At 46.8% G+C, this 72089-nt stretch overlaps 1 protein-coding gene across 2 annotated transcripts; it reads right to left on the minus strand.

Annotated features, from left to right (window-relative positions):
• Positions 1-11636: 11636 nt before the first annotated feature.
• On the minus strand, positions 11637-58186 carry MAT2B (methionine adenosyltransferase 2 non-catalytic beta subunit). Of its 2 annotated transcripts, none has more exons than XM_066591129.1 (7): positions 58036-58186; positions 25397-25591; positions 23522-23636; positions 20698-20850; positions 19149-19342; positions 14482-14595; positions 11637-13058 (listed from the first exon to the last, which is right to left on the minus strand). In XM_066591129.1, the coding sequence occupies exons 1-7, from the start codon at positions 58063-58065 to the stop codon at positions 12888-12890; spliced, it is 972 nt and encodes a 323-aa protein (XP_066447226.1). In that variant the 5' UTR covers positions 58066-58186; the 3' UTR covers positions 11637-12887. The 2 variants fall into 2 exon arrangements, with proteins under 2 accessions (XP_066447226.1, XP_066447225.1); XM_066591128.1 differs by lacking the exon at positions 58036-58186 and adding an exon at positions 28881-29115.
• Positions 58187-72089: the final 13903 nt, after the last annotated feature.

Below are 72089 nucleotides of genomic sequence, written 5' to 3' on the forward strand. Positions count from 1 at the left end.
TTGAAGGCTAATTTGGTGTCTGTAATTTTGAGGAGCGGGTGGCGGATGGATAGGGCTTGTAGCTCGCTGACCCGTCTGGCTGAGGAAATGGCCACTAGGAAGATTGTTTTAACTGTGAGCATTTTTATTGGGAGCCCCTCAATTGGTTCGAAGGGTTCCCCTGACATGGCCCGCAAGACTAAATTCAGATTCCAGTCTGTGCATATGTTGGTGGATCTGGGTCGTAGCCTATCTGCCGCAGTCAGGAATCTACTGATCCACCTGTCCCCAGCTAGCTTAGTGTCAAATAGGGCGCTAAGGGCTGCCGTTTGGACCCTTAGGGTGCTTGGGGCGAGGCCCATATCCAGGCCCTCCTGCAGAAAGTCCAGGATCAATGGGATGTCCGCGCCGCTGCTCGAGGAGTCTCTCTCCTGTTTCCAAGAGATAAACCTCTTTCAGATTTTCTGGTATATGTGGTTGGTTGTCTCTTTTCTACTTGCCATTAGCGTCCTGACTACCTTGTCCGAGAATCCCCTGCCCCTCAGTATGGATTCTTCAGTAACCAAGCTGTTAAATGGAATCTGCTTATGTCGGGGTAGTTCAGGGGCCCCTGCGTTAGGAGATTCGCTTGAGCTGGAAGGGTGACTGGCTCCTGGATGCTCAGGTTCCTTAGGAGGCTGAACCAGCTCCTTCTTGGCCAAAAGGGAGCCACCAGGATCAGGGTGCACGCCTGTGACCTGCAGTGCTGCAGCACCCTTGGGATTAATGGAATTGGGGGAAAGGCATACGCCAGTTCTCCTCCCCAGTCCTGGCTCAGGGCGTCCACCGCTGTTGGCCGGTCCTCCCGTCTGAGGGAGAAGAAGTTCTCCACCTTGGCGTTTTGTCTTGACGCGAACAGGTCCAGTTGTGGGAGACCCCATTTGTCCATCACAATCCGGAATGCCTCCTGGGATAGAGACCATTCCCCTGGGTCTAAACGCCATCGGCTGAGAAAGTCTGCCCTCTGATTCAGGGATCCCTTCAAGTGTACTGCCGATAATGAGAGGATGCGGCCCTCCGCCCAGCGAAATATTCTTTGTGCGATGCTCTGTAGAGCTGGCAACCTCGTGCCCCCCTGGTGCCGAATATGGGCCACTGCCGTGGTATTGTCCGATAGCACTCTTATGTGCTGGTTTTTTACAGTGTCCCCCAGGTGCTGCAGGGCCTTCCAGATCGCCTGTAGTTCTCTGTAGTTCGAGGACTGGTGTTTCATCCCCAGTGGCCATGGGCCCTGTAGGAGCTTGTCTCCGACGTGCGCCCCCCACCCCCAGGAGCTTGCGTCTGTCATGACCTGCACCGCCGGGTTCAATATCCAATGGACCCCCCTTCCTAGATTTCCCGGGGACGTCCATCAGCGCAAGGATATTTTCACCAAGTTCTTGATCTGCATTCTCCTTTCTAGTGAGGATTGCCTGCCGTCCCATGCTGAGAGAACTGCTGCTTGCAGAGGTCTGGTATGCGCCTGTGCCCATGCTACCCCCGGGATGCATGACGTTAGACTTCCCAGGAGGGACATAGCCTCCCGGATTGAGCATGACCATCTCCGAATGAAGGATTCCACCATCTGTCGGATTTTCTGCACTTTTGACTCGGGGAGGAAGGAGCACTGAGCTTCTGAGTCGAGTGTTATGCCTAAAAACACCTTCTCCGTGCTGGGGTTTAGGCTGGATTTCTCCCAATTTATTATCCAACCTAGGAACCGTAATAGGTTGAGCACCATTGCCAGGTTTTCTGCTAGGCGTTCCCTGGACTCGGCTATAATTAGGATGTCGTCCAGGTAGGGGACTATCAGAATCGACCTCTGCCTTAGGTAGGCTGCAACCTCCACCATGATTTTCGTGAAGATGCGGGGTGCTGAGAAGATTCCAAAGGGCAGGCATCTGAATTGGAGATGTCTTGTCCTCTTGCCCATCTCTAGCGCGAACCTTAGGTACTTCCTTGAGTCCCTGTGGATTGGTACGTGAAAATAGGCGTTTTTTAGGTCGATCGATGCCATGTAGGCACCCTTGGGGATCAACCTTACTGCTGAAGTGATTGATTCCATCATGAACTTCCGATATTTGACAAAAACGTTCAGGGGTTTTAGATTTATTATCATGCGTGAGCCTCCGCCATGTTTTTTTTATTAGGAAGAGTCTTGAGTAATGCCCCCAGGTCTCCTCTCTCTGTGGCACGAAGGACACTGCTTTTAGACGTTGTAGGTCCTGTACCGCCTGCTGGAGCGGGTGCAGTTGTTGCGCTGGACCTCGGGTGGTAATGTATCTTCTCCTGGGGAGGGATACCAGCTCGATTCAGTATCCCTGCTGCAGGATCTCCGGGATCCACGGGCTCCTGCAAATTGAGGCCCATCGATCCGCGAAGCTCCACAGCCTCACCCCCACTGGGATGGCTTCAGGGCTTCTGCTTGGCTGGATCCCCCTGGTGCGGGTTGAAGAGGAAGTTCCTCCCTCTGCCCCCCTTGGAGTAACTCCTGCGGCCCGTCTTGCCTTTGCCTCTGTACGGTTCCAGCTGTTGTGCTGGGGCCCGGAAGAAGGTCCTCCCTTTACGCTGTTTTTCTTCTGGGAATCCTTTCTTTTTATCTGACGCTTTTTCTAGGATCTTGTCCAGATCCGGACCAAAGGGGAACTGGCCGTGAAAGGGGAGCGAGCATAATTTATTTTTTGATGTCAGGTCACCCGACCAGGACTTCAGCCACAGGACTCTTCTGGCCGAGTTGGTTAGGGCTGTTGTTTTTGCCGAAAGTTTCACCGACTCTGTCGCTGCGTCCGCCAGGAAATTAGTGGCCATTTTTAGCATAGGGAGGGAATCTATAATTTGTTCCCTCTGTGTTTTGTTTGAGATATGCAGCTCCAGTTGCTCTAGCCACACTCCCAGGGTTCTAGCGACACACGTGGCTGCAACCCCTGGTCTGAGCATACTGGCAGCTGCCTCCCAGGATCTTCTTAATAGGCCCTCCGCCTTCCGATCCATTGGGTCTCTAAGCTGTGTGGCATCTTCAGAGGGCAAGGTTGTCCTCTTAGCCACCTTAGCCACTGGGACGTCCACCTTGGGTACTTCCTCCCAATTCGCGCATACCTCCTCCTCAAACGGATAGCGCCTCTTAACCCCCCTAGAGGAGAAGGATCCTGTATCGGGTTTCTTCCAGTCCTTGTGTATTAACTTTGGATATGTTGTTGTGGACCGGGAAGGTATGCTTCCGCCTCTCTCCTAATCCCCCAAAGACCTCGTCCTGCATGGTGCGGGGTTCCCTGGGTTCTTCCATCTTTAGTGTGGCTCTAACGGATTTAATAAGTTCCGTTAGGTCTTCACTATGGAAGAGGTACTTTTTGTATTCCTCTTCCTCTGAGGACTCCTCGAGCACCAGCTCTTCTGGTTCAGATCCCGAACTCTCTTCGGAGTCTGAGTGCTCCTCTGGGCTATACGCCTTCCTTCGGCGTTTTGCCCCTGATGCCCCCTTGGGTGGCGTTTTAGGAGTCGTCAGGGCTGACCTTACTTCCTCTCGGACGAGCTTCCTGACGTCCTCAAGGAATCCCCCCGATTCCTCCTTGACCAGCTTGGCTATGCATGTTTTGCATAATGGCCTCACATGCGAAGCCGGCAGTCTTGAGCCGCATTCTGCGCACTTTTTCGCTTTGGCTCTGGGAGGGGCATCTCTTTTATCCCCCTGGCAGATAAACAAAATTTGCGTGTAAGGATGCAACATTCATTAATAACATACACGAATATGCATGCCTTGTTTTGCCCCACTGGCTAGTTACAGTTGAACATTCCGCGACCTCCGGTGCTGGAGCACTCATTGCTTGTTACTGGTGCTGTAGACACTCTTGGGGCAGTACGCCAATACCCACTGAATAGCTCTTACTCACTCAGCGCCATCTTCTCTCAGGTTCCTTTTAAATTCCTTTCATTTTAAGCCCCGCCCCCTCCGAGCGCTGGCCGCGCTTGCCGCGATGACGTCATCGCGTTAGTTACATTGTGCGGTGCCCCGTCCCCCTCCCTGCTTGTTAAGGGGAGGCAGGAAGCGTCACGCTCGTTCCTAAGCCGGCGCTGAGGAGAGCTGGAGCCCCGCATTGAACCCCCGATGGGCCGCGGGAGGAACCTGGCCCGGGAGCCGCTCTGCAGGAAGGGAGGACAGGCTGGACTACTGCCCTCCGATCCGCTGGTACGTTCTTCTGGCTGGCGTCTCCACCAGCCCCTCTCGGTGATCCTGCCTCCTGGCAGGACAGGAAAACACTGAGGAGGGGAGGACGGGGGTGTGGGGGGGGGGATTTTAACCTCTCGGTGTGTTCCTGTCCTATCAGGAGGAGGCGATCTCAGGTGGTGCTGTCGTGGAGACGTCCTGGGAATAACAGTTTTTATTTCATAATGATTATTTCACTTTCTCAGTATTGGCCTCACAACCCAATTAATGAACTTCCTACATGTCTCCCAACAATGTTTAGAACATGTCACTTCTCAGAACTTGACACAGTTGATTTTTAACCTGCGGCTAAACACATAAACTCAAACTTTCTGAACACTAACTAAGGCTGTGTTCCCATGAGCATGTATCGACCCGCTGTTTTTACGGTCGGCTGATATACGCTGTGATCTGATGCATTGGATTCCAATGCATCAGATCACATGGCCTATATTCCCGCGATGTAAAAGCGCCCAGACGGTCAATATAGCGCCGACTGTTTTAACGTCGGGCCCAAAAGATACACCTGTAACTATCTTTTGGGCCGGAATATATCGGCCGCTGCATGGGCTCCAATGGGAGCCAATGACAGCAGCCGGACAAGGGAGGTGCGAGGGAGTTTAGCAGTGTGATTAAGCTCCCGCCTCTTGTCTGCAGCCAGCAATGGGAGGAGGCGGGACGGTGGTGCTTAGCTCCACACTCATCCCGCTCCCTCCCATTGCAATCAACCAGAGGGGGGGAGAGAGGAGGTGAGCCGGCGAGGGGGAGGGAAGGGGCAACAGCATGGTAGCCTCAGCATATATGCACTGTGATCCATGCCGTCTGAACAGGCGCACACATCTAATGTTTGGTGTTTTTACACCTCACCTCGTAGCGTATATCAGTCGGCCATGAAAACGACAGCCGATATATGCTCATGGGAATAAAGCTAAAGGGAGGTCACCAAACTTCCTAGCCTTATTCCTAAGAGCCTTTCCATTGTCAACTGCGACTAGCATGCACCCATTTAGTTCACCATCTTGCTAACTCAGCTCTTCCTTCCTCTCAGTATGTCTAGCACTACCAATCTCGCCTTCGCTCCCTGTTGGGTTAATGGCTGTCCCCAGGCTGACAATTGTGCACAGCCACACCACATCAGCAACAGGCCACACAGATTTCTGCAAGCTTCCCACTTCAATGGCAATATTATTCCAAGCCCACTACTTGGATGCAGCAATGTTTTCCAAGGTCCTCATATCAGCTCATCATCTGCTTTCTGCGGCTTTCCGATTTAGTGATATCAGGATGGCAACCCTTGCACATTGGTCTCCTAAAAGTGAGGCAGAGCGCTCACTGTGCAGCCTTTTGTAAAGGGATACCCACAAGGGCTTAACACAGCATGTATGATATCACAAGCCCAGAGTCATCCCCTAAGCATAGGGGATAGTGGAAAAGGACCTTTGAGCCTGTCCCCTCCATAGGTTCGAAGTCACTAAGCAGGAAGGGGTGCAAGGCCTAGAGTGTGGTAGCTTGAGAGGTGGCCTGAGAAGAGAAGGCACTACCAGGACTTAAGAACATTGTGTGGATATCCCTAAGTGAGAGGGGAATAGAGCATCTAGAAGGAGGAACTCCCTGAACTCACCAAACAGAGTCATGATCTGCGGAGAGGAGATTAATTGCTGGGGCTGCTCTTACAAAGCCCATGTGCTAAGACTTGTGTAATCAGAAACAAGTTAAGGGAATACAGGAACAGAAACACTTGTACTCTTTAGCGACAAACTGTAAGTGAGATCCTCTCCAACTTAGATCATAAGTATGCTAATACCAACTGCCAAAAGCCCTGTAAAATAGGGAACGCTGCAGTGATTTCTAGTTAAAGAGATGGTGCTCCCTGGTTATACCACCATGCGTCTTGGGAGTACAGCACTATATTTAGTTCTAGAATGTTTATAATAGTGCAGTAACAACCTAGTTCAAAAAAGGACTGTGTCTACGTTCCACTGCTACAGGTCTAAGGTCTCCTGCACACGGACGGAAATTCTGTGGCGGGATTTCCCGCAAAATTTCTGCCTGTGCCCGCTGCCATAGGATTGCATTAGAACACGCAATCCTATGCAAACAGCTGCGATTTGACAGCGTAAAAAAAAACACACGCGGTAAACAAATCGCAGCATGTCGTATTTCTGTGCAAGTCTCACATCTTCACAGCTGCTTCAGCTCCACTACCTAATTCACATCCTAGTTACACTGCTGAGCTCTGCCCCCTCATGATATCATCATATGTCCTAATTCAGTTATCAGTTCAACAACATCCATGTCCTCTGCAGCGCTGTGATGCCCCTCCCCTTCCCTTCCCGCTAGGAGCTGCCACCCGAGGCAGTAGGCTCAATCTGCCTCATGGATGGAATACTGATGAGTAATCAAAAGGAAAAAGGATTGGTGGACAAGAGTCTGATTCTGAAGTTTATGCTTGCCCAGAGCTAGCTATTGAATTATTCTCTTCTTCTCTTCAGGAGTTAAGCACAATAATGTTTGGATTATTGGGCACTTGTTCATTTTCAGAGGAGAGCGGCTGGAGCCAGAACTTGCCTTTGGACCTGTTATTTTATCAGGTTTTTGTTAGGTGTTAGAGGGTTGAGATAGAAGGATATTAACGCTCAATTACAAATATGGCAAAAAAGCCTTCCAGATAAGCAGATAATTATAACTTACTCTGGAAGAAATGACATTAAAGTCAAGACGCTTGATTTAATTAGTGACATCAAGAGAGACGGGGCATTGTTAAAATGCATGTTTTCAGCGGCAGCTGTAATATTTTCTGAGATTGTCCCAAGATTGCTTTGGTTTCAGGAAGAGAAATGTTTTTGGAGAAAAACAAGGCATAGAATTAGGGCCCATTCACATCTCTTGTTAGGACTCCATTAGGGTTTTCTATTTCTGTTTTTCTGTTTTTGGAACACAGAACCAGAATTAAAATGGAAATAAATCTTCTGTATATTTACCCATTGATTTTAGTCGCTTAAAAAAAAAAAAAACGAAAATGTGTCCATTCGCTTAGATTCCGGTTTTTGTCTATAGCCCTAATTTTCTGTCCAAAAGCGCAAGGAAATCTTTCCGTTTGCGTTCTGTTTTTTTGAAAGTCCATTGTCGTCAACGGAGAAAAAAATAAAAACATTCTTTCTGTTTCAAGGCCGGCTTCACATAGGTGTAAACGCACGCATTTGTGTTGCATTTTGGCAATTGAGCATGCGTGTTTCAGTGTGCATTCACACGAACGTATATCGGCTCGGTTTTCACGCCGAGCCGATATACGTTGTCCTCGGGTGCAGGGGGGGAGGATGGAAGAGCCAGGGCCAGGAACTGAGGCTCCCGCCCCCTCTCTGCCTCCTCTCCGCCCCTCTGCACTATTTGCAATGGGGAGAGGTGGGACAGGGGCGGGGCTAATTCCCGGACTTTAGCCCCACCCCCATCCCGCCTCCTCTCATTGCAAATAGTGCAGAGGGGCGGAGAGGAGGCAGAGAGGGGGCGGGAGCCTCAGTTCCTGCTTCTGGCTCTTCCATCCTCCCCCCCTGCACCCGAGGACAACGTATATCGGCTCGGCGTGAAAACCGACCCGATATACGTTCGTGTGAATGCACCCTCCCTGTGTTTTTTGGTGTGCATGTCATGCAAGCATGCTCCAATTGATTTCAATGGGCAATTAAGTTAAATTAGTTTAATATGTGCTATGTTTGTGTGCAATACACACAAAAATAGAGCATGCTGTTATTTTTTTGTGCGAACGCAATGCACACACAAAATACGCTCATATAAACTGTGTATTGTGCATGAGCAATATGCTGCACAAATGCGCTAGTGTGAAGAAGCCCTAATTCTGTTTCTCTGTTCAGAAAACAGAATAGTAACATAGTAAGTTAGGCTGAAAGAAAACAATGTCCATCTAGTTCAACCTGTTTCAACCCCCCCTTGTTGATCCAGCGGAAGGCAAAAAAAAAAAAGCAAATGAACTAGAGGCCAATTAGCCCATTTGGGGGGGGGGGGGGGGGGGGGGAATTCCTCCATAACTGCAGTCAGAATAATTCCTGGATCAACCTTTGATAGTTCCTACCTGAATGTAAGACCCGGGTAAACAACCCGCTGGTCACCTAATGTCTATATCCTGTAATATCATAGCGCTCTAGAAAGACATCTAATCCCCTCTTAAACTCCTCTATGGATTACCACATCCTCAGCGCTCTTTCCCATGAGCGTAGACGCTTTTACATGCGCCCGCCAGCATCGTAAAAAAAACGCATGAATGGGCGCATTTATGTTGAGGCTGCAATGCCATAGATACCGTAGCGCAACAGGCTTATCAACATATCTAGACAGCCGAAGAACCTTAATTTTACTATATTATCCGTATTATTGAATACAAATTAAAAAACTTTTATCCAAATTGTGGTCACGGGGGTATCAAACAAGATGCATGAGTTCGCCTGTTGCTATTTTGAGGGTCTGGTATATCTTTGTACCTCTTCATGTCCAAGAAATTGTGTTGGAAAGACAAACAGAGAATATAGGAGGATTAATAACCACTAGGGTGATATTAGGCATGAGCATGATACAGCTAGTTTTAAACACATATGGGAATGCCGTAATGCTGAGCCGAGGGCACTCATTATTGGAGTTGGGTGCCTGTCCCCAGGGATGAGGGGGTTGATTTTAAAAGATACTCCATGGCGCCGACCGAAGCCTTCTTCTGCCTAGATTAGACGCGCTTGCGCAGTTTGCTTCTTCTGTCCCGCTGAAGCGGCCGCTCCGGCGTGCTCACGCCGCACAGGTCTTCTGCGCATGCGCAGAAGGCCTCTGCAGCGCGAGCACGCCGGAGCGGGACAGAAGAGGGCAGACTGCGCAAGCACGTCTAATCCAGGCAGAAGGCGGCTTTGGTCGGCGCCATGGAGACGGGGACGCCAACACCGGAGGGGGTAAGTGTATAACTTCTCTATGGCCAATATTTAATGCACGATGTATGTTACAAAGTGCATTAATATGGCCATACAGAAGTGTATACCCCACTTGCTGCCGCGGGACAACCCCTTTAATCATTTATTCTTACTATTTGTTTCAGGGAACATCTAAAAGTAAAGGCTTCTTCCTCATTGTTTTGTTTTTTTGCTTTCCTCTGGATTAACATGGAGGAGTGTAGGGTGGGAAATAGGCTGAACTAGATGGACATATGTCTTTTTTAAGCCTTACATATGTTACATATGCCATGGGATTGCTAGAACTGTATGTTAGCAACTTTTGTAGAATTCTGCAATTATCAGACCGGAAGAGGCTGTACTTGTGATCACTTATATGCAACTAATATCTGTGACAACATAGCTTGAAACTGCTAGGTCTCTTTTTAGGTCACATTTTATTTAGTGCTTTGAATACTTCAGTGTCAGGGGGGTTAAATATTGCCTATAATTTTATAAATTCATCAGAAAGGAATATGTCATTTGTGGTGTCTGCGTGCACCTTATTATTTGATCTGCAAATGCATTAAGTTCCATCTGCGCTAAGACTTGAATAATGTTCCTTAGGCTTTATTCCCACGAGCGCATTCGGACGCCGTTTTCACGGCTGGCCAATATACGCTGCTTTGGGAGAGGAAAATCTGGTGAACGGGTGCACAAATCAAACGTTTGTTTGCCCGTTCAGATGGCCTAGTGAGCCTGGCAATTAGCACAGAATGAGCAGCCATGCTGCTAAACTCCCTTCCACCTACGGCCGCTGCTATGGGCTCCCAATAGTTCCAGCGCTATATTGGGCTGGCCGGACGTTTTTACGTCTCAGAAATACGCCCATGTGATCTGATGCATTGGAATCCAGATCACAGCGCATATCGGCTAGCCATGAAAACGAATGGCCGATATGCGCTCGTGGGAAAGAGCCCTTAATGACAGGTGAAGAGGATCAATGCATGAGTGGTACCATGTCTGCTAATGCTCTGTGGAGCTTTTCTCTTACACTGGGGCTGCATACCCACGAACGTATATCGGCTCGGTTTTCATGCTGAGCCGATATACGCCGTCCTCATGTGCAGGGGGGGGGGGGGGGGGGGGGAAATGGAAGAGCCAGGAGCAGAAACTGAGCTCCCGCCCCTTCTCTGCCTCCGCCCCTCTGCACTATTTGCAATGAAAGGAGGCGGGACAGGGGTGGGGCTAAGTTCTGAGAATTAGCCCCACCCCCAGTCCACCTCTCCCCATTGCAAATAGTGCAGAGTGGCGGAGAGGAGGCAGAGAGGGGGCAGGAGCTCAGTTCCTGCTCCTGGCTCTTCCATCCCCCCCCCCCCTGCAGATGAGGACGACGTATATCGGCTCGGCCTGAAAACCGAGCCAATATACGTTCTTGTGAATGCAGCCTTAAGTATAGGCAATTACAAGCCTGCTAGAATTGAGCATGCACTTCAGGCAGTGCGCTTGCATGACTACTTACACTCAACTGGTATCAGGAAATGGAGGGAAAGCTGCTTGTTGATTGCTTGATAGGTGGCTATTGGAATGTGCACTCCAATATGGAACACGTGCCAAGTCTGTTAGTGTTCTATCACTGTGCTGTTTATAAGGACAGAATGGTATGCAGCAGCAGTTCTCCTAAATGAAACACAGATAGAGTAGGGAAATGCATCGGGGCAAGTGGATGGTGATGCATTAGCTGAACATTTAAGGCCTCCCTCACAGATGTTTTTTTACAGCGCTAATAGCAATATAACGCACCCATTGTCTTCAATGGGATCACTCAATTGCAGCGCTTTCCAGCGCTGTGATTTTTTGACCGGTGTCTGTTCTTGCCAGTTTAGCGCACCTCCTCAATGATGAGATATGCTAAACTCTGCTGACAGCTGCAGCCGAAAGAAAAATCGCAGCAAAGCGCCTCAATTTAAATTGCAGCGCTTACCGCAACGCATGTTTGAGGGAGGCCTAGTGAACGGTTGGAGGGTTTAGCCACCAAGAAAGGGAGGTTGTTCTTTGCAGGTCGACTACCCTGCTTGTAGGCAGTCAGTGGTAGCTGAGCTCTAGGGACAGGAATATTATGGTGATCCAATTTTCTGCACATTAGTCTACTTTTCTAATGGGCGATTCTGCGAAATACTGAGTAAAATACACCCATGCCCAGAGGTTGAACGATACCAACTTAGTCCATGTATTCTTGCCCAATATGCCGCTTTAATATTTGGCGATATTGAACAAAAACACACGCAGTTTCTCTTTTTCTATCTAAAAAGCCTTCAGGAGAAAAAAAAAAAAAAAGGAGACTATGGCCCCATTCACATGGCAGTGTCTCGCTTCCCACTTTGAATGGACTTTTTTAATGTAACGAATAGCAAGACTGAGTTTAAACAGAAACAAATGTAAACGGACATCTTTGGTTACGCTGTGGTTGTTCGCAGAAAAATATTTCAGTTCTTTAATAAAAACACGCAGCGACATTTTAGAAATATACAACATTTTAATTTGTACTCAACCTGCAAGTTTAAACATGGCTTCAATAAATCTTAGGAAGAAGAACGTTAGCCTAAACATGAAAAGAACGACAGGACTGCTAATAAGGTCAACAGGCACTGGTCAACATATGTCAGAGATGACACATACAATGTATGCCATCAGAACAGATGCTTGGGGTAAAATGTCTAGAAAGCATTCTTAAATGTGATGTCTTTGGACAATAATGGAAGGGAAAAAAAAAAAAGTGAATAAAGGTAATTTTGACCCATATTGAAAGAATAAAATCTGTCCTGTACAAGTACAGAAATAGGTTTATAAACACTATATTGTGACACTGCAGATTAAACATTTATAGTTTCAGCAAGTATATATCAAAAGTTACACAATTTTCCAATACATCGTAAAAAAAAATATATCTATCAATAAGTTTTTCAAGATTTCTCCCTGGAGTCATTCAAATGGAGTACAAATCTGCTCATGTGATGGACACAAGTGGAGTTGCTGTACGGCTATAGAGCTGTGCATTCACCACATCACACGATCAGGACAGATTTATATCCGCTGGCAGCAAGCGATGAACTATCCATCTGCAAGACCACAAGGGTTGATACAGAAATTATACTGGATATTTGTATAACTTTTCATTATACAAAGAACATCCTTTTTTGCTGAAACCAGAATATCCCTTTAACATACATTCTGGCATAATAGTGACAATGTAGATCTTCTCAAGAACTATTCTGAGGTTTTCTTGTAGCACTCAGGTAGAATTAACGGAGTACAATCATGAATGAGCAGAGCATGGGGCATGACGATATGTTGGGTAACCCTACTCACCAATGGTATAGTGCTTTGGTATTAGCATAGCATCGATTCTGCACTAAACAGACATATTACCCAGAAATACTCATAAGTCACTGACTAAATGATTCTAAGGCTGTATCTGCCATGCAGAGGGCTTGGAGTGTCACACACAGACTTACAGCACGTAGACAGGAGCATCTGGATGAGGCCAAGTACCATAAATCACAGAAACTGATCTAATGAACCGCTGCCCCAATAATCCGTAAGCTGCTATATGAAATAATCAACTTTATGAACCAATAACCTAAAAGGTGGAACTGACAATTGTTTCAATGTATATATACATTAACACCACCAATACAAAACTAACTTTTTTTTCAAGAAAAAGAAAAATAAAGTAGAAATATCAATTTCCCCTACAGCAAAAAGGACTAATGGAAGACTGTTTGTAGCCATTTCTTTTCCACTAAAAATGGCCAAAGGGATTCCCTAATGCCAGCTCTGAAGGGCGTCCGCTGTCCGATGCCAAGTGACTCCAGTTTGGAGCAGTCCAGCTGTGGGTTCCATGGTCGAGGGGTCAGCCCAGCGGGTTCATCTGCGACCTAAACAAATACAAGCATGATATTTCCATTAACACTTCTGGGACCTTCATCATTGAAGAGGCTCATGACATGAGATACATAAAGTACAAGTATGAATAAGCCATGTGAAGAAGTGACAGGCCAGAGAGAATACAGCAATCAAGTAACACAAGGATCCTTTACACAACATATGGGTAATTTGTTATCTTCAACGCCTTTAGATCAAATGGGAGATTGGACAGCAGATCCAGGAAAATATGCCCTATAGAAATATTTTGGCACGTTTCCCTCCCCCCCCCACCCCTTTTCATTAACCAGACCCGCATTCTCTTTTCAATTTAAAGATGTATGCTGTAAAGGGGGGGGGGGGCAGAAAAATAGCAAATTTTCAATTTTAAAAATTTCAGGTGACCCAAAGACTTGTCATGAGGTCTAAATTGATGTAACCCCTTCCCAATACATGAGGTTCATGTATGGCACCAATTACCAGGCAGCTCAGAAGGTGAACCCCCAAGTAAGCTGAGCAGGATTGCTGCTGTAATTTATAGCCTGGCTCTAATCCCAGTGATTCAACCTTTTATACGCCACTGTCAATGCAGACAGCAGCATCTAGAGGGTTTGGAGGGGGCTGCATCTTCAACTCACCTTCTGGAACGAACAAAATGTGGAAAAGGTTTACAAAAAAAATAAATAAATAAATAAAATAATGTTCTCACATGTAAAGCCCTCCCCAAAATTAAAAACAAAAAAATTTCAAGGTGCCATTCAGTTGCCATGGCAGCATCGGGCGTACTGAAGACACCCAGTGCTGGCATGGCCAATTCCCTATCAGGTCATGTTTGTGATGTGGCTTGATAAAAAGGCCCGTCAGATCGTGTTATAATAAATAAAATATTATATATATCATAATTATACACCCCCACTATATTTTAGTTCTCGTAAGGTATCTGAAGGCCATTTAGCGCACTATCAGTGAAGAATAACCACTGCAGCTATATTGAATCAAAATTATTACTTTCCCACTTAGCTTCACAGCATTCAGTCCTGACCTTACTGGCTTCTTTCTAAGGAGTTTAAGTTCTTTTCTTATATATCATCAACAGTTAACCCTCTCCAACAATACATGTGACCCTGCAGGCAGCCCAGGAATCTTGAAATGAATCCATTTATTTTTCTGACACTCAAATGCTACATCAACTCCCTGCAACAAGATATAGAATTCTAATAATTCATGCCATTGTGGGCTCGGCCACAAATCCAAGATCTAGCCCCAAAACTCCATGGTAAATCCTCAGGATAATAAGCATGCTAGAGATTAGGAAGTCGGTCAGGATTTCTCTTCCCTGTTTGTGAACGAGGTTTTGTTCAGTGTGGAAGCTGCCCAAAGATGAACTGAAGATTACTGTGCAGTCATACAGGCATACAACTATCTTACATTACTTACTGGTCTCAAGTGGCTGCAGGGAAGGTTGAAAGCATCGGCCATGGCACAAGCAATTTCATATTTTGTCATCTGTTCATTTCCAGACCAATGAAAAATGCCCTTCAGTGAGGGATCCTGGGAAATCACAAAACGAATGGTTAATCCTGCTTCCAAACTATGGAACAATTATCCCCTTCCATACAGGCGCAGACACCCACAGCTAATTTGTAAGATGCGGTTTCCTTCTTTAGTATCTAATATTTGAGTATTGTGCCCTGTAAAGCTCTAGTGAAGGAGACAATTCACTGATCTGATGTCCTTCAGCCTTGGTGACCAACTCATACAGCTTTATGTATCCGACGCCTTTAGAAAACAATGGCTGGCCCACTGTACAGAACAGGCATTTTTAGATTTTGCGTCAGCCCTACTTTTTTATAGATTACAAGCGGGGCCCTCACCCCTTTGTACATGCACTCTCCCATTTGTATAGTCCTGGGGAATAGGGCAGGTAATCAATATCGGGTTGGTAAGGGTCCCACTGACCAGCTGTTTGAAGAGGCAATGTGATAAATGAACATGAGGACACTGGCCTGAGAAGAGGCCAAGGAGCTCTCTGGAACTCCACAGTCTTTTCAAACAGCTGATTGGTGGGAGATCTGAATGGTGAACAACGACCGATCTGATATTGATGATATGTCTTAAGGATAAGCAACCAATATTGGAGTCCCAGAAAACCCCTTTAAAGGTACATGTCCAGCCAAGTTATCCTAAACTTGTCAAAATTAAGCTCTGCTACATTTGTATGCCAGTATAATATAGAAACACCAATATAAGTAACAATAATCAGATCAGCAACCTTCCTACAGCACAGGTTCAGGAAAACTGACTCTATTCTACCCCATGTGCAGCCAACTACACAGCCCTAGTTCCTACCACAGAGCAACCACCCTGAAAAGGGTGATCCTGTCTAGATCCTGCCTCTCAAATAAAACAAATGCACCGTGTCCTGATGTGTTTGATCCATTCATATTAAAGGACTCATCAGGATACAGGTGTCATATAGTTAAAGTGACCAGCATCGGCTGATGTACTCTCCTCAACACACCTGTAAAATACTCGGCAAAGAGCACAAACTGAAATCAGCCATTTCTGAAATGTCAGTCAGTGGTTTATAGAAGAGAAATCCTGACATACTGGGCAGCACAGCCAGTTCTCAAAGTGCTGGGCGACAAGAGCGGCAGGACGTATGTAACGGCATCATAGGGAATAGTAGGATCTGATGTCAGTAATCCTGAATCTGTGCACGGAGGACAGCTTCTATTGCAGCCTTCAGAAGGTCCCAGGCTGCCATGGCAACCGAATGGCACTGAGTGATCTCATTGCTGGGGGCCTTTTGAGACTCCACAAACTGATCAGGGGATATAAAGGGATTCGGTCATTAAAAAAAAAATACTTACCTATTCCTCCCCTGGCAGTCTTTTTACTGCATCTTTTCCTGGCTTTTCCAGTCTCCCCAGGTCCCCTCATATCCAGCCAGATGGATCCTCTTCTTCCTGTGAAGTTACGCACATTCGTGGCAGTCTCCTTCTGCAGGTCAATGTACGCTATGTCACTACATGCGCACTGTCACCGCGAGTGTTCATATACTATTGTTGCGAGACAGCGAGCATGCACAGTTGTGGCAACAGCCCAGCATAGGATTCGGCATTCCCTTCTAGGCAGTGAACGCTAAGTCACCAGTGACCAGCAGGACGTAGAATGCCGGCAATGTACGCTACATAACAGGAAGAAGAGGATCCGGCCGGCTGGAGGAGCCAGGACAAGATCAGGGTGGAGAAAATGCAGTAAGAAGACTGCCTGTATTAATTTTTTTTTTCTAATGACAGAACCCCTGTAAGTGCTGCTGTCAGAACTGACAGTGTATTTACATAGTTATCAGCCTGATCAGTGTTCACACCGATCGCAGCTGTCAGCTGTGAGAAACAGTCAGTACCGGCATTGTATGAGCGGGATCGGCTCCTGATCCCCTCCATACAAACCTTGAACGCATAGGATGTAACTGTGTCTTGTGTCGTTAAGGTGTTAAAAAAATAATTTAAAAAAATGTATTTAGATATGCATTAACTCATTCCCTTGCTGCTCTTCAGGATCTGTATGACAGTAGTTGAAAATCACAATCCTACACTAGAAGACATTTGCTCAAAATGCAAAGGTTATGATTTGTGTATATAGGATGTGTGTCACAGTATACAGAAGTGTGAGACCCCAGTCACTCCACACTGAGTATCGGGCCATAGAATATGAAGTTGGTAATATAACTGAGAATATGTCGTAACTGTGTTGGCCAATCTGAATATGATGATGGGAAAGAAATTGATTTAAAGCTACAGTTGTATCTGTCAATATTTTCAACTGATTCCTTGCAATTAAGAATGATCACGGCCAGAATAGAGTCACAAGCAGCATACACTGCATCGCAAAACCCTTCAGACCCCGTCACCCTTTTTTCCACATTTTGTTATATTGTGACCTTGTGCAAGTTTTATTAAATTTCACATTTTCCCCCATCATTCTGTGCTTAAAGGGGTTGTCCAGCGGCAGCAAGTGGTGTTAAGCAGTTCTGTATGGCCATATTAATGCACTTTGTAATGTACATCGTGCATTAAATATTGGCCATACAGAAGTTATACACTTACCCCCTCCGGTGTTGGCGTCCCCGTCTCCAGGGCGCCGACCGAAGTTGTCTTCTGCCTGGATTAGACACGCTTGCGCTGAAGGGGCCGCTCCGGCGTGCTCGCGCCGCAAAGACCTCTGCAGCGCGAGCACGCCGGAGCCGGACAGAAAAGGCCAGACAGCGCAAGCGCGTCTAATCCCGGCAGAAGGCAGCGTTAGTCGGCGCCATGGAGACGGGGACGCCAACACCGGAGGGGGTAAGTGTATAACTTCTGTATGGCTCATATTTAATGCACGATGTATATTACAAAGTGCATTAATATGGCCATACAGAAGTGTATAACACCACTTGATTTCACGGGACAACCCCTTTAATTCCCCATCATGAGAAAGTGAAAACATGATGTTAGAAACCTTTGTAAATCACTGAAAAATTAAAATCTAACATTTTGCATTGACATAAGTATTCAGACCCTTCTATATGATACTTGAAATTTAGTTTTATCTTGATCATCTTTCAGGTGTTCCTGCACACTAATTGGAATCCATCTGTGGTAAATGCAGTTGATTGAACCCAATTCTAAAAGACACATCCCTGCCTATATAAGGTCTCACAGCTCACAATGCACATCAGAGCCAAAAACCAAGCCATGAGGAGGAAGGAACTGCCTGTCGAGACCGGATTGTGTGGAGGCACAGATCTGGAAAAGGCTACAAAAAAAAAATTCCTACTGTACTGACATTTCCGAAGAGCGCCGTGGCCTCCATAATTTTTTAAATGGAAGAAAATAAAATTAAAATGGTCTGAAGACTTTCCAAATACATTGTATACCTGAACGTGGCTGGTAAGTGTGCTGAACCTGACTGTCAACTGGAGCGCCAATGAAATAAGAGAATATGAGTGTCTATTTTGAGACTTGATACAAGATAACAGTCCATGCTGTGTGATACAAAGGAGACTGCAAAATATCACTGAATTGTATCTCTTCCATCTACAGGCCAACACAATATGAGACATTTTTCCGTTTTGCGAGCCCTATCTGGGGCCAGTGATGATGTGCAGGGAAGCTGTCATGCTGATACTGCCACTTAGAGCCAACAGAAGAACATCACCAGCAAGAGAATTTAATTTACAGATATAGAATTGTTCCAGGGTCTCATCAGGGATAAAATATAAACCACATTGTAAGCTGCCAGTCCAAGTGCTGCAGGCATATTTCCAGAATAGGGTGGAGTGCAGTTTCTTATCTACACTTTATGGGAAAAGGGTTTTTTTTTTTTAAAGTTACCTTTTAACTAAACAAATGCTAATGAATGTTCAGGAGGGCTTCTCCACCCCCACCCCACCCCCGTTTAGCTCTTTTAAAGCAACTCCCCTGACATACTATGCTGAATCCGAATGGTCAGAGCCCCCACTGCAGTGCCAGCCTTTAGATGGGTGCGAGGTCCTGACCAGGAAAGGGAGTAGCAGCATGGCGCTCCTACTGTTTTCAGTGGGAGTGAAGTTGGCGCTACAACTTCACTGATGATTATATGCAGCCCGCTGCACTGGATGCAGGCCAGAAAAACCCTTTAACTGAATGACTACAAGGGAATACATCAACAGGTTACACACCAAAAATTGAATCTAGGGGTTGATGATGTTTCTCCAGTCAATTTGTCGTTTAGGAGTCTTATAGGCCAGGTAATGCTACAGTAATATGGCAAGGCATGCTTAAAGCTTCAGACATTGACTTAAGAGTTATTACTCCATAGGTGGCACTAGACCGACAGCTTTCTTCCTCCTGGAAGAGAGCTTATTTGCATACATTTTTTCCCCAAGGTGCATTGCATGGCCTATAGGACTCACTTCACCAACTTGGTGTAAAAGGTTTCTCTAATAGGGAGTTTTCCTTTCCCTACAGAGTGGTATATAGGTATATGCAGACGAGAGAGGAGTTCTTTTTACACAAGGTGCATCTATACTGCATTCTGTATAACTAGAATAGTGGGTGGATGAGCTACTGAACTCTCACCTGAAGCTTTTTCTCTGTCAGCTGTAGACATACGCTTGCCACATCCTTGACGTACGTGGGAAACCTCTGCTGCCAGTGGTCCATGTTGGCCGATTTGTTACTGAACTGTACCTTGTCGAACATAATTGTGACTGCGCTCTCCTCTATCTTCTCCACCTCTCCGTACAACACTGGTACTCTGAGCACGGCGGCACCTAGCCATCGAGACAATAGAAAGCGGGTTGGAGTATCTATTAACCCCTTAAGGCCATGGCCTATTTTGGGCTTAAAGAAACGACACTTTTTGGGGGAATTTTCATTTCCACTTTTCAAAAGCTATGACTTTATTTTTCCGTCAACATGGTTACCTGAGGGTTTGTTTTTGCATGACGAGCAGTAGTTTTTATAGGTTCTGTTTTGGGGTACATACAGCTTTTTTGATCAGTTTTAGGCTGGGTTCACACAGGGCAGATTTGCCGCAGTTTTGCCACGGATTGCCGTTGCATATCCGCACTGCGGCAAAACCGCTGCGTTTGCAGTGCAATGCAGCACAAATGAGATTTGCCAAAGAGCTGTTCTCACAGGACGATTTTTTTCCGCACAGCCGCAGTGCGGAAATGCAACTGCGTTGCGGTTTTAAAAGATGCAGCATGTTCAGTCTTTGGTCTTTTCCGCAGCGCTTTTTTGTCCATAGACCTCTATGGACGCAGCCAAAACCGCACCAAATACGTGACAAATAGTAAAAAAGCGCTGCGGAAAAAATCCGCAAGCCCAAATTAACCTTTGAAGCGGTTTTGCCGCAGAAGCAGTTCTTCTGCGTCAAAACCGCAACAGAAAAACCGCGGCAAATCAGCCCTGTGTGAACCCAGCCTTATTGCGCTTTTTTGGGAAACAAAACAAGCATTTTGGCTGAGTTTAAGCTTTTTTTTCTCTTTTTATAAACATTTTTCTTCCATGCAGGATAAACAGTGTTTAATTTACTGTATAGAGATGTGGTAATACTGAGCAAGAATTTAAAAAAAAAAAAAAAAAAAAAAAGCGGCAAAAGGCTTTTTTTTAATGCACACACACATTTATGTCCCTGTAGGGGACTTGAACCTGCAATTGTATGATATCAATAATTCAATGCAGTACAGACTTGCTGCAGTGTATTATAATAGAAAATGATCATATATCATTGCAGACCCAGATGCGCAAACAATGCAACCCATCGAGCCTCCATGAAGAAAACAAGGCATGCCGATAACGTCACATAGGGAGCACACTCCCTCTATAAACCCTTTACATGCCACTATCACTGGTTGCAGCATATAAGAGGTTAACAGTGGGGATCAGCGTTTTCATCGATCCCCGCTTATGCACTGGGAGACCGGATGTCAGTCACTCCCGCAGAAGATGTTGAGGGATTCAGATTCTGAGCTCATGCCATGACAGTTGTAAGTTTATATCCCGTTTCCTTTAGTACCAGGCAGCCAGGACACAAGCTTACGCCCTGTGGTGTTAAGGGAGGGGGGGGGGGGGGGGGTAATAAAGGCTATTGCATATTGACTGAGCAAACTCTTGTTCTTACCATCATTGTTCTGTAGCACGACTCGTTCCCCTTCTAGCTTGGTTTTACCATAGAGGTTCAAGGGATTGGGCACAGAGTCTTCTCTGTAAGGAGGGTTCGCCCCATCAAAAACATAATCTGAGCTGATGTAGATCAGGAATGCTCCAGTTGCGGCTTTAGAAGAGAGAAAAAAAAAGGAGAGAATACTACATGAAAGAGCAGAATCTGAGCATGCCTGTTAGTCTCAGCTGAATGGGCAGTTTATTTCTATTAACATCTGAATCTATCCGATCCAAAAACTGAAGGAGCAGCAGTTACCCAACCCAACTGTAGAAGAGTCTAGGTTTGACATTCGGTAGAACACAATGCACCACCTATGGTTTTCCAAGGTACTGTACCTGTTGCCAAAGTTACTCAAGTTAACTTAGTGAGTTGTCAGGGTCCGTTAGAACATTGACAGGGTATTCTGCTTACTGCTCCGCAAATGGTAGCCTATGTTCTGCTGAAAGATTCACATGGTAATAAGAGGTAATTGTAACGCTCCTGCTTGTAAGGATGTATGTCAATTTTTTTTAGCTGTACAGTTTGCTGCAGATTGGTGCCAAATCCATACTAAACTCTACTAATTTACTAGGCTGGGTTACTAGGTGGTTTATACGCCGTAGTGGAAAAACTCCATCCACATATGTGTGTTTCAGTTCCTCTATCAATCACAGTTTAGTTAAATGCTCTTTGGCAAATTCTATAATAAAAATTGTGAGCCTTCAAGTCTATGATCTGGTGTGGGTCCCACATACCCCCTCATGGCTAATATATACTCTAGTCAGAGAGGGGAGGGGGAGAGTACGGTCATGTACAACCAAAGCAAAGATGTGGAGTAAATGCAATAAGTAACTTTGGCTATAGTTACTATTAAGGGAGTACTCAGACATCCGAAAACTTTGCAGCAGTGACCTGTGTGTGCCACGTGTGCAGCTCGGAGATCTAAAGAAAGTGTCCTACTGAAAAGGTTTGGGTAGTTAGGACTTCTAAAAGTCACCTTAAGTTCTCCTGCAGAGGAGCGCTGTTAGAAGCGCACAGAACATGCTTCTAACAGGAACCAATAGGTTCCTATAGAAGCGTTCAGATGAGAGAATGTTAGGTGCACCGATTCAAGATGGGAAACGCGAGCGCAAACTCACATGTCGGTTTCGAGGTGTGCACAGAGATGGGACATGTTCTATATTTGCTGAGGGCTTTCCATAGGCTTTTATGGGAGCCTTAAAGGGGTTGTCTCACGCCGAAACGTTTTTTTTATTCAATAGGCCCCCCGTTCGGCGCGAGACAAACCCAAGGGATGGGTTAAGAAAAAAAAAAAAAAAAGTTTATTACTTACCCGAATCCCCGCGCTGCGGCGACCTCTTTCTTCCTTTACCAAGATGGCCGCCGGGATCTTCACCCACGATGCACCGCGGGTCTTCTCCCATGGTGCACCGTGGGCTCTGTGCGGTCCATTGCCGATTCCAGCCTCCTGACTGGCTGGAATCGGCACACGTGACGGGGCGGAGCTACGAGGACCAGCTCTCCGGCACGAGCGGCCCCATTCACCAGGGAGAAGACCGGACTGCGCAAGCGCGTCTAAAAACGCCAGAAGACAGCGAATTTAGACGGATTCATGGCGACGGGGACGCCAGCAACGGAGCAGGTAAGTGAATAACTTCTGTATGGCTCATATTTAATGCACGATGTACATTACAAAGTGCATTAATTATGCCATACAGAAGTGTATAACCCCACTTGATTTCACGAGACAACCCCTTTAAAAGCACGCACCTCAGATGGTGTGAACAAGCTACTTCAAGTAGCCAGTTCACGCGATCTTTACAGCACTATAGCAGCGATCTTTTCTCGCAGCTATACAGCGGTCGTCTGAATGAGGCCTAGAAGGAAAGACAAGCCAGCAGGCTTATTTGTATGAGGACACCATGTTAGGGACAAGACGGTGAGTTTAATCTTTAAAACGTAAATCTATTAGGTGTCCCAATTTAAAACTGTTACGGGTCCTGGTGTTTTTTTTTTTTTGTTTTTTTTTAATGCAGCTATTTCCCCAGTATATATAGAAGTGAGCTAGTGCTACCTTGGTTCATTATTTCTATCTGAAACTCCTGGCCTCCTTCTCCTCAGATGGTCATGTGATCGCAGTTCTGACCAGCTCAAATTTACTTGGGGTTATGGATTTGTTTTCTAGTCAATTTCATATCCTGTGTGATGTTATTGCATGGCTCTACCACAGCAACTGTGTTGAAGGGGAGACATGCACTCTTGTTACAGTTACTGGTGATCATACAGCTCCTGACACACAGCTATAATAGAGGAGATCACAGCTCATCTTCCTGACTGTAGCTTATTTAGGTGATTATAAGAAGGTAATCATAATTAAACTATCCTCTTGCAGCTAGAATGGTATAACCCTAGCTAATGCTGGGCTCATTGAATCATGGCATAAATGTGAAACTCAAAGTAAAAAAAAAACAAAAAAAAAAAACAACTACATAAAAAAAACAAAAAAAAAAACTTATTCTCACAATGACAACTAACAAGCATCAGACAGGGGGCTGCACTGCATGGAAGTGTCTGGAATACACAGAGGAGACTTCCAGAGTGTGACAAGGGTAGGCATGGGTTTTCACTGGAGTTGCCCTTTAAAACTGAACTGCACCAAGGCATGCTTTGCTTTGTATGAGAAGGGCGTTACAGTTTCATTATATACCAATTGCAGGTAGAAAATAAAATTAAACTTTATAACATGGGTAATAGACACTGGCGAAGTAAATATTTACAAGTTAAAAGTAGATCAATATATTACCTGCTACTTTAGCTAAATTTTCAGATGCCCCCACATTTAGCATGGCAGCAGAATCCGGCTGATTCTCAACAATATCAGGTCTCCTTTCGGCAGCGCAATGAATGATCACGTGTGGCTGAAAAAAAAAAAAAAAAACATACAATTTAGATACGGTAAAAGTGTATTTTCTACGTATGTATACAGCGGTGATCAAAACATGTAGGCTGTGTGAAATCAATCAGCACGGACAGGTTTAGATTTGCAGCAAACCCATCTTCCTAGAACTATTTCTTTAGTCTGTAAATAGGACAGCCCCTTCAATATTTATAACTTTACTATGGAGTCTGGCAGAAGTTCTGACACTGCCGACAGACTTCCTTTAAACGCGTTAACTTGTGTAGAATTTTAATGGTGGATTAAAACGTGAACTACATTGTGCCCTCCAATGAAAGTTGGTCCAATGAAGAGCAAGGTTTGTACCTATGGTCTCAGTTCGCCTCGTTAAAGTCAATGGTTCAATTTTCAGTTATTGAAATAGGACCCCAGGATGGAAAGGCTGAGCTCAGACCTAAACATAGTCTGAACCTCGTCAGACATCAGTCACATGTCCATAATATGGATGAGCCCCAGACTGCTAACCCGAATGTAGAGCATCATAGGAATCAAAGCAGCTCCATGTTCGGATCCCGACACCTGTGATCAGGCCGGAACACTTATTCGTATTATGGACCCAAACACGTCTGCAATACATTTGTGTGAAAATGGTCTTACAAGAATTTTTTCCAGGGCTGGTCAATATCTGTAAACCGATGCTGAAAATCTGCTAGCATGTTCAAACACATCTTAAGGGGGTTTGCCCATTGCGTGAAGTGTATGCATGCACTTCTGTATGGCCATTACAATGTACTTTGTAAGGTACATTGCGCATTGTATATGAGCCATACTTACCTACAGGTGTGCCCCCCCCCCCCCCCCCAATGCTTACCATTCCGTTGTCCCTGGATACGACAAAATCTTCCAGCCGCCTTCTCCACTCTTCGGGCATGCACAGTAGAGATTGCCGGGCCCGTGGACAAGCCTGGTACAGCTCGCGCATGCGCAGTAGCTGCAGTCCGGCTGTGATCTCACTTAATTCCTGGTATTTTTTTTTTTTTTTTGAGGGGGGGGGGGGGGGGGTGCCGTCAGTGTCCTTGCGGGGGGTGCCGTCACTGTGCTTGTTCGTGGGCACGTGTGGTGTTACTTTCAATAGCAGAGGATCACGATCCTCTGCTATTGAAAGCAATGATAGAGATCGCGATTTTCCGCTACTGGTTTGACAGCTGTGGCAGGTGATTCCTTCATGTCCCCTCATCAGTGGGCACGGTCACATCATTGTCACAGTGTGCAGTAATGAGGGGACATGAGGGAATCACCTGCCACAGCTGTCACTTCTCTAGCAGGAGATTGCATTGCTTTCCCATTGCTTTGAATGGGGCTGGGCGGCTGCCAACTCCATTGAAAGCAGTAAAGGGACTCGCATGGAGGGAGAGAGCTATAATCGGGCTGTCACTCTCAGCCTGATATCGCTCTCCCCATCACAGCTTGAGTCTCCCATAACGACGCCGGTCTTCCAGTCACGCTGAGGGAGGGAAAGCAGTGCATGATGGGAACTACCTCGGCGGCGCCATTTTTGAATGATTTTACAGGTCAGCTTCACAAAGAGAAGGAATAAAAAGGTTAGCAGAATATCGTTTATGTGTAATGCTGTAGTGTATGATGCTTTTATTCTACAGGGCATTAATGGCGGAAAAGAAAAAAAAAATAAAAATCACTTTGGGCGGCGGGACAACCCCTTTAAGAAGCTCAAGTCAACTAGAGTCTACAAGGAGCTTTTCATGTGACATCTTATCATCTTACCTTAAAGTCCTGGACCAATTCTTTCACTGCGGACGCATCCAGCAGATTAAGGGATTCAAAGCGAGGTCGTGCCCGGCTGTACCCGCAGCCCAATACATGCCAGCTGTTGTCCTTGAACTCTTTGTATACAGCTCGGCCGAGGAGACCAGTCGCTCCAGTTATCAGAGCTCTTCTACTGGGAACCACCACATCCTCCTACAACAGAAGACATTTAGTTTACATTCCGACAGTTTATTGTAACATCACAATTTTCATTTCACGTTTATCTCACGACTGATCTGCAACTTATTAAAGCACAACATGAAAAATGCTCATAGCAACCCGTTCTGAAGGCCACACAGTTCAGCCGAGGAGGTGAAGCATCTCAAGGCTAAAGCTACGCTCTTGATCTAGCAGGTGCGCCATCCTCCCATAGTCAGAAGTTGGATGACTAATTGTTATGTTAACCCTTTGTATCTGACTCCACTAAGGAGAATGGATAGTTCTATGGGTCAGGAGGACACTTTGTTCCCTGAGGTAATGTCATAGGGATGACTCACTGAGCAGATCACTATGCATCCATCAACATATCAGCACACAGTATAGGTTAGCTTCTTGGCATAACTAGACTGAGAACATTGGGTTCAGGGGGGCATAAGAGCTGCGCTTTTCAGGTTACACAGGGTACTGCAGAATGTCCGCAGCGGAAGATTCCACATCCAACGTAATCTCCTTAAGCAGAGTCGCTCATCTGAGCCGTTAACCCTTTAAATGCTGCTCTGAATTCTGACAGCGGCATTTAAATGCCCCACTCAACGTTTGGGGGTACTGCACTTCCCACCGCGATAGGATTGCAAATCAAACCATCACAAGTTTTGTCTCCTATGGGGACTAAGAAGAAAAAAAAAAAAGTTTGAAAATTTAACTTTTATTACATTTTTTTTTTAACCCCCCCTTTTGCTATATTTATAATAAGAGAATCTAAGCAAAACAAAAATACACATTGGGTAATGCTGCGGCCATAGAAGTGCAATCTAGCAAAGTAATGCATTATTTACCCCGCGCTGTGAACGTCAGCAGAAAAAAAAAAAGAAATAAAGCTAGAAAAGACAGAGTGATCAAAAAAAAAAAGCGCAATAAAAAAGCAATCAAAAAGTCATATTAAGGCCGGCTTCACACGAGCGTGACGGGCTCCGCCGCATAATATTCCGCAGTGAAGCCCGTCACGGCGCCCCCCAGAGACCCCATACTTACCAGCGGAAGATAGCGTGAAGACGCTTCCCCGCCCACCGCTGTCGCGTCATGTGACACGCCCACCGCGTCACGTGACGCGGCCGGCCGCGTCACGTGACGCGCCGGACGCGTCATATGACGCGCGGCGGTAGGCGGGGAAGCGTTTTTTCACACTATCTTCCGCTGGTTGCAGCGGGAGATAGCGTGAACGGACGGCTTCCATTGACTGCAATGGAAGCCTTCAGCGCGTACAGCCGCGGCAAATAGAGCATGCTGCGGGTAAGGACGGGAGATTTCACGGTGCGAAATTCCGCGGTGGAATTACGCATCGTGAGCATTGGACTATTAGGTTCAATAGAACCTAATAGCAGGGGGCAACGCAGCGGATTTTTGCCGCGGATTTACGCGGCGTAAATCCGTTCGTGGGAAGGAGGCCTTACTCTGAAATGGTACCAATAGAAACTACAGGGTGTTGCGCAAAATTGAGCCCTTACACACAAAAAACATTATGGCTGTCAGAAGATGGCGGCAGAAACTCATTATAAAAAATGAAATATCTTTGAAAAAAAAAATAAAAGTAGTTCAACAAAACAAACCAAAGAAATATAGATTTAAATGTGGTATCATAGCAATCCGAAAATGGAAAAACAAAAAAGGGTGTCATGAACTCAAATGAAAAGGGTGACAGCTCCGCACTAAAATCTGTGACAAATCAGCAAGTGTAAAAACATCCCCTATGGCTGCCTGTCCACGGGCTGCAGTATCCCATGGCTAATCTCCGCCCTGGAGCAGGAGCCAGCTGACAGACAGGCTGATCGCGGCAATCCGCAGCTTACTGCGGATTGCCGGCAGCGAGCGGAGAACCGCAATGATTCTCCTCTAGTGGAAAGGTGCCGGCGCTTTCAGACAGCGTGAGTCGGCGGTGGTTTACTGCCCGTGGACAGGGGGCCTAAAGGAGTTATTTGTTAAACCCCACAAGTGTGATAAAGCAAAGAAAGAACCAGTACTCCCTCGTTCTCTGCCCCGGCAGCCCAGTGCTGAAGCTGCAGCGATTCTCCCGGTTTTTGCTTGTAAGCAGTCAGAATCTGATCACTGCATCCTACCGCTCAGACGCCAGCAGTATGGGAGTGACCACCATGGCCAGCGATCACCTGCAGCAGTACATGTCTGGGGCTCCAGCGCTGGATCACTGCGGTGGAGAAGAGGCAAGTACTGACTTTATTCACATTGGCTGGCGGCTTTCACTCAGTAGGAAACAGCCGCATGGGGGGCAGCGTGCTACAGCATGGGGGGCAGCGTGTTACAGCATGGGGGGCAGCGTGCTACAGCATGGGGGGCAGCGTGCTACAGCATGGGGGGCAGCGTGCTACAGCATGGGGGGCAGCGTGCTACAGCATGGGGGGCAGCGTGTTACAGCATGGGGGGCAGCGTGCTACAGCATGGGGGGCAGCGTGCTACAGCATGGGGGGCAGCGTGCTACAGCATGGGGGGCAGCGTGCTACAGCATGGGGGGCAGCGTGCTACAGCATGGGGGGCAGCGTGCTACAGCATGGGGGGCAGCGTGCTACAGCATGGGGTGGGAATACAGGGTGTGTGAATGGGAGGCTAGTGCACTACAATGGAACATCTTACACAGACGCCTTTTATTTTCCACTAAAATGCATGTATTTGGGCAGAATCCAACCCTGTGCCCGGCCGGCGCCCCCGCGGACCTGTCCGCAGTCTTCTTATCCGCAGACAATGCTGCGCTGTTAGGCGATGATACGCATCCGGCGATCTGACTGCAATGATGATTGCAGAATGGCCGCAGGTGGCGATTCCGGATTCTGCAAGTCAAAATCCGCCCGTGTGCATGAGGCCTGGCTCTGGGTCAGAAAACATCGGGCTCATTCACATGGGGGGGGGGGGGGGTGTTAGATTTCATATTTACACCACTAAAATATGCATATACCTGGTGTAACTAACACACACACACTATATATATATATATATATACACACACACACATACACACACACATTATATATATACATACATACACACACGGACGCTCCCATTGATTTAAGCTATTCGGGTGTGTAATAGACACAATAGAACATGCTGCATATTATTTTTTAACACAACCAAAATACACTGTGGAAGTACGATGATGTGAATAAGGCGGCCGCACACGTGGAGTCCGACCCCGCGCCCAGCCGCCCCCCGTACTGTACATAATATGTGACGGTCACTACCAGCGAGGCCCAGGCGGAAGGCGCAGCTACGTCCTTACCTGCACAACCTCCACCCAGCCAGGTCGGAACCGAATCTCGTACTCGGGCTGCCTCCCCTCCATAGCGCTGCACGGTGGACCCGTCCTCCTCCGCTTCACCGCTCTCACTTATTGCTATGGGGTGCTGCACTGACGGTGCCCCTGCTCGCGAGGACTTTCTGACGAGGGTACGTCATGTGACCACCAAAGTCACGTGATCCAGGAGCATGCTCTGCCTGCTGGTTGGTGCGGTAGTGTTTACTTGCTGGGAGCTGCTCAGTGTATGCAGCGGGAGGAGCCGCACAGTGTGCTGTTTGAGAGGAGGCGGAGACGGGCTGTGGTGTGTGAGGGGAGACGGGGCGGGGCTGTGTGAGGGGAGAGGGAGACGGAGTTGTGGGGGACGCATATATCTATATTCCACAACACTTCTGCTCGATTCTCAACCTAATGTTTGGGTTGGCTGATTCGAGATTGTTTGGGTTGGCTGATTCACAGTGATTCGTTGTTTGGGTTGGCTGATTCGACGCATATATGTATATTACACTCAAGTTCGGCACTAACAACCAATCAGGTTAAATCAGGGAACCCAAACAACCAATCAAGTTGAATCAGCCAACCCAAACAACCAATCAGGTTGCTGGATTTGTGAATCAGAACCAATCAGGTTGCTGAATACGGCAGAGCTGTTACAGAAATTGTTAATATGCGTGGGGGACTGCGTGCTGTGGAGGAGACTAAGGCCTCCTTCCCACGAACGGATTTACGCCGCGTAAATTCGTGGCCAAAATCCGCTGCGTTGCCCCCTGCTATTAGGTTCTACTGAACCTAATAGCTCAATGCTCACGGTGCGGAATTCCACCGCGGAATTCCGCACCGTGAAATCTCCCGTCCTCACCCGCGGCATGCTCTATTTGCCGCGGCTGTACGCGCTGACGGCTTCCATTGCAGTCAATGGAAGCTGTCCGTTCACGCTATCTCCCGCTGTAACACAGCGGGAGATAGCGTGAAAACGCTTTCCCGCCTACCGCCGCCGCATCATATGACGCGGCCGGCGCGTCACGTGACGCGGTGGGCGTGTCACATGACGCGACGGCGGTGGGCGGGGAAGCGTCTTCACGCTATCTTCCACTGGTAAGTATGGGGTCTCTGCAGGCGCCGTGACAGGCTTCACTGCGGAATATTCCGCGGCGGACCCCGTCACGCTCGTGTGAAGCCGGCCTAAGGCTGGGTTCACACAGGGCAGATTTGCTGCAGTTTTGCCGCGGATTGCCGTTGCATATTCGCACTGCGGCAAAACCGCTGTGTTTGCAGTGCAATGCAGCACAAATGAGATTTGCCAAAAAGCTGTTCTCACCGGACTGATTTTTTCCGCACAGCCGCAGTGCGGAAATGCAACTGCGGCGCGGTTTTAAAAGATGCAGCATGTTCATTCTTTGGTCTTTTCTGCAGCGCTTTTTTGTCCATAGACTTCTATGGACGCAGCCAAATCCGCACCAAATACGCGACAAAAAGTTAAAAAGCGCCGCGGAAAAAACGCGTGTGGATTTTTCTGCACGAAAATACGCAGCAAAATCCACAAGCCCAAATTAACCTTTGAAGCGGTTTTGCCGCAGAAGCAGTTCTTCTGTGTCAAAACCGCAACAGAAAAACCGCGACAAAGAATGAACATGCTGCATCTTTTAAAACCGCGATGCAGTTGCATTTCCGCACTGCGGCTGTGCGGAAAAAATCCGCCCTGTGAGAACAGCTTTTTGGCAAATCTCATTTGTGCTGCATTGCACTGCAAACGCAGCGGTTTTGCCGCAGTGCGGATATGCAACGGCTATCCGCAGCAAATCTGCCCTGTGTGAACCCAGCCTTAGACCTCATGTCCACGGGGAAAATCAGGCCCGCCGCGGATTCTTCATGGAGAATCCCGCAGCGGGTCCCTCCTTTCCCGTGGACATAAGGCTAAAAGGAAGAATTTACTCACCTGTTCGGACGCTGCGGATCTGCCCTCCGTCGCGGCCGGATCTTCTTTCTTCGGCCCGGCGAATGTGCTCGGCACACCGGTAGCGTGCTGCGCGCACGCGCCGTGCACTCCATATTTTTTGAACTCCTGCTCTCCTGTGCTCCCACACGCGGAGAGCAGAAATTCAGGCGCGGGTGTACTGTGGATCCGGACGGCTTCTATAGGCTTCAATGGGAGCCGTCCCCGCGGGAGACCCGCACTAAAATGGAGCATACCGCGTTTTTTTTTCCTGCACACGCAATCCGTGCCCCAAAGGGTGAAATGACATCCGCAGGTATTTAACTACCTGCTGGTGTCCAATGCATCCCTATGGGGCGCGGATCCGCATGCGGGAAAAACGCTGCGGATTTTAAATAATCTTTTTACCGTGGACATGAGGCCTTTAGGCCTCATGTCCACGGGGAAAATCAGGCCTGCCGCAGATTCTCCATGCAGAATCCCACAGCGGGTCCCTCCTGCCCCTCAGACATGAGGCCTGAAAATAACATTTTACTTACCTGTCCGTATGCTACGCATCTGCCCTCTGTCGCAGCCGGATCTTCTTTTTCTGGCCCGGCGGATGTGCTCGGCACTCTGGCAGCGTGCCGCGCGCATGTGCCGTGCACTCTTTTTACTTTTTAACTTCTGCTCTCCCGCGGCAGAGTAGAAATTCAGCAGCGGGTGTGGCGCGGTTCCGGACGGCTTCCATAGGCTGCAATAGAAGCCTGCGGGAGACCCGCACTAAAATGGAGCACATGCAATCCACGCCTCAGGGGAAAGAAAATGACATCCGCAGGTATTTAATTACTTGCGGGTGTCCAATGCATCCCTATCGGGCGTGGATCACTCTGCGGGTGACCCGCTGTGGACATGAGGCCTAACTGTCTTCAGAGGAGCTAGGACACAGAGGTGGAGGTGTCACACACACTTGTTCACCCAGTTCAGCCTATTACCCCCCTATGTTGATCCAGAGGAAGGCAAAAAAAAAACAATTTCGGCATTTAAAGGAAAAACATTCCTCCCCGGATCACCGACCCTCCTGAAGTTATAAATGACTATAACATATAATATTGTATCACTCAAGAAATGCGCCCAGACGCACCTTGTACTCTTTTATCAAGTTCAGCACCACATCCTCAGGCAGACAGTTCTACAGTCTCACTGCTCTTAGGCAGGCTTCCCACGGCCGTGACGGGCTCCGCCGCGGAATTCCGCAGCGGAGCCCGTCACGGCGCCCCCCCAGAGACCCCAATACTTACCTCTGGATCCGGCGTCTTCCGTCCCGCATGACGCTTCGTCCCGCATAGAGCGCGGGACGCGCCGGCCGCGTCATATGACATGCCCACAGCGTCACATGACGGAGAAGCGGTGGGCGGGGAAGCGGTTTCACGCTATCTTCCGCTGTGCTACAGCGGAAGATAGCGTGACGGACGGCTTCCATTGACTGCAATGGAAGCCGTCCGCTCGTACACCCGTGGCAAATAGAGCAAACCGCGGGTGAGGACGGGTGATTTCACGGTGCGGAATTCCGTGATGGAATTCCGCACCGTGAGCATTGACCTATTAGGTTCAATAGAACCTAATAGCTGCGGGCAACGTGGTGGATTTTCGCCGCGTATTACGCGGCGGAAATCCGTCCGTGGGAAGGAGCCCTTACAGTGAAGATCCCCCTTCTGTGTCAGTATAAAAACCTGCTTTCCTCTAGTTGTACTGACGGCCACACCAGCCTAAGGGCTTTTACCCACTAGCGATTTTTTAGCGCTGCGATATCGCTGCATTTTTTCTAACAGGACTTTCTAATGTTAAAATCACATCGCACAAAAATCACAAGTTTGTGCTTCGCGATTTTTGTGCGATGCGATTTTAACATTAGAGAGTCCCATTGAAAAAAATGCAGCGATATAGCAGCGCTAAAAAAAACACTAGTGGGTAGAAGCCCTTAGGGCTCATTCACACGGGCGTATGGTCACCGTGTACTACGCTCGCAAAGTTTCTGCCCGTAAATCGCAGTGAATGGAGGCAATGAGTCTATGGACTTTCATTCTCCCATGCACACCAGCGTCGGAGCTGCGAGGCGACATCTGTATAAAACGCAGGAGAAATAAATCCCAGCATGCTCTATTCCCCTGCGTTTCATATGAAGCCCTTGAAGCCCCTCACAGCGAAAGGACAGCGTTTAATAAGGAATGTGGAAAAAAAATCACTCTGCGCATGTCGTGATTTTATAGTCCTTGGTATGCGCAGTGCCTATCGCAGCCGTACGCCATCTCTGACAGCAGGGGCTGCGATGAGCACAACGCTGCGAGACTCGCATTACTCATACCCCCATATGAATGAGTCCTTATGGCGGTCTTCATTGGGCTGATTGTAATTGTAAAACTATAGTAATAGTGGCCCCACTGGTAAGTGTCCCCTATAGTGGTGGCCCCACTGGTAAGTGTCCCCCATATTGGTGGACCCAGTGGTAAGTGTCCCCTATATTGGTGGACCCAGTGGTAAGTGTCCCCTATATTGGTGGATCCAGTGGTAAGTGTCCCCTATATTGGTGGCTGTAGTGGTAAGTGTCCCTTATATTGGTGGCCCCAGTGGTAAGTGTCCCTTTTATTGGTGGCCCCAGTACTGATAGTGGCCCCACTGGTAAGTGTCCCTTATATTGGTGGCCCTAGTAGTGGTAGTGGCCCACTGGTAAGTGTCCCCTATATCGGTGGCCCCACTGGTAAGTGTCCCCTATATCGGTGGCCCCACTGGTAAGTGTCTCCTATATTGGTGGCCCCACTGGTAAGTGTCTCCTATATTGGTAGCCACAGTAGAAATAGTGGCCCCAGTGGTAAGTGTCCCCTATATTGGTAAGTGTCCCTTACATTGGTGGCCCAGTGGTAAGTGTCCCTTGTATTGGTGGCCCCAGTAGTGATAGTGGCCTTACTGGTAAGTGTCTCTTATATTGGTGGCCCCAGTAGTGATAGTGGCCCCACTGGTAAGTATCTCCAATATTGGTGGCCCCACTGGTAAGTGGCCCCTATATTGGTGTCCACAGTAGAAATAGTGGCCCCAGTGGTAGGTGTCTGCTACATTGGTGGCCCCACTGGTAAGTGTACCTTATATTGGTGGCCCCAGTAGTGATAGTGGCCCCACTGGTAAGTTCCCTTATATTGGTGGCCCCAGTAGTGAAAGTGGCCCACTAGTAAGTGTCTCTTATATTGGTGGCCCCAGTAGTGATAGTGGCCCCACTAGTAAGGTTCCCTTATATTGGTGGCCCTAGTAGTGACAGTGGCCCCCTGGTAAGTCTACCTTATATTGGTGGCCCCAGTAGTGACAGTGACCCACTGGTAAGTCTCTCTTATATTGGTGGCCCGAATAGTGATAGTGGCCCCACTGGTGTCTTTTATATTGGTGGCCTCCAGTAGTGATAGTGGCCCCACTGGTAAGTTCCGTTATATAGGTGGCCCCAGTAGTGACAGTAGCCGCACTGGTAAGTGTACCTTATATTGGTGGCCCCAGTAGTGACAGTGGCCCCACTGGTAAGTGTCTCTTATATTGGTGGCCCTCAGTAGTGATAGTGGCCACACTGGTAAGTTCCCTTATATAGGTGGCCCCAGTAGTGACAGTAGCCGCACTGGTAAGTGTACCTTATATTGGTGGCCCCAGTAGTGACAGTGGCCCCACTGGTAAGTGTCTCTTATATTGGTGGCCCCAGTAGTAAGTAAGCAAAATTTGAGAAGTCCAGGATTTCGAGGCTTATAATTTCCCAGTTAATAAATAAAGCTGCACGCTCCCCCTCACATATTAAGCACACCCCTGACAGCTGCATGGCGTCTTGACAGACATATAAAGCTTGTCCCAAACGGACGTATATTTCTGGCATAATTTATGCCACTTTATCGCAGTTATTATACATAAACTTCTCAGTCCGGTTTGGCCACTCCCCTCCCGCCACACACCGCTCACTTTCCTCAAAAGTGGTGAGGGCAGTGCACAAGGCTGAAAAGTTGCAACATTTTTGTGCAAGCAACCCTTGAGCCAAACTTGCAACTTCTTTGCCAGCAAACCTATGTAAAGCCTTTTTAAATGTCCCCCAATGTTCCCTGTGTGGTCTGACCTCATATGCAGGAGTGACCAAACTTTCTCAAGTCCTTCTCCCCTATGGGGACTAAAAAATGCAACAACTCTCCTTTTGCTATATTTATAATAAGAAAAATCTAAATACAAACCCCCCAAACATATTATGCTGCAGGAGCGATCAAACGATCACAAGTTCAAGTTCCCTATGGGGACTACCAAAAAAACACATAAAAGTGTGTTTAAAAAAGTTTATTTAGTTTTTATTAGGAAAAATAAAAGGTAGTAAAAGCTTAAAAAAACTTTTCCTATAGTTCTAATAACAAAATCAAAACTCTAAAATCCCAAAACAAATTTGTTATCGCTGCGTCCATAAAAGTCCGATCTATCAAAGTAACACATTACGTATCCCGCATGGTGAACGTTGTCAGAAAGAAAAATGTACAACAATAGAACTGCACTTTTTTGGTTGCACCATCTCCAAGAGAAAAATGTAATAAAAAGCGATCAAAAAGTCGTATATACCCCCAAAATGATACCAATAGAAAAGATAACAGAATTGTTTTTACCGTTTCGCTCCACTTATAATGTTTAAAAAGTTTTTCCGTTCATTAAATAGTAGCAAAAAACAAGCCCTCAGAAAGCTGTGTTGAGTTATCATTTTTTAAAAGTGGAGAGGAAAACCTAAAAAGGACAAAAAAAGGGTCTAAGGGCTCATGTCCACGGGGAAAATAGGATTTAGGATCCGCAGCGGATTTCCTGCATGCGGATCCGCACCCCATAGGGATGCATTGACCACCCGCGGGTACATAAATACCCGCGGATCGTCAATAAAAGTGATTTAAAAAAAAATGGAGCATGAAAAAATCTGGACCATGCTCCATTTTCATGCGGGTCTCCCGCGGGGACGGCTCCCGCGGGCTTCTATTGAAGCCTATGGAAGCCGTCCGGATCCGCGGGAGACCTAAAATAGGAATTTAAAGCATTTACTCACCCGCAGCGGACCGCGAAGCTCTTCTCTTCCTCACGGCCGCATCTCCCTTGCTTCGGCTCGGCGGATGTGCCCGGCGCATGCGCGCGGCACGTCGACAACGTGCCGGCGACGTGCCGCCGGCGTCAGGAATTCATCCGCCGGCCGAAAATGAAGATCCGGCCGTGAGGAAGAGCAGAGCTTCGTCGCCCGCGCCGGATAGGTAAATGCTTTTAAATTGCTATTTTCGGCGCTCATGTCCGCGGGGCAGGAGGGACCCGCTGCAGATTCTCCATGGAGAATCTGCCGCGGATCTGATTTTCCCCGTGGACATGAGGCCTTAAGGAGTTAATCTTTTGAAGACCGCTCCGCACTACGTGCCGTCTTGTAGACCTGATGTATCTTTACGTCCATTCTTCTGCTGCTGATTGTGTCCCCCATAGGAATCCCAACATCCAGATCCCAGTCTCACTAACTACCTCTGGTCCTAGTGCCATCATCAGGACCTCATTAGTTTGGGTCGCAGTCCTGCGATCACCATGGTAACCAATATTGGAACATACAGGAAAAACTTGTAGCAATAAAGTAACACATTTTTCGAGGCTCTGTGCTATAGAAATCCTTTGACTCCCTGCATGTCTTGACAGATGAAATTGGAGGAGGGAGAGAAGCTTTTACACAGAATACACATACATCTGAGTGTATTTTTGTTTTTAACCCCTTCCTGTCTTCCTCACATAAATCAGTGGGCTGATGGAGTACTTTCGATGGCGCTGCTTGCTCCTGTCACAGTACCATCAGATGGTTTGGTAAGTCATGACAGATCAACCCTGAACTGTGATTGTAAAGGAAAATATCATTTCTTTGTCTGCAAAACTCCTAGAGAGAGGACTCCTAAGTGTACACATATCTGGCTTTGCTATTGAGAATTAGGGGATCGTTTTCTGGCATCTACATTATAGATTAACCCTTTAGTGACGGCCATATTGCCTTTTTACGTCCTAGCTAAGTGGGCTTTAATCCGCAGGGACAAAAAAAAAATGCTTCCTCTGAGGATTAAAGCTACACGGACTGTGGATGTGACAGTTCCATGCTGACGGCTGATGGAGGTAGCCGACAACTTGGAGCTGTCATGGGGGGCCAGGAAATGCAACCCCCGTTCATGCAATTGGGGCTAGCCAATGGATAGCAGCAATCACATGAAAGTAAACTACTCACTCACATCATCCGCGATGCGGTTCCCTGTCACATGATTGCTGTTTTCCAATGGATCACAGTAATCATTTAAGGTAAAAAAAAAAAAGTTGAAAAAGTTTAAGTTTCATCTCCCCTCACAGAGATGAAATTACATACCTAAGGCACCCTGCTTCGTGGACCATCCGCCGGTTTCTGCACACACGCCCGTCACCAAAATGGTGGACGCATGCGCAAAAGCCACAGATTGCCAGGGTAATTTAAAATCCCCCTGCTCCTGGCTACAAAACGTACCTGAGAGCCTGGAGATTTCACGTGGATCCGCGGTATGCTGTCCCTGGTCACGTGATCACCATTATCCAATGGATAATGGCAATTATGTAAAAGTAAAAAAAATGGTAACATTTCACCTCCTGTCATGGATCCTATACATGAGAGAAGGTGAAATTACTTACCTAAGGCCTCCAGCGATGTCACCCAACGGGATCTTTACCCGCGGACCTTTCCCCAACTTCAGCGCATGCACCCATCGGCAATATGGCTGATGTAAGTGCAGAAGCTGGGGAGGGCTTAGGAAATTTAAAGTTTCCTTGCTCCTGGCTATTAAAGGTAGCCGAGAGGCTGGAGCAGTGACTGAGGGCCGCAGTGAGCGGTTCCCAATCAGGTGGACGTCGTTATCCAATGGATAATACCGATCACGTAAAAGTTAAAAACCAGTTGAAGTGTAATGCTCCTTTTGGTTTGCGCCCCTTTGTGCATCCAGACATGAGATTAGGGTCGCAATGGGTATGTTTCTGAACATGGGAGAAACAGGGGGATCCATTTTGGGGTGAACATCTTCATTCATGTGTGTGCTGTACAAAAAAACTGTTTTTAAGATGACATAATTTCCAAAAAGAAAATAATTTTCCTTCTGCTTTGCTTAGATTCATTCAAAAAGTACAGGGCCAAAATACGCATTACACCCCTAGATGAATTCGTTAAGGGGTTTAGTTTTCAAAATGTGGTCATTTGTGGGGGTCCTCCATCGTTTTAGCCGCTCAAGGGCTCTACAAGTGGGCAATGGGGACTAAAACTCCTTCAAGCAAAATGTCTGTTCTGAAAGCCACTGGCTCCTCCTTTCATTTTGGGCCCTGTTGTGCATACAACCATAAGATTAGGGCTACAATGGGTATGTTTCTGAAGCCAGGACAAATGGGGTATCCATTTTGGAGTGTAAATCCTCATTTTCATGTGTACTATAAAAAAATGAAACATGAAAAGATTCGGTTGTCGGCAGGGGGCAGGGAGCAGCCGGGGAGAGCGGGGAGGAACGGAGGGAAGATCTCTCTCTCCCTCTCTCCCCCCGCTCCCCCCTGCTCACTGCCGCAACTCACCTCTCACCCACGCCGGCAGCCGAACTTTTTCTTCCGAGCGGGCAGGTACTCGCTAAGGACAATGCTCGATCGAGTAATGTTAAAATCGTGATTGCGCAAAATCGCGATTTTGCGGTAAATTGCGATCTTGCGCGATTGCGGTTTTAACATTACAAGTCCCATAGACCCCTGCAGAAAAAAAAGCTGCAAATTTCGCAGTGAAAAAAAACTGTAGTAGGTAGTCGCCCTTAGGGTGCCTTTCCACTAGTGGTTTTTTAATGCTGCAATATCGCAGCGTTTTTTTAACGCAGATGTCAATGGGACTTTCTAATTAGAGATGAATAAGGATACTCGATAAGGCAAACTAGTTGAGTGAGTAGTGCCTTATTCGAGTATCTGCCTGCTCGTCTCTAAATATTGGGGTGCCAGCGGGGAACGGCGTGGGAGAGCGGGGAGGAATGGAGGGGAGATCTCTCTCTCCCCCTCTCCCCCCTGCTCACCGCCGCAACTCACCTCTCACCTGCGCCGGCAGCCCGAATCTTTAGAGACGAGCGGGCAGATACTCGACTAAGGCACTACTCGCTCGAGTAGTTAGCCTTAGTGAGTATACTCGCTCATCTCTATTTCTAATGTTAAAAACGCATCAAGTTCGTGCTTTGCAATTTTTGTGTGATGCGTTTTTAACATTAGAAAGTCCCATTGACAATCGCGTGAAAAAAACGCAGCAATATTGCAGCGTTAAAAAAACGCTAGTGGAAAGACACCCTTAAAGTGAAATCCAAAAAAACAAATTTCTTTTTTACCCAATCCCACTCCCTAAAAAAATTAATAAAAGTTATACAATACATTACATTTACGCAAAAATGATGCCATTAAAAAATACAACTTGTCCTACAAAAAACCATCCCACATATGGCTATGTTGATGAAAAAATTGAAAAGTTATGACTCTAAGAATACGACAATGAAAAAAACTGAAAAATTAGCCGGTCATTTAGACACTAACAGGCTTCGTCACTAAGGGATTAATGAAACTGTAGAATAGAATAAAGTAAGCAAGACCAATCCATCTCAGTTCTGATCTAATTTTAAATATTTCCCCTTTTTCTATTGATGCCATTGTCAGTGTCTATATATGTATGAGTTATATAGACTGTAGTGTGTTGTCATCATTCTTCAGTCATTTTAAGTCTGGTGTTTGACATAGAACAGAATGTGAAAGTGATGAGATTTGGTAACTGTTCATGTTGCAGATATTATAAATGGCATGATACAATTACTGCGCCAGTGATTCAATTAAGTCTGTGAACGTTAGATATAAGCTATGAGGTCAGGCTAATCAAAGCTTATGCCACGTCATGATAGTTTGGACTCCTGGCTCTTCTAGTGCTAAGCACTTTCAGGGTTATATCCCTGCAGGTTTTGGGTTGATTTGACTGTTGTGTGGATTGCTACAGCCTGGGGTCTGCAAACATAAATAACAGCCCCTCTTGCTATAGGATGTTGGTCATTATATACACCTTTATATCTCCTGACTGTACCCTAAAAAGGATAAAATAGGTCAGCCCTTCCCAATAGAAATTGACTGATGTTATGATGCATGCTGCATGCTGTGCAGATCTTTGTTTGTGTCTTGTTCTATCCATCTGATTTGTGGTCTGCATGTTTCTGTTTGGTTTATGTCTGAAACCACTCCGTCTGTAGGTGTGCAGACGCCTGGTCAGTGTGAACTAAGTCCTGCTTGGTTCATGTCAGAACTCCTTGAACTAAGTCCCGCTTGGTTCATGTCAGAACTCCTTGAACTAAGTCCTGCTCGGTTCATGTCTGAACTAAGTCCCACTTGGTTCATGTTTGAACCCCTTGAACTAAGTCCTCATTGATACATGTCTGAATCATAGGTGTACGGACACCCGTGTCTGAACTAAGTCCTGTCTGTAGTTACTTGTGCCTGAATTTGCTTTGCTCCTGTCTGTTGTTCTCTGCCTGATCTGCATCTTCTGCCTCTTTCCCTAATTCCTCCCAAGGCGAGTCAGATTTGCCCTAGGTTTTTGTGTATGGCCATACTTATCAGGACGATCGTCAGACTTTTAGGTAGGGTTCCCTTACTTTGGAGGTGTAGGGTCAGATTTCCCTTACTTTGTTTTTGTTTGGTGATATATGTCTGGTCTTGAGTATATATTCATCCCTCTAGCTATAAATAAATTACAATCGTGTAGGTCGATGTTCACATGTCCACCTTAAATATATTCAGAATAGACTGGTATATAAGGTTGTATTCACACATGGAGATCCTATCTGGCTTTGCCATAATTTTATAAAAATCACAGCAAAACGCACAATATGACCAAGACATCTTATTACACCTTTCATATCTTCTAATAATCGCAAATAAAGAAAACCGGGTCATTTGTGTTCAATTATTTTCCACCATCAACCAACTAGTTTTATAGGTTCCCATAAAATAAAATTGTCGATAGAATATTTTATTCTTAGAGCTGTTTCATCTAAATGCACATTTATTGCTGCTATGTAGAGGAACACATAAAAGAAACCTACCTCTTGATTGATGCTGAAGATCTGAGGGCACAGAGTGCAGAACATCAACATCTCAGATGCACTTTCACAGAAGGAAATGTAGCCATTCGTTGTGCACAGCTGAGTTATATAGAGGAGGCAGGTTAAATTCTATTATACCCGCCTGGTGGTTGGCGCAAGGAATATTAAGGAAATTGTACAATTTTATTTCCATTAGCTGAACAGATGACCTGTCTGTAGATAAGGTAGCTTGTCTCTTATTGCATGAGATGGGCAGCAAAGAGTATTAAGATAAAGAGAGAAGCTTTAAGGTTTCCCTGGAGGAATATTCCGTGAACACATAGATAATCTGATCAAATGTTTTCTTCTGAGCTGAGTGGTTGTGACAATGCACAAGGTAGAAGCAGCGATGTAAACAGATCAACTGAAGTTTCTTCTTCTCTATTTTAATGTAAAATGAATTATAAAGATTACAACACTAAAGCCAAATTAGTTACAAATGTAAAAGTCTTATTAGCATGTAGAAAATAACCACCGACAAACCGCCTATATACATAATCCTGATCGCATGAAGGGATCCAAGGATGCATAACAATAAATTAGGGTTTGTTGCTTTATTTCCTTGCCAGAAAATGGAGATTTTAGCAAACTGAGAAGAGCTAACAGGCCAATATCATACAACTGAGGGCTTATTCACACATCCATAAGCGTTTTTACACGCACCCGCCAGCACCGTGGAAACACGCGAACAGCGCGAGCTCAGCGCATACATGCCGAGGCCGCAATACCTTATCTCCCCCTTGGCGACTCGCTACCTCTCTCCTCCCCTCTGGGTGTTTGCAATAGGAGGGGGCAGGATGGAGGCAGAGCTAAGCTCTCACCCTTGTCTGCAGCCAGCAATGGGAGGGGACGGGGTGGAGCTTAGCTCTGCCCCCATCCCACCCTCTCCCATTGCAAACAGCTGCAAAGGGAGGAGAGAAGGGGGAGGGAGTTTTTCAGTCATGCTGCTAAATTCCCTCTCACCTCCCTTCTTTGACCAATGTCATAGGCGCCAATAGGAATTTATGCAGCGGCCAACATATTAGAATCCAATGCATCAGATGGTAGCATATATCAGCCGTCTGTGAAAACGTCAGCCGATATACGCTTGTGTGAATAAGCCCTAACAGAAATAGGAAAGAAATATGCTACCAAAATAACAACTTTTCCTTTGGCCACCAGTCAAAATGGCTAACCATGCAATTTTACAAATAGTATAAAAGTGTTACACTTAAGAGTGGACCATTCCTGTTAAAGTATACTCATTGTCAAAAACAATCCCATCCTCAGAAGGAGTTGTTGGAATTAAATGAAACTTCATATGTTTGATTGTAACGTAGATAAAAATAAACAATCATAATATCGGAGCAAAAGGATAATTGAAGGGAGGCTCTAGTACCCTGCTGGGCCTCCTCTGGCTTGGATGGAAGATGTGATACAGATTGGCATGGAGATATACAGGTTCCGTAGGTTATCCTGTGGTACATCAGTCCACATTTGTTGTATCGGAGCATCTAGATCAGGGGTGTCAAACTCATTTTTACTGAGGGCCACAACAGCCTTATGGTTACCTTCAAATGGCCAATTGTAAGACTGTATAGTAAGGGCTTGTTCACACAAATGTATTTGCGTACATAATATGCAGTGAATAGAAGCCATTGATTTCAATGAGTTAATTCACAGGAATGTATATTTTCACATAGCATGACCTATTTTGTTGGATGCTACACACTGCAATAGGCCGTAGAAAGTGAATGGGCCATGCAAACACGCAGTAAATGCACAGGAAACCTGTGTATTCACTGCATATTTGTGCACTATTTCAATGGGCCCATCTGTGTTCTTTTTTGCGTGCCTAAATACGCAGGCATTAAATACTGTGGAACTAAGGAGGAGAGGACTCAGGGGAGGAGGATCCCGGGTGCACACTGACGTCAGAGTGTGCACTGAGATTAGTGTCACTGCGTGATTACCGGCAGGGAGCTGCAGCACCCCAGCCAGTAATCACTACAGTGGTTAGTGGCCGTTGGCACGTGGGCCATAGGTCGCAGGCCAGATTCGTCTCACAGGCCTTGTGTTTTGCACGTGTCATCTAGATTGTGCAAACTCGTTGGTTGTCAAAGTTGGCGTGCAAGATGGTCCCCTACATGTTCTATTGGCGATAAAATCTGGGGACCGAATAGACCATAGAATTGTAGCAATGTTGTGGAGACATTGCTGTGACATGCGGCCGAGCATTATCCTGCTGGAAAATGTCTTTTGGAAACCCTGCCATGAGAGTCAACACATGTGGCTGCAGGATCCTGTGAACTTATCACTGAGCATAAGTTTATATCACTACTAGCGGTGGCTGACTGTCATATCTGATGGCACTCCAGATGATCACACCGGCAGTGGGGGCAGTGTGCTGCTCCAAAGCAAAGACAGGTTTATGGCGCTCACCACTAGGTCTCGTCAGTGCCCAAACTACACCCGGATTTGTCACTGCAGGCATCTTGGTTCCACTCCGCAGCAGTCCAGTTTTGTCATTCACAATACCACTGCAAACAGAGGCGACGGTGGGTGGTTGACAGTTAAACAGTTGGAGCTACTCATGCTTGTTGGATAATCAGACCACCCTCTCGACTGGTTGTCTGTTGAGAGCATCTTGAGCCCGGTAGCCTTGTGTGAGTTCCCTCACACATCTACTGGTCCCAACACCTCCTAACAGTCTGCCTAGATAGCGGGCAATTTGTTGATCTGACCATCTAGCTTGTAACATTCCAGTAATGCGCCTCAAACTCTGTTAACCTGACAAAATCTCTTCAATTGCATTGTAGAGGCGTCTAGTGGTCAACAAGCTCTAAACAAGGAAAAGGAGGTCCACTCCACACAAGAAGCCTCTGAGAGCCTTTTTATAGGCCGAGGCTAGAACCACTTTTAGGGCCTCAGGTGGCAAGACCACTTATCTTATCATGCCACAACTCTAATCATTTACATATCTACCTGAGATGTAACTGCATGTTGAGTTCTGCAGAAAAAAACAACTCCTTCTAGGAACTTGATTTCTTTTTACCAAAGAGTGATGCAGCCATGCCAATTTGTTTAGGAGTTAAACTCAGCCAATATCAACCAATTATTTTATGACAAATGTAGTCCTTATGCATTGAATCCTTGCAGCTCCACACTAGAGAAACATAGGCACTCCATGTATGCCCATATAATACCCTGTATGTAACCATATTGTGCGGTTATTCCCCACTATAGATAATGCTCAGTGATACTGCATCTGATGGAGCATGTTACAATTATTTTTTTATCTGAGGCATATATATAAGTACAATTAGATTTCATATATTCTATGGCTGCTGTATCAAAGCTCCCTCCAAGGTGTAATAGTCATATATCCTGTATTAGCCCTCATTTATGTGCAGTCAGGCTGCATACACTAAAGGTACAGTTGTCGTTGAACATTTACACAAACACTCAAACTGGATTCATCACAACTGCACACAATTAATGTAACCATTTCATTTTGCCATGCCAATTAGGGCAACAAATTTGTACACATCAGAGGAGATTTTAAAACTGTCGTTAATGGCTCTTTCACACGAGCGTATATCAGCCGTCGTTTTCATGGCCAGCCGATATACACTACCATCTGATGCAATTTAGATAAAGGAGACCGTGGCAGCAGGAAGTGATGCAGTTAAAACTTCTTTATTCCTCCAGACACCATACGACGTTAAAGATCAACCTATTGATCGAAACGTCTTATGGTGTCTGGAGCAATAAAAATGTTTTAACTGCATCACTTCCTGCTGTGACGGTCTCCTTTATCTACTGTGCTGTTTTGGGGCTGAGCGATCCAGTTCCCTGCTGTGGCGTGCACATTGGATGGTCCCACCCTGAGGGTTTGATGGAGCTGTGCTGTCTTGGACTCTATTACCATCTGATGCATTTGATGCCAATGCATCAGATCACATGGCTGTATTCCCGTGACATGAAAGTGCCCAGCCGGGCCAATATAATGCCATGCCCTTCACGCCGGCCGAAAAGATAGTCCTGGAACTATCTTTCCGGACGGAATACGTCGGCCGCTGCATAGGCTCCTGTGGGAGCCAATAACAGCAGCCAAAGAAGGGAGGTGGGAGGGAGTTAAGCAGCGTGACTACTAAACTCCCTCCCTCTTCTCTCCTCGTCTCTCCTCCCCTCCAGCTATTTGCAATGCGAGGGGGCGAAGCTGAGCTCCCCCCTCACATTGCTGGCTGCAGACAACTGGGCGGGTGCTTCGCTCCTCCCCTGTCCCCGTCCACTCCAATTGCAAACAGCCAGAGGGAAGGTGAGAGAAGGTGAGCCGGGAAGGAAAGGGAAGGCAACGGCATTGCGGCCTCGGCGTATATGCACCTGGCCCGTGCCGTCTGAACGGGTGCAGAAACGTTAGATTTGTGTGACTGTTCACGCATTTTTATGGTGCCGTGTGAAAGAGGCCTAAGAGACAGATTTATTTCCGCTTTTAATTTAATTTTGTTGAGTTGGAATCTCTTAAAAAATGCCCCATACCATTTAATGAATCTTATAACTCATCATCAGTAACTCTGATAGGAGTCTTTGCCCACACCATCCCTATGAAGAGCCTATGTGGTGCATCATACAGGAGGTCCTGGGGACTATAATACTGACTACTAGAGATGAGCGAGCACCAAAATACTCGGGTGCTCGTTACTCGAGACAAATTTTTCGCGATGCTCGAGGGTTCGTTTCGAGTAACGAACCCCATTGAAGTCAATGGGCGACTCGAGCATTTTTGTATATCGCCGATGCTCGCTAGGGTTTTCATTTGTGAAAATCGGGGCAATTCAAGAAAGTGATGGGAACGACACAGAAACGGATAGGGCAGGGGAGGGGCTACATGTTGGGCTGCATCTCAAGTTCCCAGGTCCCACTATTAAGCCACAATAGCGGCAAGAGTGGCCCCCCCCTCCCAACAATTTTTACTTCTGAAAAGCCCTCATTAGCAATGCATACCTTAGCTAAGCACCACACTACCTCCAACAAAGCACAATCACTGCCTGCATGACACTCCGCTGCCACTTCTCCAGGGTTACATGCTGCCAATTCCCCCCCCCCCCATGACCCAGTGTCCACAGCGCACACCAAACTGTCCCTGCCCAGCCTTCAGCTGCCCTCATGCCACGCCACCCTCATGTCTATTTATAAGTGCGTCTGCCACAGGAAAAGCAGGCACACACTGCAGAGGGTTGGCACGGCTAGGCAGCGACCCTCTTTAAAAGGGGCAGGGCGATAGCCCACAATGCTGTTCAGAAGCAATGAGAAATCCAATCCTGTGCCACCTCCATCTGGAGCTGCACACGTGGGCATAGCAATGGGGAACCTATGTGCCACACACTATTCATTCTGTCAAGGTGTCTGCACGCCCCAGTCAGACCGCGGTTTTTTATAAATAGTCACAGGCAGGTACAACTCCGCAATGGGAATTCCGTGTGCACCCACAGCATGGGTGGCTCCCTGGAACCCACCCGCTGTACATAAATGTATCCCATTGCAGTGCACATCACAGCTGAGGTAGTAATGTCATGTTTAATGCAGGTGGGCTTCGGCCCACACTGCATGCCCCAGTCAGACTGGGGTTCTTTAGAAGTGGAAACAGATGCATTTACAACTCCCTGTGGACCCACAGCATGGGTGGCTCCCTGGAACCCACCGGCGGTACATAAATATATCCCATTGCATTGCCCATCACAGCTGAGGTAATGTCATGTTAAATGCAGGTGGGCTTCGGCCCACACTGCATGCCCCAGTCAGACTGGGGTTCTTTAGAAGTGGAAACAGATGCATTTACAACTCCCTGTGGACCCACAGCATGAGTGGGTGCCAGGAAGCCACCGGCGGTACATAAATATATCCCATTGCATTGCCCAACACAGCTGAGGTAGTAATGTCATGTTAAATGCAGGTGGGCTTCGGCCCACACTGCATGCCCCAGTCAGACTGGGGTTCTTTAGAAGTGAAAACAGATGCATTTACAACTCCCTGTGGACCCACAGCATGGGTGGCTCCCTGGAACCCACCGGCGGTACATAAATATATCCCATTGCGTTGCCCATCACAGCTGAGGTAATGTCATGTTAAATGCAGGTGGGCTTCGGCCCACACTGCATGCCCCAGTCAGACTGGGGTTCTTTAGAAGTGGAAACAGATGCATTTACAACTCCCTGTGGACCCACAGCCTGGGTGGCTCCCTGGAACCCACCGGCGGTACATAAAAATATCCCATTGCATTGCCCAACATAGCTGATGTAACATCAGCTTTAATGCAGGTGGGCTACAAATTCATTTGATTACACTGTAGGCGAGGGCCCACAGAAATTGCTGTATCAACAGTACTAATGTACATCAGAAAAATTGGCCATGGCCAACCAAGAGGTCAGGTGAAACCCATTAATCGCTTTGGTTAATGTGGCTTAATTGGTAACTAGGCCAGGAGGCAGCCCAGTTAAAATAAAAATTGGTGGAGGTGAAAGTTTCAACGCTTTAATGAGCATTGAAACGTATAAAAATTGTTTATAAAAATTATATGACTGAGCCTTGTGGGCCTAAGAAAAATTGCCCGTTCGGCGTGATTATGTGAGGTTTCAGGAGGAGGAGCAGGAGGAGGAATATTATACACAGATTGATGAAGCGAAAAGGTCCCCGTTTTTGATGGGGATACAGAACGATGCTTCCATCCGTGGGTGCAGCCTACGTATTGCTTAGGTATCGCTGCTGTCCGCTGGTGGAGAAGAGAAGTCTGGGGAAATCCAGGCTTTGTTCATCTTGATGAGTGTTAGCCTGTTGGCACTGTCGGTTGACAGGCGGGTACGCTTATCTGTGATGATTCCCCCAGCCGCACTAAACACCCTCTCTGACAAGACGCTAGCCGCAGGACAAGCAAGCACCTCCAGGGCATACAGCGCGAGTTCAGGCCACGTGTCCAGCTTCGACACCCAGTAGTTGTAGGGGGCAGAGGCGTCACGGAGGACGGTCATGCGATCGGCTACGTACTCCCTCACCATCCTTTTACAGTGCTCCCGCCGACTCAGCCGTGACTGGGGAGCGGTGACACAGTCTTGCTGGGGAGCCATAAAGCTGTCAAGGGCCTTAAAGAGTGTTGGCCTGCCTGTGCTGTACATGCTGCCTGATCTCCGCGCCTCCCCTGCTACCTGGCCCTCGGAACTGCGCCTTCGGCCACTAGCGCTGTCGTATGGGAATTTTACCATCAGTTTGTCCGCCAGGGTCCTGTGGTATAGCAACACTCTCGAACCCCTTTCCTCTTCGGGTATGAGAGTGGAAAGGTGCTCCTTATACCGTGGGTCGAGCAGTGTGTACACCCAGTAATCCATAGTGGCCAGAATGCGTGTAACGCGAGGGTCACGAGAAAGGCATCCTAACATGAAGTCAGCCATGTGTGCCAGGGTACCTGTACGCAACACATGGCAGTCCTCACTAGGAAGATCACTTTCAGGATCCTCCTCCTCCTCAGGCCATACACGCAGAAAGGATGACAGGCCAGCAGCATGTCTACCCTCATCAGTGGGCCAAGCTGTCTCTTCCCCCTCCTCCTCATCTTCCTCCTCCTCCTCCTCCTCACCGCGCTGAGATATAGACAGGAGGGTGCTCTGACTATCCAGCGACATACTGTCTTACCCCGGCTCTGTTTCCGAGTGCAAAGCGTCTGCCTTTATGCTTTGCAGGGAACTTCTCAAGAGGCATAGCAGAGGAATGGTGATGCTAATGATTGCAGCATCACCACTCACCACCTGGGTAGACTCCTCAAAGTTTCCAAGGACCTGGCAGATGTCTGCCAACCAGGCCCACTCTTCTGAAAATAATTGAGGAGGCTGACTCCCACTGCGCCGCCCATGTTGGAGTTGGTATTCCACTATAGCTCTACGCTGCTCATAGAGCCTGGCCAACATGTGGAGCGTAGAGTTCCACCGTGTGGGCACGTCGCACAGCAGTCGGTGCACTGGCAGATTAAACCGATGTTGCAGGGTGCGCAGGGTGGCAGCGTCCGTGTGGGACTTGCGGAAATGTGCGCAGAGCCGGCGCACCTTTCCGAGCAGGTCTGACAAGCGAGGGTAGCTTTTCATAAAGCACTGAACCACCAAATTAAAGACGTGGGCCAGGCATGGCACGTGCGTGAGGCTGCCGAGCTGCAGAGCCGCCACCAGGTTACGGCCGTTGTCACACACGACCATGCCCGGTTGGAGGCTCAGCGGCGCAAGCCAGCGGTCGGTCTGCTCTGTCAGACCCTGCAGCAGTTCGTGGGCCGTGTGCCTCTTCTCTCCTAAGCTGAGTAGTTTCAGCACGGCCTGCTGACGCTTGCCCACTACTGTGCTGCCACGCCGCGCGACACCGACATACACCTGGATCAGGAGCTCGGCCTGTGCCCACACCCAGACTAGGGCCTCCACGTCCTCGGCCGCGCCCACGTCCTCTAGGCCTACCCCTACCCCTCAGCATGGTGTATTACCAGTAGTGCAGAAACAGAACGCTGTAATTAAATGTGCCGCTTATTGGCCTGTGGTTGGAGGCTGACTTCACTTACGGAACGCACAGCAGAGGCAGGAAAGAATTTTGCGCAAGCCTGCTGTAACACTTAGCCGGCTGCCTTTTTTATTTGGAGAACTACTACCCCCAGCAGACACGGACCCAGAACACTGAGCACAGTGACAGGCAGGCCAAATAGATTTTTTCCAAATATTTTTTTCTAAAGGACCACTGCGTATATTCAATCTATAATATGTCTTCTGTCCCTGCCTACACAATTCTGTCCCTGGACTGTGTGACGGAACTGCAATGTTGCACTGTTATTAAGTGCAACAGACCGGTGATTTCAGAGCCAGGAAATAATTTGGCGCAAGCCTGCTGTAACACTTAGCTGGCTGCGTATTTATTTGGAGAACTACTACCCCCAGCAGACACAGACCCAGAACACTGAGCAGAGTGACAGGCAGGCCAAATAGATTTTTTTCAAATATTTTTTTTCAAAAGGACCACTGCGTATATTCAATCTATATATGTCTTCTGGCCCTGCCTATACAATTCTATCCCTGGAGTATTACTGCAGGGCACAATGCTCTGCACGGCCGATATACCAAAAAAAAAAAAGTGCAACACTGCTAAAAGCAGCCTCCACACTACTGCACACGGTTAGATGTGGCCCTAAGAAGGACCGTTGGGGTTCTTGAAGCCTACACTAACTCCTAACACTCTCCCTGCCTAACCACCACTTTTGTCCCTGTAGTATTACTGCAGGGCGCAATGCTCTGCACGGCCGATATACCAAAAAAAAAAAAAAGTGCAACACTGCTAAAAGCAGCCTCCACACTACTGCACACGGTTAGATGTGGCCCTAAGAAGGACCATTGGGGTTCTTGAAGCCTACACTAACTCCTAACACTCTCCCTACAGCAGCTCCAACACGATACCACTGTCCCTCAGCTATCTCACAACGCATCTGAGGCGAGCCGCGGGAGGGGCCAATTTTTATACTCGGGTGACACCTGATCTCCCCAGCCACTCACTGCAGGGGGGTGGTATAGGGCTTGAACGTCGCAGGGGGAAGTTGTAATGCCTTCCCTGTCTTTCAATTGGCCAGAAAAGCGCGCTAACGTCCCAGAGAGGAAAGTGAAAGTAACCCGAACATCGCGTGGTACTCGTTACGAGTAAGGAGCATCTCGAACACACTAATACTCGAACGAGTATCAAGCTCGGACGAGTACGTTCGCTCATCTCTACTGACTACTTGAAAGAACACAAAGCCAAGTAAATCCTAGGTGATCGAAATGAGATGACATGAGTAGAATCTAGAGGGCAGCACTTCTTGGGTTGTTTCCATAAATATGTAAACTAAAAAAAAACTGTATTCTAAGGAAGGCACATGATCATAAAACATGTCAGCATGCACACACCGTCATCATGCCATCATCATCTTGGTCCTTTAAGATTCAGTGTGCATTCTGACTTGGCCTGGCTTGTTTACCTCCTCAGCTAAGGCGAATGGAATGCTGTTACTCCCCTTCACTATTTCCTCCTTGTACCGGTTTTGCATGGTCGTTGTGAGCTTTGAGCTATGTATCAGACAATCTACTCGTGGCTACAGACATTTTTGCTAGACTATGGGGGACATTTACCAAAAACTGCACACCAGAATACTAGTATACAAAAGTCGCTAATTTTTGCGCAAACAGATTTTATGGAAAACTTTTGCCACTTTTCCTCTGTTTGCGCCAGCCCCACCACTTTCTTTCTTTTAAATGCTCCAGGCTTGTCTGGGGGGAAAGGAGGAGCATGGCTGCTCCAGACCGAAAGATTTATGTATAATTTATGCCAGAAATATGCACCTGGTCTGGCACGCAAAGGTGCCAGGATGCGCTTCTTCATGTATGCAGTGCACTGTGCATCGGGTAAAATCGTACTAAGCCCAACGTCAGAAATGACAGGCTTAGTAGATCTTCCCATATGTCTTTTGTTATATCCCTTTTCCCACATCATTTGGAAGGACTACTTGGAACCTGGCATAGTACTCCTGGCATTGAAACATGTACATTTCAGCTATGATTGTTTAACCCCTTCATGCCCCAGGGTGTACATTTACCTCCTGAGTGCGTGGGGTTTGTATGGGGCAGGATTGTAAAAGGATTCCACTCCATATACAGCAGGTACTGGCTGTCTTTTACAGCTGACTCCCGCCCACAACAGCCACAACCCCCCTGCAATGAAATCACAAGGTACCATTTGGTTGCCATCGCAGCCTGGAGAATTCTGTAGGCCCCCAGGGCTGCTAGGACTGATTGCCTATCAAGATGTGCCTGTGACACGTCTTTATAGCCTGCCTATCAAAGCACGGTAGAATGCAGTACTAAGGTATTAAGCGAGTTGCAAGTTCAATTTCCCTATGGGGACTTAAAATAAATGTAAAAGTTAGTAAAAAAAAGTTTTATTAATTATTTGAAAAAATAAAATTTCTAATAAAAAACACTAAAAACATGGTTGGTATTGCTGTGTCCGTTAGTATCTATCAAAGTAATGCATTATTTAACCCGCACAGTGAATGTTGTCAGAAAAAAATGCACAATGCCAGAATTGCACAGTTTTTTTAGTTCCTTTGTCTCCAAGAAGAAAATGTTATAAAAAGTGATCAAATAAACTACAAAATGGTATCAATGGAAAATACAGGAAGTCTCACAAAAAATGGCCCCTGCAGAATTGTATTGATAAAAAAATTAAAACGTTATGGCGAAGAAGATAATTTATAATTTATTATAAAACAGAGATGTTTTATATTTTAAAAGTAGTACAGAAAAAACCAAATATATGAATTTGGTATCATCATAATCATGCTGACTAGAGATGGGCGAACGTACTCGGATAGGCACTACTCGTCCGAGTAATGTGCCTTATCCGAGTACCGCTGTGTTCGTGCTGAAAGATTCGGGGCGCTCCGCTGCTGACAGGTGAGTCGCAGCGGGGAGCGGGGCAGAGCGGCCGGGAGAGAAGGAGAGAAAGATCTCCCCTCCGTTCCTCCCCGCTCTCCCCTGCAGCTCCCCGCTCCGCAGCGCGTCCCGAATCTTTCAGCACGAGTACAGCGGTACTCGGATAAGGCACATTACTCGGACGAGTAGTGCTTATCCGAGTACGTTCACTCATCTCTAATGCTGACCCATTGACTAAAGTTATCATGTCATTTTTGCCGCAGCATGTACGCCCTTAAACCAAGAACACCCCCCAAAACATGGCGAAATTGCATCTTTTTCCACTACTCCACGGGTTTCTGAGAGATGTCATCCTGGAATACCTCAAGGAAAACAACGGTATAACTACTCATCATCACGGGTGCATGGGGTATCAGACCAATTTGATCAGCTTCAAAAGTTTTAGGCTAGATCTGGGAGAGGCTATTGATCTTGTATATCTGGATTTCTCTAAAGCATTTGACAATGTGCCGCATAATAGGCTGATATATAAAATGAGAGATGAGAGGAAAAAAAGGGGAGCGGAGCAAATCTATACACCAATGCTTTGGTTTGAGAATTTTGTTTTGCTTTTCTCCTTCCTTATTCTATAAATGGGAGTGAAATTGATTGAGTCTTGATGAGTCTGAGAGGGTGCAGCCAGGAGCGTAACTATAGAAGATGCAGGGGATGCGGTTGCACCTGGGCCCAGGAGCCTTAGGGGGCCCATAAGACCTCTCTTCTCCATATAGGGAGCCTAGTACTATAAGTAAAGCATTATAGTTGGGGGCCCTGTTACAAGTTTTGCATCGGGGTCTGAGAGCCTGAAGTTACGCCTGTGAGTGCAGCCAATCCACGAAATGTCAAGTACATGAAATAAATGTAGGAAAAAAATGTGGTAGTGGGTGCAATCCTTTTTAACTCAAAAAGACACACTACATTTTTTATAAGCTCAACTCCTCTATTTTTATTAAAAGTTAATACAGAATATAATAATAGAAGCGTTCCTCAGTATTTTAGCTGGGAACAAACAGCCAATGCTGGCTGTGTGTTCCCAGCTAAAATACTGAGGAAGGGGCGCAACGGCCCCGAAGCGCATCTATTATAATATGCTAGATTAACTTTATTTCCTATATTTTTTTCCTATATTTATCTGATATATAAAATGAGGCAGCTCGGACTGGGCGAAAACTTGTGTACTTGGGTAAAGAACTGGCTCAGAAATAGAAAGCAGAGGGTGGTAATAAACGTTTCATACTCTGATTGGACCACCGTTGCTAGTGGGGTGCCACAGGGTTCAGTATTAGGCCCCATTCTGTTCAATATATTTATTAATGACCTGATAGAGGGACTGCACAGTAAAATATCAATATTTGCAGATGATACAAAATTATACAAGATAATCAATACAACAGAGGACAATGTACGGCTACAAACGGGCCTAGATAAGCTGAGGGCTTTGGCAGAAAAATGGCAAATGAAGTTCAATGTTGATAAATGTAAGGTTATGCAGATGGGCAAGAGAAACGGATGTCACCAATATACACTAAATGGGGTACTGCTATGGAAAAGGGAGATGGAAAAAGACCTGGGGGTACTAGTGGACTGTAGACTTAACTGGAGCAAGCAATGTCAGTCAGCTGCTGCAGAAGCAAAAAAAAGTCTTAGGATGCATTAAAAGAGGCATAGGGGTGAGGGACGAGAACATTATTCATACTATATAAGGCTCTTGTTAGGCCCCACATGGAATACTGTGTACAGTTCTGGACACCAGTACTCAGGAAAGATGTTGCAGTGCTTGAGGAGGTTCAAAGAAGGACAACTTAATCAATAAACGGAATAGGAGGATCAACAACCCCATTGGTTATTTAACGTCTATATCCTGTAATATCATAGCGCTCTAGAAAGACATCTAGTCCCCTCTTGAACTCCCCTATTGATTGAGCCATCACCAAGTCCTCAGGCAGAGAGTTTAAAAGTGTCACTACTCTTACAGTAAAGAACCCCTTTCTATGTTGGTGATGAAACCTTTGTTCCTCTAGACGTACAGACAGATAGGAACTATCAAAACGTTGATCCAGGGATTATACTAATTGATATTATGGAGTCGGGAAGGAATTTTTTCCCCCAAATGGGCTAAATTGGCTTCTGCCTCATTGGTTTTCTTCGCCTTCCTCTGGATCAACAAGGGGGGTGGAAACAGGCTAGATGGACAATGTCTCCCTTCAGCCTAGCATACTATGTTACTATGTATTGAAAAACCCAATGCTAGAATTGCTGGTTTTATATCACCATGATAAAAAAGAACTATATTAATCCCAAAACCATGCCAATAAAAAACTACAGTACCCTCTGAAAAACCAAGCACTCAGTTAGCACCTTCAACAGAAAGCTAAAAACGTTATGGGCTCTGATTTTGGTGACACAAAGCTAATTTTTTCCTTTCTTTTAAAGTAGTAAAAAAAAGGAAAATCAATATAAATGTGATATCACATTAATTGTATTGACCCACATAATAAAACTGACATGTCATTTTTACTGCTCTGTAAATGCCATACAAATAAAAGCAAAATAACAATGCCAGAATTACATTTTTTCCATTCCACCCCACTTGAAAAGTCTAAAACGTTTTTTTCATATATTATATGATATATTAAATGGTACAGCTAGGAAATACAACTTGTCCTACAACAAACAAGCTCTTATATGGCTATATCAATGAGAAAATGAAAAAAAGTATAGGTTTTAAAAGGTGGAATTGAAAAAACAACAATGAAAAACTGAAAATGCCTGTGACGGTAAGGGTTTAAAGAGTCTTTATCTGTTACCCAATTTGAAAAAAGCCTAATTAAATGCAATGTGATTAAATATGTGTTAGGTCAGCATTGAGTGTGTACACACCACGCACAGCACAAAAGCAGGATAGCTCACACAGGACAAATAAACTCCAGAAATTCCCACATAAAACACTAAAACCATCACCCAACATGAACAAGGGAAAAGATGGGGGAATCTAGCCCTACCAGCCAAAGGGGGGAAAGTACTCCTGCCTAAAGTGGGGTGATCGTCCTGACAAGGACGACCCCACGTCCCGAACCTAAGCCAACTATACTGACCCTAGCTAGAGATAGAAAATGTCAATAAGCAGGTGGTAACAACTATTGGCAGCAGAGGTAATGGCAGGAACAACTTCAATATAAAAATAAGTCAATACACTAACTTCTTAGCTTAATCCGGACGGCAGCACTGTGGGAAAAAAGAACTAGACCAACACCCATAACAGATGATTAATCAGCAACTAGTGAGAACAGGGGTTCAAATATATAGACCCCCTCTCAAAGAGATTGGCCAACCCAGGAAAACACAAACCACCTGGGGGAATTCGACTCCAATGACCTTTTATTAATAACAGGAGACCCAAGGGGATAGCAGACTTACAACCGCAAAAGTGTTATAACATGGCTTGGACTGACCTAGTACCCCCAATTCATTTCCGCCTTGCGGCCGGTATACTATGGTCTTGTCATAACCGTTGAGCCATGATAATATGGTTGCACATGAAAACGTTCAAGGGTGTGGATACTTTTCATGATTATTCTTCATGTATGCCATGGGGTTTTATTTCCTTGAAAGGGTATATTTTGTGATTGGATACTTTCACAATCTGCTTTACTGCAGTTAATAGGTTTACTGGAAAATCCTCTGATACATCTGTGCTTAGTGATTCATGTGTGGCCATGGATGATCGCGGTTCCTCAGCAGCCAGCAAATTTTGGCAAAGTTTGAAATTCCTAGGGCGACCAGGATGATTGCTCCTATTGACATTTCTTGGCTAACCTCTGCAGTGAGTGAACTACAGGCCAGTATGGTGCTTTGCACTCTGCATGTAGGATTAAACAGTTAGGTCTTCAGTGAATGTTCTTTTATGGGAAGTGTGACTCAGACATTTTCAATGTGAATTATACATGCAGAATGAAGATGTCATACTGTCATACCTATTGATTTGACAGTGGGAGTGGCCGATGTTATCAGGAAATGTATCACTACAAAGTCTAAAATGGAAAGCTTTATTAATAGGTCTTATCTAGAGATGAGCGAACGTGTTCTTAACGAACACTTACGCACCCGGACACCGGCTTTTCCGAGGACTTCCGTGTTCGCGCGTAAGTATTCGGGGGGCGCCGGGGGGCGGGGAGAGGCGCGGCGGCGCGGGCGGCAGCAGCGGGGAACAGGGGGGAGCCCTCTCTCTCTCCCTCTCCCCCCCACTCCCCGCCGCAACCCCCCGCGCTGCCACGGCGACCCCCGAACTTTTTTCGCCCGAACACGGAATTCCTCGCGAAGTTCGGTGTCCGGGCGAAAAGGGGCGGAGCCGAACACGTTCGCTCATCTCTAGTCTTATCCAAAGAATAAGCTATCAATTCAAAAAATCTAAATAATTTCTCTAATCCTGTATAATTAATCCTTGTTTTGGGTGCGGCTCTGGAGTTACCTAACATGACCTGTTTGACACAGGAATTTCTAAACTTAAATGTGAAGATAAAGATATCTTCAGCGATCCTTCATATGAGCATAGGCGAAGATACGCTCACGATAGCGCAACTTTTTGCACTGTGAATGTCGTGCTATTGCATGTGTATCTGCGCTGTTTTTACTGGACTTTCTGCCCTGCCATGGACCATTCACATTGGCGCAGGACCCATCTGCGCCTTAATTTGAATGGCTGTGTAGCCTAATTAGCCCCTGGTGTTATCAAGTTCATTGCGCAATTTTGCAGGGATCAGGTGCCTCCTATGGTTCCTTTTGTGCGCAAATGTGTTTTTGTTGGCACACACGAAATGTGCGTGCGCCAGCAAGGATGAAACCATTGAATACAATGGGATCTATTCTCTGCGCAATATGGGCGCATATTTTGTGCGCGCAAATGCGCTCATGTGATTAATCCCTAAGGCTTTCTGTAATAGAATAGGGACATACTGCACGCGTTTTTCCAAAACTACTTCCTAAAACAGATTTGCAACACAATGTACAATTTAAAGTAATGCGAATTCCAATTTCCTTCTCTGTACACCCTTTCACTGCTGTGCAGGACCCTTTAATAACTTTTAGTAGTTTTCACTTGCGAATTAAGACTAAATTTAAAGGGATTTGCATTTGTTCTCATTCGTAGAATGCTATAAACAGAGCATTGTACCACCAATAATCATCCTATCCTGTTACATTACAGACCAGATAGTTGCAATTTCTCAGGAAATCCCTTGGAGGTAACTCTAGAACTTTTAAAAATACTTTTGTAATTGAATTCAGCCAGTCGAAGAAAGCGTACAATGTTACAAAATCCCACATGCATTGACCTATACACTATGTATATTTCTGTACACTCCTGTTGAACCACGAAGGAACATTACTATATCTATGTTTAGCAAAAGGCTGCTGAGATATAAGACAGGTCTATACTGTAAGATGTGATCACTAAGCACCCGCTCACACTTATTCTATAAGCAGCAGTCAGCCCAGTATTATGTCTAATGCAGGCGCCTTACCTCCTCTACTTCCATCAACATTTCGGGCATTTTGCTGTGTTGTACTGTTAATAAACAGCAAGAGCGCTGAGAAGGCTCCAGATCGCTGCTTCAGTCTGTGTTCAGCAGTAAACATGGGAGGGAAGTCAGGAGGGAGGAAGCAACAGCTGCCCTCTGCACACCGGCAGTGGATAGATCTAAGTTAATGCTATTCCTATTACACATTGACTAATTGGTCTTCAGCCAAATAGGTCACAGCAATAACAAACGCCTGATTTAAGGAAGTTGCATGTGAAAGAAATCTTTCGACTCTTCCTCATGCGTGTCATTTATGTTTGTGTAAAGCCATAAAAAATATATATATATAATAGGATTTTCAATAAGGAGGGTATCTTGTGTCAAAGAAAGAAGTCAAAAGTGTTCTTTGAATCTCCGAATCTCTAGTAGGGCCTCTGTCTGGACATGGTCGGAGGGCAGTAATATGTCAATAAAGGATTGTTTATTAATGTTTTAACGTTCCATATGGGAGGGGTTATGGAAATAAGATGGAAGGGAAAAGGGGGAAGAAAAAGGAGAGTTATTCATTAGAAGAAAAAATCCTATATTTATCTATTCCTCCCCTGGCAGTCTTCTTACTCACCGATCTTCCCCTCACCTCCAGCCGGACGGATCCTCTTCTTCCTGTTCTGTAGCATCCATTCACAGGCATTCTGCTTCCTGCAGGCCAGTGTATGCTACATTACTAGTGATGTAGCGTTCACTGCCTAGCAGGGAATGCCAAATCCCACGTCGGGCTACTGTTGAGACTGTGCAAGCGTGATGCCTCGCCGCGAGTGTTCGTATACTATTGTTGCAAGACAGCGTGCATGCGCAGTTGCGGCGATAGCCCGGCATAGGATTCGGCATTCCCTGCTAGGTAGTGAACGCTATGTCACCAGTGATGTAGCGTACATTGACCTACAGGAAGGAGACTACTGAGAATATACGTAACGTCAAAGAAGGAAGTGGATCCATCCGGCTGGAGATGAGGTGACCAAGGAGCAGGAAATGAGAATCCCCTAATTGAACGGTTCCATCTTATACAAAGCCAAACAGTGCCAAACAGACCCCATTGACTATAATAGGGTCTGTTTACTTTCTGTTTTGCTGAAAGAAAACGCTGTATTTTGCACTGGATCCGCGATGGAACCTCCGACCGGAGGTTTGAGCGCAGATGTGATACCACTTTTTTCAAGGATATTTATAACAATTGTAAGACCTCCATGCACACTATATAGTTGGCTCATCTAAACTGCAAGGGCTCCTTTCCACTGGCGAGGTAATCGCACGTTCTCAGTGCGATGCGAGAGTGCGTGCTCTCGCAGGAAAGTCCCACACATGTTGTTCTATGACAACCTTTCCACTAGCAATGTTTAAGGGCAAGCTGCGATGCGAGGATTAAAAATTGCAGCAGGAGGATTGTTTCAGCGTTTTGCATTTTTCTGTCGCCCATATAGTGCAATGGCAAAACAAATTCTCGCATCGCAACTCCAAAGCTTGCAATTTTGCAGCGTTGCAGTGCAATTTTAACATTGTGATTTTCTCGCAGCGATATCGCTATCGCCAGTGTAAAGGAGCCCTAAGGGTGAATACCCACTTGCGTTTTTCTTGCGCGTTTTTTTCACTCGATATCGCTATTTTTTTTTTTACACGATTGTCAATAGGACTTTCTAATGTTAAAAACGCATCGCACAAAAATTGCAAAGTACAAACTTGCGATGCGTTTTTAATATTAGAAAGTCCCATTGACAATTGCGAGAAAAAATATGCAAGAAAAACGCAAGTCGGTATTCCCCCATAGGGTTAAAGTGGTTGTACAGGATTACAAAAACATGCTGCTTTCTTTGAAAAACAGCGCCACACTTTTCTTCAGTTTATGTGCGGTATTTCAGCTCGGCTCTGTTCACTTCAATGGAGCTGAGCTGCTAGACTAGACGAGCTATGTTTTTCTAAGGATACATTTTCAAGGGGCAATAGGCGCCTGAGTAATCTCTTAAAAGAGCGATTATTGACAACTGTCATTCTGTGTAAACATAGGACCGTGCTGGATAAGTGAGCGAGAATTGCTCACTTGTCGGAGTCGCTTGGTTTTTAGCTAATCTTGGTTTTTAGCTCAGTTGTTTCATTCGGACCACCCCAGGGTGTTTTCCCATGCACCGTCCCGTATGTTTGAAGATCCGGAGTGGTAAGCCTCAGTGTTGCTCTATACTTGCAAACAATATATTATAATTATTGTAATATACTATAAAGTTACTCAACGTAAAAATGAACTTGGAATGTATAATCTGCCTTTTTTTTTTATATGGTTTTTCTATATCTTGGAATCAAATCACAAATAACTGGAAATTGTCTCCTTTCTGCATGTGAAATATAGTTCTTTTTATAGATTTCCTACATTTAGAAATACATTTTAAAATATACTCTAGTTGTTTGCTTTCCACATTCACTGTTTTTCTCTTCTACTTGTTGACAGCTGTCAATCAGTAGTGTGTGTCTTACTATTGTCCTATATCCTTACATCATTTGCATGTCAGACTTAAGGCCCACTTAGACACAACGATTATCTCTCAAAATTTGCTCAAAAGCCGTCTTTTGAGCGATAATCGTTGTGTGTAACTGCATTGACATCGTGCAGTTTTTGTTATCCCGTCGCTCATCGTTGTCCTTCAGCGTGCTGAAAGACAATGATGAGCCTTATAAGGGGTACACAGCGGGATACAGCTGATACTATTGTTTCAGGTGTATCTCGCTCCCTGATCACAGGCTGGGTATGAAGAACAGAGCGATCCAGCTCTGTTCTCCATACCCACACGGAGCGCTCGGCTGTATAACACCTGGGTGCTCCGTGCAGAAAACATCTGGATGCAGAAGACAAGCGGGGACATCCTGCTTGTCTTCTGCATCCTTCACTCCGAGTGCTTGGCTGTATAACAGCCGGGCGCGTTTGAAGCGGAGAACAGTTGGATGCAGAAGACAAGCGGGGACACTCTGCTTGTCTTCTGCATCCTCCGCTCCGAGTACTCAGCTGTATAACAGCCGGGCGCTCGGAGCGGAAAACAGCTGGATGCAGAAGACAAGCGGGGACACTCCGCTTGTCTTCTGCATCCTCCGCTCCTAGTGCTCAGCTGTATAACAGGCGGGCGCTCGGAGCGGAGAACTGCTGGATGCAGAAGACTTGAGCGACATCTTTTGAGTGATAATCGTTGTGTCTAAATGGGCCTTTATTCTTTATAGTCTTCTTTATATCTGGTTGGTCACAAATGGTGATGATTTGCCTTCATATGTCATTAAACAAATGCAAATACTTCTAAAATTCAGTTTTAAAACTGTTTCAGACATATCACGCAGTAAAATATGTAAACTGTATAAACAGTATCTGTGAGGCAAATTCCTGCATCACGTAGTGTTTGCGGAATCCTCAAATGACCTCAAGGAAAACATATAGTAGACATGTGAATGGACACTAGATGGCGCAACTGTACCACTAATTCTTTCAGGTGCTAGAGGATTCATGATAAGTGTCTCTGATAATGCAGACTGTAATAAAGCAGGCACAGGCTCTGCATGAGGACCTGCTACTAATCTGCTCTTTCCTTGTAACACAACTTTCCATTTTAAAACTTTTTAAACAAGTTACATGTCAACATCTAGTGAGTCAAAAGAAAAGATTTTGGTACTGTTAGCCAGTTGAAAATTATTGCCTTTACTAGGGCTGCTTTCACACCTGCATTCAGGGTTTTTGTATCTCGGCTGTGTTTTTGGAAGAGAGAAACTGAAATATAATGGAAAAAAAAAACAGATCAATTTTTTTCCACCCTTTGATTTCAATGGGGTTTCAAAAAATCGGCAAGCAAACTGGTAGGCTTCCATTTGCTACTGCTCTGTCAGGTTTTTTTGAATGGAAAAATAGCGCTGCAGACTGCACTATTTTCCTTTAAAAAATGTGAAGCGAACTGAAGCCTTTTCATTTTCTTTCTTTTTTTTTTTTAAACAATATTGAAATCAAAAAGGAAAAAAACTAACCCAACTTTTTATGTTTTTCTTTCAATTTCTCTCCTCCAAAAACGGAGCAGAGAGACTTAAACCCTGAATTGAGCCCTAATGCAAGTGTGGAAGCAGCCTCAGATAAATAAAATTTTTTTTGCAGACATGATACCATTTAATGGTTTACAAAAATAAAAGAAAAAATGTTAAACAGCATGCTTTCCAGACTACTTACGGTAGGTCTCTTCATCAGGCATGCTATAAGAATTAGTGATGAGCGAGTATACTCGCTAAGGGCAATTGCTCGAGCGAGCATTGCCCTTAGCGAGTATCTCCCCGCTCGAAACAAAAGGTTCGGGTGTCGGCGGCGGGCAAGGAGCTGCGGGGGAGAGTGGGGAGAAACGGTGGGGAGATCTCTCTCTCCCTCTCTCCCCCCCGCTCCCTCCTGCTGACTGCCGCTACTCACCGCTCCCCCGCATCGGCACCCGAACCTTTTGTCTCGAGCGGGCAGGTACTCGCTAAGGGCAGTGCTCGCTCGAGCAATTGCCCTTAGCGAGTATACTTGCTCATCTCTAATAAGAATCTATTTGAAGAAACACATAAACCATCTCAAAGATCATTCTGTTTGTTTTTAAATTGTCCATTACCCCATGTCTTTGCTCTTTTGTTTATACATGTCTATTTCTTCATATGCCTTATCACTAGAGATGAGCGAGCACCAAAATGCTCGGGTGCTCGTTACTCGGGACGAACTTTTCGCGATGCTCGAGGGTTCGTTTCGAGTAACAAACCCCATTGAAGTCAATGGGCGACCCGAGCATTTTTGTATTTCGCCGATGCTCGCTAAGGTTTCCTTGTGTGAAAATCTGGGCAATTCAAGAAAGTGATGGGAACGACACAGCAACGGATAGGGCAGGCGAGGGGCTATATGTTGGGCTGCATCTCAAGTTCACAGGTCCCACTATTAAGCCACAATAGCGGCAAGAGTGGGCCCCCCCCTCCTAACAATTTTTACTTCTGAAAAGCCCTCATCAGCAATGGATACCTTAGCTAAGCACCACACTACCTCCAACAAAGCACAATAACTGCCTGCATGACACTCCACTGCCACTTCTCCTGGCTTACATGCTGCCCAACCGCCCCCCCCTCCCCCCCACAGCGCACACCAAAGTGTCCCTGCGCAGCCTTCAGCTGCCCTCATGCCACACCACCCTCATGTCTATTTAGAAGTGCGTCTGCCATGAGGAGGAACCGCAGGCACACACTGCAGAGGGTTGGCACGGCTAGGCAGCGACCCTCTTTAAAAGGGGCGGGGCGATAGCCCACAATGCTGTACAGAAGCAATGAGAAATAGAATCCTGTGCCACCGCCATCAGGAGCTGCACACGTGGGCATAGCAATGGGGAACCTATGTGCCACACACTATTCATTCTGTCAAGGTGTCTCTGCATGCCCCAGTCAGACCGGGCTTTTTAATTCATAGACACAGGCAGGTACGACTCCCTATTGTGAAGTCCCTGTTGACCGACAGCATGGGTGGCTCCCTGGAACCCACCGGCGATACACAAAAATATCCCATTGCATTGCCCAACACAGCTGAGGTAGTAATGTCGTGCTTAATGCAGGTGGGCTTCGGCCCACACTGCATGCCCCAGTCAGACTGGGGTTCTTTACAAGTGGAAACAGATGCATTTATAATTCCCTGTGGACCCACAGCATGGGTGGCTCCCTGGAACCCACCGGCGGTACATAAAAATATCCCATTACATTGCCCAACACAGCGGATGTAACGTCAGCTGTAATACAGGTGGGCTAAAAATTAATTTGATTACACTGTAGGCGAGGGCCCACAAAAATTGCTGCATCAACAGTACAAATGTACATCAAAAAAATTGGCCCTGGCCAACCAAGAGGGCAGGTGAAACCCATTAATCGCTTTGGTTAATGTGGCTTAAGTGGTAACTAGGCCTGGAGGCAGCCCAGTTTAACGAAAAATTGGTTCAAGTTAAAGTTTCAACGCTTTTAAGAGCATTGAAACATATAAAAATTGTTTAGAAAAATTAGATGAGTGAGCCTTGTGGCCCTAAGAAAAATTGCCCGTTCAGCGTGATTACGTGAGGTTTCAGGAGGAGGAGCAGGAGGAGGAGGAGGAATATTAGACACAGATTGATGAAGCAGAAATGTCCCCGTTTTGGATGGTGAGAGAGAACATAGCTTTCATCCGCGGGTGCAGCCTACGTATTGCTTACGTATCGCTGCTGTCCGCTGGTGGAGAAGAGAAGTCTGGGGAAATCCAGGCTTTGTTCATCTTGATGAGTGTTAGCCTGTCGGCACTGTCGGTTGACAGGCGGTTACGCATATCTGTGATGATTCCCCCAGCCGCACTAAACACCCTCTCCGACAAGACGCTAGCCGCAGGGCAAGCAAGCACCTCCAGGGCATACAGCGCGAGTTCAGGCCACGTGTCCAGCTTCGACACCCAGTAGTTGTAGGTGGCAGAGGCGTCACGGAGGACGGTCGTGCGATCGGCTACGTACTCCCTCACCATCCTTTTACAGTGCTCCCGCCGACTCAGCCTTGACTGGGGAGCGGTGACACAGTCTTGCTGGGGAGCCATAAAGCTGTCCAGGCCCTTAAAGACTGTTGCACTGCCTGGGCTGTACATGCTGCTCAATCTCCGTACCTCCCCTGCTACCTGGCCCTCGAAACTGCGCCTTCTGGCACTAGCGCTGTCTGATGGGAATTTTACCATCAGCTTGTCCGCCAGGGTCCTGTGGTATAGCAGCACTCTCGAACCCCTTTCCTCTTCGGGAATGAGAGTGGGAAGGTTCTCCTTATAGCGTGGGTCGAGCAGTGTATACTCCCAGTAATCCGTAGTGGCCAGAATGCGTGCAACGCGAGGGTCACGAGAAAGGCATCCTAACATGAAGTCAGCCATGTGTGCCAGGGTACCTGTACGCAACACATGGCTGTCTTCACTAGGAAGATCACTTTCAGGATCCTCCTCCTCCTCCTCCTCCTCCTCCTCATCCTCCTCAGGCCATACACTCTGAAAGGATGACAGGCAAGCAGCAGGGGCACCGTCAGCAGTGGGCCAAGCTGTCTCTTCCCCCTCCTCCTCATCCTCCTCATGCTCCTCCTCCTCCTGAATGCGCTGAGATATAGACAGGAGGGTGCTCTGACTATCCAGCGACATACTGTCTTCCCCCGCCTCCGTTTCCGAGCGCAAAGCAGCTGCCTTTATGGTTTGCAGGGAACTTCTCAAGATGCATAGCAGAGGAATGGTGACACTAATGATTGCAGCATCGCCGCTCACCACCTGGGTAGACTGCTCAAAGTTTCCAAGGACCTGGCAGATGTCTGCCAACCAGGCCCACTCTTCTGAAAATAATTGAGGAGGCTGACTCCCACTGCGCCGCCCATGTTGGAGTTGGTATTCCACGATAGCTCTACGCTGCTCATAGAGCCTGGCCAACATGTGGAGCGTAGAGTTCCACCGTGTGGGCACGTCGCACAGCAGTCGGTGCACTGGCAGGTTAAAGCGATGTTGCAGGGTGTGCAGGGTGGCAGCGTCCGTGTGGGACTTGCGGAAATGTGCGCAGAGCTGGCGCACCTTTACGAGCAGGTCTGACAAGCGTGGGTAGCTTTTCAGAAAGCGCTGAACCACCAAATTAAAGATGTGGGCCAGGCATGGCACGTGTGTGAGGCTGCCGAGCTGCAGAGCCGCCACCAGGTTACGGCCGTTGTCACACACGACCATGCCCGGTTGAAGGCTCAGCGGCGCAAGCCAGCGGTCGGTCTGCTCTGTCAGACCCTGCAGCAGTTCGTGGGCTGTGTGCCTCCTATCTCCTAAGCTGAGTAGTTTCAGCACGGCCTGCTGACGCTTGCCCACCGCTGTGCTGCCACGCCGCGCGACACTGACTGCTGGCGACGTCCTGCTGCTGCTGACACATCTAGATTGCGAGACAGAGGTTGAGGAGGAGGAGGAGGAGGAGGGTGCTTTAGTGGAGGAAGCATACACCGCCGAACATACCACCACCGAGCTGGGGCCCGCAATTCTGGGGGTGGGTAGGACGTGAGCGGTTCCAGGCTCTGACTCTGTCCCAGCCTCCACTAAATTCACCCAATGTGCCGTCAGGGAGATGTAGTGGCCCTGCCCGCCTGTGCTTGTCCACGTGTCCGTAGTTAAGTGGACCTTGCCACTAACCGCATTGGTGAGGGCGCGTACAATGTTGCGGGAGACGTGGTCGTGCAGGGCTGGGACGGCACATCGGGAAAAGTAGTGGCGACTGGGAACTGAGTAGCGCGGGACCGCCGCCGCCATCATAGCTTTGAAAGCCTCCGTTTCCACAACCCTATACGGCAGCATCTCAAGGCTGATAAATTTGGCTATGTGGACGGTTAACGATTGAGCGTGCGGGTGCGTGGCGGCGTACTTGCGCTTGCGCTCCAACAGTTGCGCTAGTGACGGCTGGACGGTGCGCTGAACTACACTGGTGGATGGGGCTGAGGACAGCGGAGGTGAGGGTGTGGGTGCAGGCCATGAGACGGTAGTGCCTGTGTCCTGAGAGGGGGGGTTGTATCTCAGTGGCAGGTTGGGGCACAGGGGGAGAGGCAGGGGTGCAAACCGGAGGCGGTGAACGGCCTTCGTCCCACCTTGTGGGGTGCTTGGCCATCATATGTCTGCGCATGCTGGTGGTGGTGAGGCTGTTGGTGGTGGCTCCCCGGCTGATCTTGGCGCGACAAAGGTTGCACAGCACTGTTCGTCGGTCGTCAGGCGTCTCTGTGAAAAACTGCCAGACCTTAGAGCACCTCGGCCTCTGCAGGGTGGCATGGCGCGAGGGGGCGCTTTGGGAAACACTTGGTGGATTATTCGGTCTGGCCCTGCCTCTACCCCTGGCCACCGCACTGCCTCTTTCAACCTGCCCTGCTGCTGCCTGTGCCTCCCCCTCTGAAGACCTGTCCTGTGTAGGCGTTGCACACCAGGTGGGGTCAGTCACCTCATCGTCCTGCTGCTCTTCCTCCGAATCCTCTGTGCGCTCCTCCCTCGGACTTACTGCCCTTACTACTACCTCACTGCAAGACAACTGTGTCTCATCGTCATCGTCCTCCTCACCCACAGAAAGTTCTTGAGACAGTTGGCGGAAGTCCCCAGCCTCATCCCCCGGACCCCGGGAACTTTCCAATGGTTGTGCATCAGTGACGATAAACTCCTCTGGTGGGAGAGGAACCACTGCTGCCCAATCTGAGCAGGGGCCCGAGAACAGTTCCTGGGAGTCTTCCCGCTCCTGAGCATGTGTCATTGTAGTGGAGTGAGGAGGCTGGGAGGAAGGATGAGCAGCAGACAGAGGATTCGGATTTGCAGCAGTGGACGGCGCAGAACTGTGGCTGGACGATAGGTTGCTCGAAGCACTTTCTGCCATCCAGGACAGGACCTGCTCACACTGCTCATTTTCTAATAAAGGTCTCCCGCGTGGACCCATTAATTGGGCTATGAATGTGGGGACGCCAGAAACGTGCCTCTCTCCTAATCGCGCAGCAGTCGGCTGCGACACACCTGGATCAGGAGCTCGGCCTGTGCCCACACCCTCACTTGGCCCTCCGCGTCCTCGGCCGCGTCCACGTCCTCTCGGCCTACCCCTACCCCTCAGCATGCTGTATTACCAGTGATTTGATTTCACAGGCAGGAAATAAATTGGCGCAAGCCTGCAGGCCAAATTTAATTTTTTAACTTTTTTTAAAAAGGAAAGGCCCACTGCCTCTAGTGAATGAATAATAAGTTTAATAACTGTGTTGCGGCCCTGCAAAAGTGTCACAGAACTTTACTGTTGCAGAGTTATTAACTGTGGCAGAGCAGGTATTTCCCAGGTAGGAAAGAAATTGGCGCAAGGCTGCACTCAACCGTAGCTGGTTGCGTCTGATTTTTTTACGTTCTCCATGCAGCACACACGTACCCAGAGCCCTGACGGCTGTCAGAGGCAGGGCAAATATAATTTTTTCCCTTTTGTTTAAAAAGAAAGGCCCACTGTGCCTATTCAATGACTAATAACTGTGTTGCGGCCCTGCAAAAGTGTCACAGAACTTTACTGTTGCAGAGTTATTAACTGTGGCAGAGCAGGTATTTCCCAGGCAGGAAAGAAATTGGCGCAAGGCTGCACTCAACCGTAGCTGGTTGCGTCTGATTTTTTTACGTTCTCCACGCAGCACACACGTACCCAGAGCCCTGACGGCTGTCAGAGGCAGGGCAAATATAATTTTTTCCCTTTTGTTTAAAAGGAAAGGCCCACTGTGCCTATTCAATGACTAATGTAACTGTTGCGGCCCTGCAAAAGTGTCACAGAACTTTACTGTTGCAGAGTTATTAACTGTGGCAGAGCAGGTATTTCCCAGGCAGGAAAGAAATTGGCGCAAGGTTGCACTCAACCGTAGCTGGTTGCGTCTGATTTTGTTACGTTCTCCACGCAGCACACACGTACACAGAGCCCTTAGGACTGACAGAGGCAGGGCAAATATACTTTTTTCCCTTTTGTTTAAAAGGAAAGGCCCACTGTGCCTATTCAATGACTAATAACTGTGTTGTGGCCCTGCCTACACAATTCTGTGCCTGTAGTATCAATGCAGGGTGCAATGCTCTGCACCGCCGATTTTGAGAAGAAAAAAAAAAGCAACACAGCTAACAGCAGCCTGCACAGTACTCCACACAGTTAAATGTGGCCCTAGAAAGGACCGTTGAGGTTCTTGAAGGCTACACTCCCTCCTAACACTCTCCCTGCCTAAGCACCACTTCTGTCCCTAATGCCGGGTGCAATGCTCTGCACTGCCGATTTTGAGGGAAAAAAAAATTTTCTCCACTGCTAACAGCAGCCTGCACACATGTAGATGTGGCCCTAAGAAGGACCGTTGGGGTTCTTGAAGCCTACACTCACTACAAACACTCTCCCTACAGCAACTCCAATAGAACAGCACTGTCCCTCAGCTAACTCACAAGGCATGTGTGGCGAGCCGCGGGAGGGGCCGACTTTTATACTTGGGTGACACCTGATCTCGCCAGCCACTCACAGCAGGGGGGTGGTATAGGGCTTGAACGTCACAGGGGGAAGTTGTAATGCCTTCCCTGTCTTTCAATTGGCCAGAAAAGCGCGCTAACGTCTCAGAGAGGAAACTGAAAGTAACCGGAACACCGCGTGGTACTCGTTACGAGTAACGAGCATCCCGAACACGCTAATATTCGCCCGAGCATCAAGCTCGGACGAGTACGTTCGCTCATCTCTACTTATCACCATGTCTGATGAAGAAATCTGAGGGTATGCTCACACGGTGGTGCTGTAGCCACTGGTCACAGCCAGCATTTACTCTCCTTACCTTCCACTCTGCTGGTTGTGACTGTCGAGATCCTCAGCATGTCCTGTGATGCAAATGCCGCACTGTTCTCTTGACTATCTGCTCTTCGCATTGGGCACATTTGCTCAGCCTACGTCTTAAAGGGCAGTGTACACCCAACTCTCTCATCCTCACCCTAAATTGCTCAAGATAATTTAAGGCACCCTTCCCCACTAAGGGTCCTAGTGACCCATATGAAGGTATTCCAGTATATGGCTGAATCTTAGTTTGACGCTCCCCTTTGCCTTCCAGCTTTTGTTTACTCTGCTCGACCCAACCTCTGACTGATGTTTGATTACAATATGCCTGAACAGGAACACATTAATGGCGTTTCAGTTCATTTCAATGGGGAAAATTGATGTGACTTACGATTGTTTTGGGTTAAGAGCTCCGTTACGGAACTCGTAAATTTTAAATAGAAATATTTTAATATGATTGGTAAATAAAGATTTTTTTATATTTCTAATTTGTGTATTGAGGCTATTTGTTTGGGGTCGATATAACTATATACACGGCTGTATACATATGTATGCGCACTGTTATTTTGGAGTACTGTAACAAAAGTGGGCCAATTCTGCAAGTATCTGTGCTTTTAAAAACATAGATTAGGAAAACTTATAATGTTGGAGAACATTTTTAGCAAGCAGGCCTATTGATATATTCTATATTAATTCTGCATTGAAATGTTACATAATTAGTAGAGATGAGCGAGCATACTCGTCCGAGCTTGATACTCGTTCGAGTATTAGGGTGCTCGAGATGCTCGTTACTCGAGACGAGCACCACGCGGTACTCGTCTCGATTAAATGAGCAGTGACCATTGAATTCAATGGAGCCGGCCATACAGCCGGCTCCATTGAAAGCAATGGGCTGCCGGCGATCTCAGGATGAATTTCCGAGAAGGGCTTAAAAATATAAGCCCTTACCTTAGCGGAGCACCAGTCATATAGAAAAATGCCTGAGTCGTCCATTGACTTCAATGGGGTTCGTTACTCGAAACGAACTCTCGAGCATCACTGAAATTTCGCCTCGAGTAATGAGCACTCGAGCATTTTGGTGCTCGCTCATCTCTAATAATTAGTATCTAATTTTACCAAAAGTATCCATGTGAAAAAATCGACTGTACTTCACTATTGCAATTGTTACATTGGCCTCTAGATGTCAATGCAACCTGCCTTTTTTCATGAGCACGATTCTTTCCAGCTTTGTTGTTCACAGCAGGATCTACAGTACCTGAGAACAAAAAGTGAATTACAGCTGAAAATATAGAACTATACCTCTATATGGGCAAGAAAATACTGCTATGTTATGCCCAAATAAAATCATATACAATCTGTGATTTGCTTGATTTTAAGCTTTGTATCGATAACTCGGCAGTGTTAAGGTAGGAGCTGAACAATGAAAAATATATTACTTATCACTGGTCATCCATTGTGATATCATAACTACTTTATGGTGACATTTACGCAAGACATTGTTGACTAGCACACTGTGGTCCTGGTGTTCAGTGGGGTGGACTATGTTCTCCAAGGATCATATGCTCTTTTGGGAAATGCAGTACACCAGAATGTGGAATGTGTATGCATAAAATAGGCCTACCCCCACATAATAATAAATATAGTCACTAATAATACTGCCATACCAGTGTGACAGGATGATACCACCCAGATACCACGCTTCTGGGCCCCAATGCAAAACCTGTAACAGGGCCCACAACTATAATGCTTTGTTGGAGAAGAGAGGCCTTATGGGTCCCCTAAGTCTCCTAGGCCTGGGTGCAACCGCATCCTCTGCATCCTCTATAGTTACCCCCTGATACCACCGTACCATATCTGCCTGAGGTTATGTTGAGATAGCGTTATGCTCTCTGTCCCATGATACCGTCTGAATCCCCAAGAATCCTCGGAATGGAACAACTGGCTGTAATTATTCAAACTGAAACCAATAAGTTCTCCATTTGAGCAGGATGTTGGAATCACATGGAATGCTTTCGAAGTGGAAAATCTGCTTGCTGCCCTACCAATCAGTGTACAGTATGTGCAGCAGAAGAGAGGGATTTTGCATACTGCCTTCTGCAGTGCAGCTGGGCATGAACTCTCTCTCTCCCCCTTACACCTCCTGTCTCCATTATGAGGGTTAAAGGGAAGGAAAATACAGAGTGCCCCAAAAATGTATGCAGATTTTGAATGACTATAAAGTCAGTGTGTATTAACATAAGCTCATTCATTCATACAGTAATGAATAATTCTTTTTGTGAGTTTGTTTTCATGATGGCCGTTCTGGTTCAGGTGCTGTAAATATTGAAAAGCAATGCAATCACAAATCACATTTGGTATTTGGGTGCATTCTTGTACAATGGCTGCCTTCACTTTGTTGAATGTTGCTGGTCTTTTTCTATAAACTCTATCTTTTAAGTATCCCCATAAAGAAAAGTTTAGTAACGTAAGGTCTGATGAACCTATTCATTCAATCCATCTGGCAGATTGTCATTAAGGTCGGCCCTTACGTCACGATGGTATTGTCGGGTGCTCCAACTCATTGGAAATAAAACCCATTATCTTCAAGGTCCTCTTGAATGGGCGTCACGATAGATGGCTGCAGCAAGTTCTAGTAACCTTCAACAGTCACTGTAGCATCAATAAAGAATGGTCCAATTGATCCCTTTGTTGATG

The sequence above is a fragment of the Eleutherodactylus coqui genome, chromosome 2 (genome assembly GCF_035609145.1).
Source record: "Eleutherodactylus coqui strain aEleCoq1 chromosome 2, aEleCoq1.hap1, whole genome shotgun sequence".
Lineage (NCBI taxonomy): Eukaryota > Metazoa > Chordata > Amphibia > Anura > Eleutherodactylidae > Eleutherodactylus > Eleutherodactylus coqui.

Bases quoted from the DNA above. Each gene is read 5' to 3' on its own strand.
- MAT2B (XM_066591128.1), bottom strand. From the start codon at position 28,943: ATGGAGGGGAGGCAGCCCGAGTACGAGATTCGGTTCCGACCTGGCTGG. The intron at 25,592-28,880 runs GTAAGGACGTAG...CTTCTGTTGTAG, and splicing joins GCTGGGTGGAGGTTGTGCAG to GAGGATGTGGTGGTTCCCAG. The intron at 13,059-14,481 runs GTAAGTAATGTA...GTATTTGTTTAG, and splicing joins CCTGCAGCCACTTGAGACCA to GTCGCAGATGAACCCGCTGG.